The sequence below is a fragment of the Brachycentrus maculatus genome, unplaced genomic scaffold (assembly GCF_059751285.1).
Source record: "Brachycentrus maculatus isolate JH-2025_06_01 unplaced genomic scaffold, ASM5975128v1 h1tg000542l, whole genome shotgun sequence".
Classification (NCBI taxonomy): Eukaryota; Metazoa; Arthropoda; class Insecta; order Trichoptera; family Brachycentridae; genus Brachycentrus; species Brachycentrus maculatus.
The window spans coordinates 101303-163500 of NW_028281286.1; the positions used below are offsets into that span (position 1 = coordinate 101303).

A 62198-nucleotide genomic window follows, 5' to 3' on the forward strand; every position below is an offset into this window, starting at 1 on the left:
ATAGTAAAATTAAAGGAAAAAATGTTTTTTCAATATTATTAATATTTCAAGCATTTACTTTGAGGGTAATCATTATTACTTTTATATTTTTTTAGCAAAAATGTTAGAAATACTCGTATAAGTATATACTAACATAATTAACAGTGAGTGGTTAAATACTAATATAACTTACATTTTTGTAAAAGAAAAGAAAATAAATTATATGCGATAGTGCGATAAAATTTCGTTTTGAAAAAGACATTTTTTTATTTAAGTTTTACGTTGTAAATAGTGGTATTTACCAAGTAAAACTTAAAACAGATAGATAATACCACAAAGTGACTTGTAATCAATTAATGAGAAAACATTTATACCAACGGTATCTTTCATTTTAAATGTCTCAAGCAATTTTTTTCTTCATAGTGTTAGCTTGCCAATAAAATTCAAAATGGTTAAAAAAAATATTCACAATGATCGAAATATTTTGTACAAAAGTATTCCAACCGTTTTACAAATAATCTGAGTTGTAGCAAATACTGGTCTTATTCGCATCCCAGCTCAAAACTTGATCTATACTCTTAAGTTGCTTCAGCATCATGAATTTATCCATATTTATGTATGAGTATATTGCATATCTATATAAACATATCACGGTCATTGGATTCAGAATACCAAGATTCACTTTATATTCAGAATCAGTGGAAGTTGGACGTGTCGGTGTTTATGTGTCACGAACTTGTTTATTCAACCCAATTATCAAATAATTAAGGCTTTTCCAACGCAGGTATGAATGAAATCGATGCATTAAACGTTGTAAAATTTATTTTAACAATACATATGTGTATATGGTATTTTTTGTGCAATAGTTATTTTCGTTTTTTTTGTAGAAGTTCACAATTTAGTTTTTAAACACGGTGAATCAGTGTAAGTTGTCACGGTGTGAAATTGGGTGCCATTCTCATATATTGATACTATTAATTAATATATATTTGTAATATATGTTTGTTATATATATTTGAAACATGCATTTCAAAATATTTAAAAAAATGTATTTTTTGTTTAGTTTTTCATCAAAGAAATACTTCACAACTAAGATTTTCTAAGATGACACAGGTAAGCATCTATATACATATATTTTTTAAACATTAAATTACTTAAATATTAAGATCCGTAATTAAGGTGGTGGACTTTTGAGTTAGATGCTTTTTATTCGACCCCTACTCTGCAAATATTTATTTTCTACAATTAAAAAAATGATAAAAGGCGATTAAAATTATTGCATATAATGCTTTTTAATCTCGACGTCAAAATATAACAAATTTTACTATCTGAATAGATACAATGAAAATAAATGAAATTGAAGTAATAAGTGATTTTAAGTAGAATTTAATGTGATTGATTGTCAGCATAATTTATTGAGTTATTCCATAGCGAATACCATTATTAGGTTAGTAGTTTTTTTTTAAATATAAAACGCATACACATTTTCATCCCCCTTCCTACCCAGTGAATATTTGTTGAGTGGGACTTGTTGCTTGAATGTTGCCTCAGTCGCAATGCTGAGATAACTGACTAAGGCAATACTTACATATAGCGTATGTAATTTAAAATACGTTTACCTACTTGAATGTTTAAAAATTCTTTAGGTTTTCTCATTTTTTTTATGAGATTCAATTGTTATATTTCTCCGACATTCTAGTCCAAAGTACAGATGTTACTATGAGTAAGTATTACTTTTTTGGTCCCATTAGGATCCAGTTTATGTTTTTAATGTCAAATATTCAAATATATTTTGAGCTAGAAATACGGAATAAGCAACCAACTTTTTGCACCGATTGGTGTGATTAGCTTTAAATAATCGAATCAGAAAACCGAATCGAGTAACGACTTATTTCTCATGTCTAGTTTAAAGCATAAAAGATTTTTCGTCGAGGGAATGATTTTTTATGTACATGTCTAAAAAATTACCGTAAACCTTTATAGAATGCTTAGGAAATTATTGTAATTATAACATATCGGAGACAATTCCATTGATTTATGTAAAGTTGTAATAATAAAACAATATTATCATTATTATTGTAATTATTGACTTCACCTTACTGGTATGTTTGTTGATACAACAAAAACGAGGATAAATACTTTAGATAGTTCAAAAGGGTATCAATTATTAAAATAAATTATTTACTGACTACTCATTATTATATGTTATTTAAGTCCTTGACAAAACTGCAAAATTAAAGAACTCTATTAATAATAATACTATAAATATTTTTGAATTGTTATTATTTAACGTTATTGAGCAAATTATGATTATATTATTACAGCATCATGATCAACTCTACCAATTCTTGAAAAATTATCATTTTTTATTCAATATAATTACAAATATATAACATATTATTTTTTGACATCTCATCAAAGATAAAGATAATTAATATAATTTGTAATTGGAGATAATCCAGATTTTGTGAACAAGTATTTGGACACACTGAAAATGTTGTAAAAATATTACAATTCAATTCATTTGCTAGACAATTCTACTTTTAACATACTCTAATACTAGTTACGCTGTTCAACTCCAAAAAAAGACTTAGCTCTTGTGCTTGGAGAGGGACTTACTTTCATTGTTTATTGTTTATATTTTGAGCGATATCAAAGTTTTTTTGCATATTTTTTTCTTAAATTAACACGTATTTAATTATTTTTTTATAATTTTAATATATTCTATTTTTATATATGTATGTGGGAAAGTTATTAAAATATTTGGTTCCCAAATGTTTGAAGTTGTTTTGGAATTGTTTGGTATCGTATTTTACTATTTTTGAGATACATGTGAATGAGGATATGTAATTGAGTACAAAACTTAAAAAAAAATTGAGTTAATGAAATCACAGGCCTATTCATTATTATTTATTTACATGTAATACGTTATTACAAAACTCTGGGACTAGTTGCACTAAAGTGACCTTGTGAACTTCATTTTGATACTATAATATACTTACCCATTAAGAAATGTTTACAAGCAAACTACGATTATAATGAGGTGTTTGATAACTTAATTACATCATCAATACATAACTTTAAAAATAAAACAAAGATATCGCGCAGATATAATATAGCTTATCATTTGTTAGTGAGAATCTGTTTTGTCTGATTTAACCACATACCTATAAGCCACATATGTATATAAAGGGCAGTCTCCATTACACGTTAAACACACTTTTTTTCCTTCCATTATATTCTTTTTACGAATAAAAAGATACATAAATAAACGTTGAAGGCTCCTATACCCACTTCTGTTTTATTTTATTTGGTTTTTCTCAGATTCATTTATAGCAAACAAACAAAATAACAAAAACTAAAAAAAAAAGTTTTTACTTATATTAATGAATATTACTTACAACATTTTGAGTGTGTCCAAATACTTGTTCACAAAATCTGGATTATCTCCAATTACAGGAGTTATTTTCATATTATTTTCATATTATTTTCATATTATTTTCGTAAATGCCCAGACTTCCATATTCTTCTTCATCTTTGATGAGATGTCAAAAATAATATGAATATTACTTACATTTATTCATTAATATAATAATTATTAACTAATTTAATTAGACTGATTGTATTTAAAAATACATTTGATGTTATTATCTTTGTTTTTATTTTTCTTACTCTCATCTGCACCTGATAGTGCATAGGGCATTGCATCTTATAGATGGTAGGTTTTGAAAGATCCGGAATTTTACTACGAGTATTTATTAATTTAGTATGTACTGCAGTTATAAAAATTATTGAATACTAGTTTTTGCTTTCAGAACGGGATTTTAAAATGGCTTCTTATAACGAGCCTCTTCGTTGTTGCTTCAAAATCAGGTTTGTTGGATTTTTTATGTCATATGAAAATATAAATCAAAAGTGCTTATTTCACTTACTTACTCTTTGGAGTATATGTACTTTATTTTTGTGTTCAATAAATTTAAAATATATCATTATCAAAAACTAACAAAAATAGCGACCGCATAGTTAGTATACATGTTATTCAGTTTTATAAGGGTATTGAAGGTACATTTAATGTACATTTTTACATCTGAACATAAATTATTAAAACACTCCCAATTAAAATTTAATATTTCTTAATTTCATTTTGCAACTGACGGGAATCAAACCCGCGACGCCAGTTTTGCAGTCGAGCGTCTACTCGACTTTGCCATGGTGCCTGTTAATAAAAAGAAAAAGAAAGTTCACAAATATAATATGATACACAAAGTTATAGAATCACAAAGATACAAATATATAATTAAAGTAAAACTTTTAAAATCTTGTTTAATTATAAAATAGAAAATCACAAAGCTATTGCTTCAAATGTATCATAAATTAGATACAAATATAAGTTAATAAATAAAAAAAAATTAAATAATTTTTTCCATCGTGAAATTTGTTATTCGCGATTAGTGCCAAAGCCAATGCAATCTTTATCGTAACAAAACAGGTTGATAATTTGCATTTTCAGAGGTTGTCAAACCCAGGGTGGTGTGCTACTACACGAACTGGTCCGTGTACAGGCCCGCGGTGGGCAAATACCCCACCAAGAACATCGACCCCCATCTCTGCACTCACCTCAACTACGCCTTCGGGGCCTTCACCAAGGACAGCGAGATCAGGCCCTCGGATAGCTACCAGGATATTGACATGGGTACGCTTGCTTATCATTGCATCCTATATTTATTGTCATACAGTGCCAACTTGCTTATCCTAACGTAAATTGTAAAGGTCCTCACCAAAAAATTACAATTACAATATTGCACAAAAAAATCCTTTAACCCTTTCCGGTCCATAAAAAAAAATCACCAGGTCCACAATAGATTTACAGCATTACAGGGTAAAACAATACATCCAAGTTTTTTTTTCTCAATAAAACTACACTTGTGGTAAAAAAAAATATACCGAATGAATACAATCTTGTCTCTTATTATTACATTTTAAAGACATCTATAGATGAAAAAATACGTTTGCTTGTATTTTAACACTAAACTGATGAAGAAAAAAATTGTCGAATGAAATTCGACATAGGACTCACCGGAATAAAGTCGATGTCGAATGACATTCGTCATAGGACCGGAAAGGGTTAAATGCAAATCTGTTCTGTGTACTCCATCAAAATCTTAATTAAAGTTGCGACAAATGTGACCAATCTTGTATTAAACCAATATTAAATCATTAAATCGCGTCAAAACGCAACAATTTTACAAGCTAAAATTCCTGATTACTTAAAATCATTTTTAATGGAAATGTAACGTTTTGGTGAAGAACTCCATAATTGTATAGTGAGCTGTTCGGATTAGGGAATCCCGAGTGTTTTGAGAAAAATGAGAAAAAACAGGAAATTTCTGTTCATGAAAATGCTCTTTGTATAAAAAAATCATATATGGTAGCTATTAAAAAGTATTTTGGGACCAATTATATTTCTTTTAATCTTTTGTTACACGTATTTTGATGCATTTAGCATCATTATTAAACACAGTCTAAATTTTACAATGGTGTCTTCGGGATGTTGAATATTATTATTTATTATTATTAGTTTATATGATTATTTATTTATAAATTAATTAATAATTTTAATTAATAAAATTTCAAATGGATTTTGAAATTAAGTTTATTTATATAGGTCATAGAGAGTTTACAAATATTGATAACAAAAATATAGAATTACAAAGATACGAATATAATTTATTTTTTACAGGTGGCTACTCCACATTTACGGGTATGAAAAACTTGAACCCAGATCTAAAGACAATGTTGACCCTAGGAGGGTCGAGTGAGGGTTCCACTACGTTTTCTTCTATAGGATCTGATCCAGCAAAAAGGACAAAGCTTGTGCAGAATGTTATAAAGGTATAATCAATACAGAATTTAAATACGAATTTTTAACATCTCTTCAAAGATGAAGAAGAATATGGAAGTCTGCGCATTTACGGGGCTGACCATTAGATTTTCATCTCACCAATGGATGTCTCTAGTGAAGTTCTAGTGATTCAAGAACAATGTTTCAAAATTGGTCCATATATATAGAATTTCCAAGAATTTGAGCAGTGTGGTCGTCAATAATGGATAGAATTGGTGAATGTTACACATGTGTAAAGTGATCACTCAAACCAACCTATGGTCGGCCCCGAAAATGCCCAGACTTTCTTCATCTTTGATGAGATGTCAAAAATAATATGAAAATAACTCCTGTAATTGGAGATAATCCAGATTTTGTGAACAAGTATTTGGACACATTCAAAATTTTGTGCAAAATTTAAATGATTAAAACATAATTAAAATGAACCGCGTCCGTAGTGTAATAGTAAGCGCGTTTATTTACCGAAATGGAGGCCCCGGGTTCGATTCCCAGGGAGAGTCGTAGTAAATATTAGTGACTTTTGACTAAAATATTTATTTAATACTACCCAGATACATGAGGTGCAGGATTGATCTGAGGTGCGGTAACGATCAAGACATAACATTGTGTCAATACGATTCAGTGCCCTATGTATCATTAAATGTGGTAAGGGTTGGAAGAAGAATGTGAATTAACATAAATGAATGATTCGGATAAGCTGGAATATATAATATAATATATATATATATATATATATATATATATATATATATATATATATATATATATATATATATATATATATATATATATATATATATTTATATATATATACATATATATATAAATATATATATATATATATATATATATATATATATATATATATATATATATATATATATATATATATATATATATATATATATATATATATATATATATATACATATATATATATATATAAATATATTTGTATGTATGTATATATATATATATATATATATATATATATATATATATATATATATATATATATATATATATATATATATATATATATATATTTATATATATATATATATATATATATATATATTTATATATATAAATATATATATATATATATATATATATATATATATTTATATATATAAATATATTGTACTACTTTAATTAAATTTTAAATAAATAAAGCTATATTTCACTAACTTCTCTACGTCATGTATAAAAAAAATGATTTTTAAGGAGATCGTTTTTAAAGTTTAAAAATATAACTTATTAAACTTTTTACTGTGCAACAGATCTTTTTAGGTAAAACCTGAATGTTTTTTATCAATTTGTAATTTTTTTTATTTAAAAAAAAAAAATTGAACAATACCTTTTATTCTAAATGCAAAAAATCACTTTCTGCCCTGTAGCGGGTAAATATTAAGTTAAAGATATGCCGCTTTTGCTGGGATATTGTACATTTTTTGGGCATTCCGAAAACATGCTCAACTGAAAATTGACAAATAAATGACGTTGGGAAAGGAGTGAGTGATATGTGGTAATTTGTTCAAATGTCATCGGTCAATAATTTTAACAAAAGAAACAATTATAACCTAAGGAAAAAACACATGTTTTCAGTTCCTTCGTGAGCACAATTTTGATGGTCTAGACCTGGACTGGGGACAGCCAAGTTTCGGGCTGGGGAGCAAGCCCGAGGACAAAGCTAACTACGCCAAGCTGATCAAGGAGCTGAAGGAAGGATTCCAGGCAGAGGCAGGAACTAAGCAAAGGCTTCTCCTCTCCGTAACCATACACAGGGACCCTAATTACATCGACAAAGGATATGACATCCCTGAACTGACCAAGTAAGTAGAGGTGTGACCAATGGGTAACTTTTACATTTCAAGTTTTTTTTTAAAAGAAGCAAAATTCACAGTCACCCAGAAAAAGATGTTTCTGCCAGTGTCAAGTCTTATTTTTATTTCTTCTTCATATTCAAATCCTTATCTGCACCCCGATGGTGCATAGGGCACTGCATCATATAAACGCAGTGTTATATTGATCGTCAACACATGAAGGAAAGGTGATGAGCCAACCGCTTCAGTTATCAGTCCAGGGTAATATTGAATAAATATTAGAGTGAAGAAATCACTTAAATTTTTTTGATCCCCCCTGGAAATCGAACCTGGAACCTCCAGTGCGGTAGCCGGGCGTGCTGACCATTACACTACGGAGGCAGATAGAATTTATATTTACAAACAAAATAATGTTTTAGAGATTATGCCATACTCTTGGAATTAGGATCAGATAGAATGGTGGATACTTGAGTGGTGAGTTGAATTCCTGCATGTATTAAGCTAGTTTCGATTTTCTTCTTTTCTGTTGAGAGAGGACACTGGAATAAAGTATGATTCGCATCCCCTATATCTATTCCACATTAGCAATATATTGATATATGTATGTGTATATACATACACAATGTATGCTACATTAAGAGTTAAACTAAAAATTCTGAAATACAGTTTTAAGACGAAACAGTCGTATTTTGAATCAAGATAGAAGATCAGATTTGTAATTGCATAGCCATTATAGCAATTCTAAAATAACAAATATACATATATTTACAGGTACGTAGATTGGATGAATGTTCGCGCATACGATTATCATTCAGCCTTAGAATCTACTGTGAACCATCACACACCCTTGTTTGCTTCAGGTGCTACCCCTAACGAAATAGATAATGTTGTAAGTATTATTATCTCTGCTAAAGGATCTCTGCTAAATAAAAGCTTTTTTAATCTAAAATAAATGAGTATTGTGAACTCATATGTACATTGTCACGAGATTAATGATATATGTAGGAGTTCCAAAAATTTTAGTATTGGGGTTGTCAATCATGGGTAAAATTGTGAATTTAGCTCTGTGTAAAGTGATCACTTAACTTATAAACTTTTGATTGATTTGCAATTATTTCAAGATTCAATCACCTTACTACATTTCAGAATCACACAATACAGTATTTACTGAGGGCTGGAGCTGTCAAGGAGAAGCTCACTCTGGGCATGCCAACCTATGGACGCACATTCTCATTGGATAATCCACAAGTCAACGCGATTGGCTCTTCGGCATCTGGTCCAGGGGAAAGGGGAGTTGCTACTGGAGAACGAGGGTTCTTCTCCTATTACGAGGTGCATACTTTATTATATCCTCTTTTTCTTCCTCTTTAGCCCTCTGTCTTCCATCGCTGCCTCCTCCATATCCTTGCATTTCTTTCAGGCAGTTGCTTCTCGCAGCCAATTTTTACTCCCCACAGCGGCTTTATCGTAAGACCATCTTTTTTGAAGCCTTGCAATGCTTCTTATTCTTCCAAGGTCTTTGTGTTAGGGACCCATCTTGATGAATTTATTTATTGATTTGGCGTTTAATTTTTAGAACTCCATTTTAATGTATTTATTTGAAATCAAACACAGATTTTTGAGTCTATTAAATTTTATTTTATTCTTCTCTTGTAGCATGTTCTGCCCATTGTTACTTCAGTCTTGCTATGCGATCCATGATAACCGCTATTCAGGTTCTGCTCCTAATTTTCATAGACTTGTACCAAGTATGAATCTTCAGGTTCTGCTCCTAATTTTCTTAGACTTGTACCAAGTATGAATCTTGCCATCGATCGTTGTGTGCATTTGAGCTTTTAAAAGAAATGTGGAAAAGCTCAAATATGCTTTATCATATTAGCTGAAATAATGGTCTGAGGATCTCTATGCGTTATCTACATGTGCATTAGTCGCATGTTAATAAATTTAACTTAACTTGTGTTTTGTACAAAACCAATACCAATTATTTTTTATTAACTTCCTGAAAATATGGATCGACAACCGATAAAATAACAAATTCATTAGAACAATGGTCTGGAAATTTACCAGCCAATTTTTTTTCTTGAGAGCCAAATTTCGGTTTGCAATACTAGTACACCTCAATTATAATTTAAGACCTTCGTCAAATTACGGGTAGGTACACTCAATAAAACTTGATTTCACGGTTAATGTGTATTTCATACATTATCTCCAGATTGTTTGAGTAGGACGTCAATGCTCTATTTTTTCTATAGTAAACGTTAAAGCACATCAAATATGTATGAAAACAGTATACTACTTTTCAAGACTTTTCTAGATCATTCACATTATTTATGCGATGCCAAATAAATTCTGCAGAGTGATTTCTCTTATGTAACTTTCAAGAAACTTTCAGATTTGTGATTACTTGAAAGATGGTACAGACTGGACTGTAGTACAACCGAACTCCAAGGCGATGGGACCTTACGCCTTCAAGGGAGACCAATGGGTTGGCTTCGACGATATCAATAGCGTTATATTGAAATCAGAATATGCTGCGCAACAGGGACTGGGAGGTACTTTAACAATTATATACATTTCAAATTACAAAGTATGAAAGTGGAAGAGAAGATGATTGTGTGCAAAGAGAGATTGGTGTGGCGTTCTATTCTCTCTGCCTATCCTTACTGGGTTATGATTAGTTAGTTAGTTAATAATACGTTGAATTTTAACTATCAATAGATTTGCTGAAAATTAAAACTCACAAAAATAAGCAAAACACCCTAATTGCACAATTGAATTATTTTGTTAAATAAAATAGTTTTTAAAATTTCAGTAAAACACATTCATGTACTTTCTGAACCACTGGTATGATATATATATATATATATATATATATATATATATATATATATATATATATATATATATATATATATATATATATATATATATATATATATATATATATATATATATATATATATATATATATATATATATATATATATATATATATATATATATATATATATATATATATATATATATATATGGGTCTAATGTCATTTAACAATGGAGTTTTCGTTACTATGTTAAATATTAACAGGATTTGTACATATGGTTATAAAGGATTTTGTTATGGGTTGTTGGAAAACTAAATCCCTTATTTATTCCTCGAAAGGATATAAAAAATAACAAAAGAAATACATTTCTTGCAGGAATTATGTTTTGGACAATTGACTTAGATGATTTCAAAGGAAATTGCCACGGAATTACTTATCCCTTGATTAAAGCTGGTAAAGAAGCAATTAATAAGAATTTCGTGTAAGTATAAATTATATTTTGTACATTAAAAGTATTGTTAACTGGTATGGTAATATAACACTCTACTTATCACTTTGCTTCCAGATAAATAAATAAAAACTGCCCTTGGTGAAGATATTCTATTTCTTACTAGAATAGCTGCGAAAGATATTTACTGTTTTAGTAGGGAATTTACCCAAACATTAATGAAACAATTACTTTTATAGTAAATAAAAAATAAATCTTAAAATAAAGTGAATTTAACGAAATTTATTTTTCCTTTAATTGCAATCCCTTCTCCCCCTCTTCATTTGTTCCTTATATGTAACATTACATACCAAGGTACCTTTAGAAGAAGAGAAGGCAAAGGAGGTTGAAGACGACAAATCATGATCAAGTATAACAAATCCTGATACCGGAAGGGCAGAAATCGGATTAGGAGTGCATGTAAGAAATGTATAGATGTGAAAAAGGTGAAACATATGTGTAAAGAGCAGATTAGTTTGGTGATCTATCCTCTCGACCTACCGCTATAAGAGAACGTCGTAATCTTAACATAAGTTCCTTGGGTTTCAATAATTGATTCGGCAGTTACCTTGTGGTAATATCTTCCCACTTAATATATAACTTTTACTTTTTATTTTCCCTTATACTCGTACTTTACTTAGTAAATACCATTATTTATAAAAAAATCTGTTGTGATATAGTGTTTAGTACTTAATAAATAATTTTGAATGCGTCGAAATAAATGTATGTGTCACAATACGTGTCATAATTTTACAAATCGCTCACTCCATATATCAAGAAACTTGATTTTTCAGGAGATCGTTTTTAAAGTTTAAAAATATAATAAAATGTATAAAAAATAAATATCTAGCCACTTGTTAAACTTTTAACTATGCAACAGATCTTTTGAGGTAAAACCTGAATGTTTTTTCTCCGTTTGAAAAATATTTAGTTTATTTAGAAAAATAATTAAACAATACCTTTTCTTCAAAATGCACAAACAACACTTTCTGCCCTGTAGCGGGTAAATATGAAGTTAAAAATATGCCACTTTTGCTGGGATATAGTACATATTCTGGGCATTCCGAAAACATGCACAACTGAAAAATTGACGATTTTGGATATATGACGTTGTTGAAAGGAGTGAGCGAAATGTCAAATACAATTGACGTACTTTTTTTGCGCAGAAAAGAGGCGTTGTCTTTTTTTACTATAAACGATTTTTGACATCTTATCAAAGATGAAGAAGAATATGAAAGTCTGTGCATTTACATAGACTGGTTTAAGCGATCACTTTACACACGTGTAACATTCTCCAATCCTACCCATGTTTGACAACCACACTACTCAAATTCTTGAAAATTCTATATATATTGATTAAACTCGAAACACAATGTGCGAGACTTAACTAGAGACATCAGAAATGTAACAGAAATGGGGTCATTTTACTCAATTCTGCAATGACACTCGTGCCATCTCAAAGCATTTCACCACAAAATCGATTCTATCGATGAATAGTCTTTCCGCACATTTTGACACATTAAATTTATTTCTTAAAAAGGGTAATTACGTCATTGTTGCACAAAATGAGCGTTTTGTAAAAATTTCGATAAACAATATGTTTAGATAGAAAACTTTTAGAATGAAGAAAAAGAGCTTTATTATTATACTTCCTGGTAAGGAAGAAATGAGGTCACAGTCGACCTCTTTGCCCAAAAATAAACAAACTTAGTTCAGGCATTCCCAAAAGGTAAATGTACTCCCTAGCGTATACATAAATAAGTGACTCGTAAAGAGAAAAAATCTGAGTGCTTCGTAAAATCTATATTGACAATTAGGGTGATGTAATAAAGTCATTTACTTTTGTAAATAATTTATTGAATATTTAAATAAGAGCAAGTTTAATATGCAATTCTAACACTCTAATTTTAACTGTTTTTACATAAATCAGATAATAATTTTTACTACATTTTTAGTACATCTCAATTATAAATTACATAACTGGTCAAAATAAAAATATAAGCTAAAAATAAAAAATAAAAAAGACAATTTCTAGCGTTTCTTACCCAGGATTCGGATCTCACATACAAATTTAAGAGTTTCTGCTCAATAAAAGGCTTCAATCATCCCACTATATACGTATTCATTAAAGTTCTACTAAATTTAAACACTTTGTTTCGAGTTTGATCAATATATCTATGTAGAAGTTCCAAAAATTTGAGTAGTGTGGTTGTCAATCATAGCTAAAATTGGTGAATGTTTTACGTGTGTAAAGTGATCACATAAATTAGCCAACGACGGTCGTAAACCGACCCTGTATATGCCCAGACTTCCATATTTTTCATCTATTTGTTGAGATGTCAAAAAATATATGATTTTTAAATTATTTGTTTTTTTTTCGAAAACACTTTGAGAACTGCTGGGCAGAACGATGATTCATATTACAATGACCCGGTCGACCAAATAAGGAAAACTTTTCATTAAATCCCATGATTTGCTCAGTTCGAGATAATTTCATACTCTCGTTCGTAAATACCTATATTAAACAAGTTCATAATTTACAGAATAGAATTATTAATTCCCATTTCAAATTAATAATTCTTATGTTCATATTAAAACCGCGATCATTTGCGCGAATGAATCTACCAGTTCTAAAAAAATCCTAAAATATCTGGAAATAACAAGGTTTCGTAAGGAAAACCACAGCAGCCCTTGCTGGTCCTTGGATTGCGAGCAATTAAATAAGTTTACGAGGTTAGACGCTTATAGAATGCAATAGTTCCGCAGCTTACGTTATTCAGATTTACGTCGATTTGTACCTACATAAACATTGGATGTTTTTTCATAATATGTTTATTATATTTCAATGTTTCAACATTTACATATAAGTGTTGGAGAAAAGCGTTTATTCCCAGACTTAGTTTTTTTTTTCTAAATTCGAAGAAGCACAATCAAACTTTGTTTTTATTTCTTCTGACCCTTATCCGCACCTACCCTATTTAAAAATACTGTGCAAGCCACTTTTTAAGGGATGGAAAAAAAGTATGTATGTTATTTGAAATTTAAGTGAAATGAAAAACGGCTTATTAGATAATAAAATTAAGTTTACTTTGTGTAAGGTGCCGCATTGTGCTTTCGTCTTCTACATCGTGGCTATTACTTTGTGCTAGAGTGTGAATTTGAGTTGTTTTTATAGTGTTTGTTAGGATTGCGATAGGTTTCTGTCAATAAATATTCCCAACTTGTAAAAGTGATCCGTAAATATACGTCAGTGAATAATGGTTAAGTGGAAAATGCAGTGACTGAAAAATTTCTACAAATGGCTCGACATCGCTCCGTGTTTGTCTTTTGTGCTGGTCGGGGTTGTGGAGGCGTCTGTGCAGCAACCACCGGGTTTGAAATCTGATCTAACTGACTAACTAAATTAACCCTTTCACTGCCCTCGCTGGGGCACTTTTAAAAACTTTTGAAATTTGTGTTTATTTATATTAGCAGTGATAGTGACATTTAAAGCTATTAAATTTAAATTCAAAGCAAAATCTTGATAAAATTTAATATTCAAATTTTATTTTAATTTTCACTACTTAGTTAATCCTTGCCTAAGAGTCCTCTGACATGAAGCTTAAAGCATCTGTGTCAGATTCAGGAATGCCGTTGGGAGCTTTTAATGTATTAAACAATATGTTATTCCGTTTCTCATCTTACATAGTAAGGGTATTCTAACAGGTATAGTACCTTACACATCTTTTTTTTTTTTAATTCTTAAATTTCAATTTCGTTTTGTCTTTTTGTTCTTAAAACTTTTAGATTCAAAGGACTAATTAATTTCTACTTTTTATTTTAGTTTTACTTGGTAAATACCACTATATCTACTTGGGAAAGAGTGGAATTTACCAAGTAAAACTTAAATAAAAAATGGATAGGTAGATCCGCCTCCGTAGTGTAATGGTCAGCACGCTCGGCTACCGTTCTGGAGGTCCCGGGTTCGATTCCCAAGGGGGGTAAAATAAATATAAGTGATTTTTTTACTGTCATATTTATTCAATATTACCCTGGACTGGTACCTGAAGCGGAGGGCTGATCACCTTTCCTTCATGTGTAAACGATCAAGATAACATTGCGTTTGTATGACGCAGTGCCCTACGCACCATTGGGGTGCGGATAAGGGTTTTATTATTATTATTATTATTAGATACTGACTGGCGAATCATTTAATGGAACTAATTAATTGGTAAAATAATCACGATTGATTACATTGTATTTTTTTTTGTTTGTTGAACAAATTGCGGTAAGGATTAAAAATATTACTAGCCACATTCTAGAACATCCACATAAGTGCGACAATATTATTTGTGGGCTGTTCAATGTTTGCGGTTAGATAAAAGAATTTCTATAAAAAAGTATTTTTATATGTAATATTAATAATAATTTTTCAATTTAGATAACCGAAACATGTAAAAATTGTATACCGATAATTTTCGTGGAAGAAACGGACACAGTTCGGAAAAAAACCACAAAATTAGTGTTAATACTGCCAAAATCATAAAAAGTGAAGAAAAAATCCGGATGTTTTATTATTTCCTTATTTTTCAAATAAACCTTAAAACCACATCGGTCCTGGCCACGCCTTCTTTACTTTTGATGTTATGATGATCTAACTTCCTCCCCAAAAAATATTTCATAACTTAACTTATTTGAATTAAATATTCATCTCAAATTTAACTTTGCTCATATGTATGAGGTAACTTGTAAACTGAGAGAAAACTGAATTAATTTTAAATTACCTAAAATTCTGGTTCATAAATACTTGTGTAGTTATTTAAAGTAAGTACATAAAGTAAATTTGTGGAAATACCTATAATGTTAGCTAGAGTAAAGAATTCTCATTTATACAACAACCAGTTTATTAGAGTTATTGTATATCTATTTTTAATTTAAGTTTTACTTGGTAAATACTACTTTTTCTTAAAATCTATTCTGACACGTGTTTCGAGTAAAACATAAAATAAAAAATGGATAGATATGAATTACCATAAAGTGACTACCGAACCAATTAACGAAAATATCTATTCATTTAAAAATTTGTAGAAAACGTGGTAAATCCACATTTTCAGACATTAAATATACTTCAAAATAAAAATTTAAATAAATCCATAATTAAAAATATGTCATTAAATAAAGCCTCACCCTATTATCTATGTTCCCACTGATAACAAATAGGTAATTGTTCTTACCCCCTCGAAATCCTTTAACAAGGGTACAAATTTATTTGATTCATGTCAAGTTTTGACATTAATCCAGATTCCTTTGCAGATTTATTATATTGCTTTATAATTTTCGCATACACCCACCCTATAACCATTCAAACTGAACAATATGCAATAAAGACTTAAAGATCTTTACATTTCTTCTATCTAGATCTTTGAAGATATTGAAATGAAATTAGAATAGGTACAACAAAATTTATGAGTGTCGGAAATGAGTAAATAAAATAAAACATTTGCAAATTACGTGATTTATATATTTACATTGAGTTTTAATATATATATATATATATATATATATATATATATATATGTATATATATATATAAATATATACAAATATATATATATATATATATATATATATATATATATATATATATATATATATATATATATGTATATATATATATATATATATATTTATATATATATATGTATATATATATAAATTTATACATATATATATATATATATATATATATATATATATATATATATATATATATATATATATATATATATATATATATATATATATATATATATATATATATATATATATATATATATATATATATATATATATATATATATATATAAATATATATATATATATAAATATATATTTATATATATATATATATATATATATATATATATATATATATATATATATATATGTATATATGTATATATATATATATATATATATATATATATATATATATATATATATATATATATATATATATATATATATATATATATATATGTATATATATATATATATGTATATTTATAACCGTTAAAAAAATAAAAATCTTAAAAATGAACAGTGTTATTTTACTTTCATGTGTTGAAATCCACGTGTATGCCAATCAATTATTTTTCCAGGTATTTTATTCATAATCAAACATTCATCCGAAAAAAAAGACTCACTTGTTAGGAATTTTGTTCAGTTTTGACAGCCATTTTCATGAACAACATGTGATTCATTAAAAAAATCGAATCGATCTGATATAATTTTAAATGAGGTGATTGATAAAAGGCGTTTATCTTGTCATCGGAATTATCTTAACAATGTGTGGATTTTTCCAAATGGTCATCCGGATACTTAAGTCATGAGGAAGCTTTCGAAAGAATTACGTTAAATTATTTTTAATCCATAAAAGTCAGGTGTTTTCAAAGTACATAGAAAGGGTACGTACAAACACACTACTCTTATTTATATTACAAAATTATACGAAACTTTACTTGTCCGCCTCCGTAGTGTAATGGTCAGCACGCTCGGCTACCGTTCTGGAGGTCCCGGGTTCGATTCCCAAGGGGGGTAAAATAAATATAAGTGATTTTTCACTGTCATATTTATTCAATATTACCCTGGACTGGTACCTGAAACGGAGGGCTGATCACCTTCCCTTCATGTGTAAACGATCGAAATAATTCTGCGTTTATATGACGCAGTGCCCTATGCACCATTGGGGTGCGGATAAGGGTTTTTTTTATTATTACGCATTTAAACAAAATTGTAAATAAGTAGCTTTGTCCCTAATACACTGCACACCGCATATGAGGACTAATATTTCCTAGGCGGTTGTCCCATACAGATACATATAAAATGTGTGAGATTTTTTTGTAGTCTTCTTGATGGTTATTTTTTCATTCATATTTTTTTTTAAATGGAATTCTTCTATTGCACTCGATCGGGGTAGATTAGTATGATATGAACGTTGTAAAAGAACTTCTCCACGTGTTATTATGTTTAAAATACTAGGATAATTCAAATTTAAGCGGGATTTAAAAATAGTATTTATTGATAAATAAAGCAAAGTTAATTTATTTTTCCTCTTTTGGATACATATTTTTCCCGAAATTGCAGCACCGTTAATCTGTTAAATGAAATCCCGTTTACGTTGAATTTGCCCTCCTGTTCACATACATTTGTAAGTTGAAAATAAATTATATGAAGACAGCATCATCATGGTGATTTCATTCAATATGGAAACAAAAATGCTTACATATATCATTAACAAATAAATATTTTATGAGGTACCTTGGCAACCTCTGCTGAAATATTTATTTGAAGTCCATTATACACACAAAGGTACTATTACGCTATTATTAAAATGGTACCGGTAGCTCATTCGTTTTTTTAAATTTCCAAGTAGTGTAATACAAGCTCCAAAGGGGGATATCCTGATAATGATCAGTCATCAGATTTATAAAACACAGCCTCCCACATCAAATATAATATAAAACTTGTCCATGTTATTGAAATTAATGCCGATTAATGCAAAGAGAATATCGCTCGGCTAGATTTTTGTATACAGTTTGCACCAAAACTAGCAAACTCAATATGTTATGTTTATTAAAGCAAACACATAGAGTATTATCAAAATATTTTACCATCCATCAAGTAAACTACCGTATTATACGACTTTGGGGAGTTATGATTATTTAAATTAAAAATAAACAAAACTCACGCAAAACAAATAAAAATATTTTCATTATATATTGAAATTGATGTATAATAAAAGTTCACTGCACGATGTTATAAAAATTGCAATAAAACAATGTCCAAGATTAACTTATTACATATACCTAATATTTTTTTAAATTTTCAAAAATATATCTGATTTAAATGTTTTTTGCTGATATTTTGTTGTACATTTTATAAACTTTTTAAAATAAATAAAACACAAAGTTATTTTCAACCACTTTTTGGTACTTTTATTCAACCACCTTATCCACCATCACTAGCACCTTATCTTCTTCAGGGCTGTATAGTACGTACCAATCCCATAAGAAGATAAGGTGCTTATCGTAACCGTTGATAAAATAAAATAGTGAGAATGAAATAAAATGCAAAAAATTTAATCGGTTAACAATAAAGTTTATGTTTTGTTTATTTTATCAAAATGAACATTTATATTGTTATTATTAAAATATGATATGTGACAGCTGTTTTGCCTTGCGATGACGTTGTTTAACATCGTCTCAGTAATTTATTAGTAACCAAAATGAAAGGGACAGCCTCTGGACTCTGTTACATTGTTACAGTTTTAATCCGGATTCATTTTAAGTTCTAGAAAAGATTGCGTAATGCAATACACAATATAATATGTAATTACAGATGACAAATCGGTTCCTTGCATGGAATTATCATAAATATTGTTATATCCTAATCAATAAGCTACCTGCTGCTCTGTTTCTAAGTCACATTTTCTGAGGAAAGAATTACAGAATTAATTTATTAAACGGATGCAAAAGAATTCTTTTATCTTAAACATATAGTAAATATAATTTATATTTGAAGCACTAACTTTGTGATTTTCCATTTTATAATCAAAATGTAACTTTGTTTTAAAATCAGTATAAATATTTTATGAAAACTTAATTATAATGTCTACCGGTTTCGAAGCTAACCCCTTCTTTATCAAGACTGATGGAAAACTCCGTTATTAAAATATGTTTCCAATCACTCAACATCCCTGATCCCTTTTGACTGTGACTGCTAATCAATATAAAAAAATAAAGACACTTGAGATCTACCCAAGCTCCTTTGCCAAAAATATTTTGAATGTATTGTTAAGTAGATAGTGTTTTAGTGTTTATCAGTTTTGAAAGAGAAGCGGTTAGCTTCGAAACCGATAAACATTGTAATTAAGTTATAATAAAATATTAATAATGATTTTAAAACAAAGTTATATTTTAATTTAATGTTCCTTTCACCAAGGAATGCACATTTTTTTATTTCTATGTCCTTTTTACAACCGGTAAAATAAACTGCATAATTTTACCTTTTTTTAAACATATGAAATCGGTACTGAGAAGTTTAACTCTTGTCAAAAAAGAAAAATAGACGTACATATTGCAATGTCCATACGAGTGTAGCAATAGCCAATTGAATCTAATAGATATAAGCTACAACAGATCATAACTAAATAACTTGCTATAATCAGGACATCCGCAGTTCTGCCATTTTCGTTTACGTTAAGGAAGCCCCAATTCGTCTGACGTAGGTACTAGCAGAGTCCAATTAGGAATGTAGGTAAGAACTTACGAATATACGTAGTTTTTCATAGAAAATAAAACAAATTGATTTAAACATAGGTAAGCATAATCAAAAACTCATGATACTACACTCTTCACGTTCTAATAAACAAAGTTTTGAATTTTAATAATATTTGTAATACAAAAAATTAATGTCTCCATAAGATAAAATTGTATTTATAAACGTTTATAGAAAATAAGTAGGAAAAAAGTTTATATCTAATTAAAATAGATAAAAACTTTGGTTAAAAAATAAATGTGATAATGATTGCTAGATTTAAGAACATTGGAAAATTTTACCACTTATTATATGCAAAATGTGCAGACACAATTTAGGTGAAATATATATACATATATATATATATATATATATATATATATATATATATATATATATATATATATATATATATATATATATATATATATATATATATATATACATATATATATATATACATATATATATATATATATATATATATATATATATATATATATATATATAACATAAATAACAAAAATATACAATGTACATATATAACAAAAAACATATAACAGAAATTGTGTCACTAGTATTTTTGCATAAAATTTTTACTCATGAATAACATGAAATTATAGTAACTTTAGATATAAAGAGTAAATCCACTCACAAGTAGGTATAAACTATTATAAAACCTATGAACTTGAAGCCTAAATGAGGGCACGATAAGCGGTGTTGCATAAACCGTAGCTGAATTTCAGAGTCAATTGGACATTATGTAATTCATATAAAAATAATTATATTTAAAATAAAATAAATTTAAAAGAAAAAAAAATATTTAGAATTAAAAATATTAAAAATCAGAGATACGTTCGCTCTAATAGCAATAACTAAAAATTTACTATAATTGTTCTTAGAAATACCACGAGAACACTGGAAACAATACACATATAATATGATAGTTACTCACTGTTGTTTTTTGTCTTTATTTTCTGTGGTTTTATAAGAGCAGAAATGATATACAAATAACCCAATCTTAGGTTCAACTTCTTAATGAGACTTTTGCCCTTACCATCCGACGTCATATTGTTCTGGAAAATATACAAAATAATTACAGGTAAAAGGGTTTTGAAATAAAATGTAAGTCGTATTACGTGAAGTAAGCATACAGATTAGGCACATATACAATTTATTACATATATTGCCAATTCTTAGCACAGGCTTTATAACTGATTTGATTTCAATTTGCTTAAATTAAAGAATGCATCTTTGACCTGTCATTCCATAATCATCACATACCAGCTCTTATCTGACATGTTGTTTGATGGCTACCAATTTTCGATGTGTTGAGATATTAAAATGTCACGTTTTTGTTTAATATTGGTTTGGATTCGAAAAAAGTAAATAAATAGAAAATTATATGACCACACTTTATTAAAAATAATAAGAATCAAATATTGTTTACGATTGAAAACCCAATAACCTAACACTTTAACAATTAATACAAAATAAATCTTTAATAAAAGAAAGGGTAAAGTCGTTTACTTATAAAAATAAATCACTTGCACTAGACCATTTTTGAAGTTAATCTATGTAAACACAACTAATTTCGGGAACTACAGATGTTCTCATTATCAGGTTAATATACAAACTGTTTGTAATTTTATCTATTCTTGAGAACATCTGAAGTTCTTGAAACTAGTCGTGTTTTCATTAATATACTAAAAACTCTTGTATAATTGTTTTATTTCATATTTAAATCATCAATATAATGATAATAATGTGACGTGAATCTTGAATCGACCAATGGAAAAGCAAATACACCATAGAGACAATGGATGACATATTGCACAAATTGGTTCGAACATAAATCTCGTATGTTTCAGGAAGACGGATACATTCGCTATGAATTGTTTGACACATGGATCACGAACACTAGTAATTTATTAGAGAATGTGACAATTTTACTTGATGAGGATAGGATACCGGAGGTAAGGATCAACGTCATATATTTACCAATATTTTTATCACAAGGTTAAATTTTAACAGCATTACTGAATACCGCCATTGAAAGGTTATTTTAGTGAGACAATACTTTACAAACCGGATGAGAATTTTCCGGATTTACATATAAATTCTTACAGCCAGTTCTTAACGTAGTGATTTTGTAAACAATTGTTTCTGTGTTATGGTAGAGCAGAGATTGCTTAACTTTTATGCATCACCAAAAAACTGTGACTGAAATGAGAAAAACCCTTATAATTTTCGAGTTATTCGGAATGATCACTCGATCAAAGTTTCTATTGACTATATACCAGTAGTGCCATCTATTTTGTAAGCTGTTTTGTTGGCTATTCTGTTAGCTGTTTTCTTACCCATTCTGTGAGCTGTTTCGTTAGCTATTATGTGAGCTGTTTTATTAGCCTCGATCTAGTGATGTTCATCTTAGGAGGAGGCAGAATTCCCCACTTATATCTTATATCTACAGCTTATATCTACCACCGATATTGAATAAAACCTTAATAATTTTCATTCGTTTTTCTTTGCATTTTGATAAACAAAACTACAATCAGATTAATATTTGTCTATTCACCTAAACATTATTTTATTATTTATAAGTAATCTGTAAACAATCAATTTTAAAATAAAGTCATTTAGTCCGATTTTTTTTCATATTATTTTTTGACATCTCATCAAAGATGAAAAATAATATGGAAGTCTGGGCATTTAAATTTAAATTTGTCTTGTAATATTTAAATTTTATCAACATTTTCAGTGTGTGTAACTCCTATAATTGGAAATAATCCAGATCTGTGTACGTGTTCACAAATCTGCATTATCTCCAATTATATGAGTTATTTTTCATATAATTTTTTGACATCTCAACAAAGATGAACAAGTATATAGATGTCTAGGCATTTACGGGGCTTACAACCGTCATAGGCTAGTTTGAGTTATCACTTTACACACGTGTAACATTCACCAATTCTACCTATTATTGACAACCACACTATTCAAATTCGTTATTCGTTTTTTTTTGCCTATTTATCTGACTTTTAACAACAATATAAAATTAAGAGACCACATATTGAAACCTCTATTTATAAATCTCTGAACATCTTCTTTATCTCTTCTTTTAAATCCCTCTCATCAGTCAATACTGTGCACAAACGTTTTTTTATCATTTCACGAATTTTTTAGCATTATTATAATTGTAAATTACAATAAATATCAATTAAGGTACGAGTATTTTTACTAATAAAATATAATGATCAATTCCTTGCCAACAACTCCCTGCCATTTATATAGCGTTTGGCAACAAGTTTTTTGCGTTGTATTTTTCGTTAGGGAAATGATGAATTGAGTTTATTTTATATGAAAAATATGAAAGTAAGAAATATGCTTGTAAAATCATCTATTTTACAATTAAAATATCAGTAAAAATATAAACGAATGACCAAATTAAATTTGAAAATTAACATGACGTACGAAAGATAACCGGTAATAAATTAACGTTAGTAAATTTACCGAAAATAAAACAATAGTATAATTTAGTATCACATATATTCAAATTTAATCTAAGCAAATTACATACCTTGTTAAATTTAAATACGGGTTACTTCTTAAAGGTAGTAATCAGTTTAATAGCGTAATATTTGCAACGTAGGGCGTAATTCTTTACTATGTGTTTATATTTATTTAAAAAAAGTCTTGGGAATATACAGGGTTGAAGACCTGTAATTGACTGGAGTGAGTGATAGTATAGTGAATGTATAATGAAATGAGTATTCCATGTTTTTTTAGTGTATGTAAATATATATTCATCTTCGAACCCTCATCCGCACGCGATAATAATAATAATAATAAATTTCGATCATTTATTTAGCGCCATTTTCGTAAAATACTACCTCAAGGGCGCTGATGGTACATAGAGCACTGCATAGTATAAACGCTGTTTATCTCGATCGTTGTAAATGCAGGAAAGGTGATCAGCCCTCCACTTTAGGTACCAGTCCAGGGTAATATTGAATAAATATTAGAGTGAAAAAATCACTTATATATATTTGACCCCCCCCACAGTGCGTTATTTTGGCAATCTAGGGGTACTTTATTATTACGCTTAAAATATACCGGTTTTAGTAGGTTTTTGGATACTATCACTTATAAAATACATGAATGAGTGAACATTTTGTATTTATCTTATAGTATTTCTAGAAAGATATGATAAAATGGGTATTAAAACAACTTTTATGCTTTATGAAAAGAGGTCACAGTTAAATGTGTTTGTATTTACACTTAAATGTTTTGGCAGATATTAATATTATTTAAATATTTGTTGTAGATGCATATATGCATAAAACGTCATCACCAATGTTTGTAAAAGAAAGGTATATATTCGTATATGAGGCGAGGAATTATTTGAAAAGGGAGAATATTCAAGTTATGTTTTATTCAGAATCACCATTATTTAAATATTCTTCTGATTCATTAAACTCATATTTTAAGTTCTGTTTGAATAGATAAACATGATCACATGACATCGGATACTTTACCGTCTATCATACAAAATTCATCATAAGCTTCACGTGCATTTTTATTTCATTCACAAGTATTTTTGTTGGAGAAATGTCGTAATTTCATCCAATTTTTTTTCTTTCATCAACTTCTGTAGTTATTGTGTTCACCGTTTCTTTGATCAAAACCAATTAAATGGGGTGCCAATATCTAGTCGACAATCGTGAACGATTTTGCCAAATATATTTTTTGTTGTGTTTAACAGTTCCACTATAAGTATACATATTTGTATTGACATCATAGTAATACTAAACAATTTTTCGTCTGTATGATGGTCTTCTGAAAATTTTGTCGGTACCTATTTTGTCGGCACCATGACAGACCCACTTTAAATTTTTATTTTAACTAATGTTTTTCGAGTAACAAAGAGTTTCAAGCACTTCTTCTTGAACCTTGGATAATCGCGCCCCAGTATGATCGTTAAGTGACTAAAGCGGAATTTCAGCTGAAATTTCGTTGATGGTGATTGCTGGAGAATTTCACAGATTCTTTCGCTTAGTAAGCTTAAATCTATCATTTGTTGCCTCATGATATCATACTGATGGGTTTTTAGATTATTTTATAGGTAGTGCTTAATCCGCAGATAATTCGGCTTATTTTTTATTGAAATATTTTTTTACTGTGAGGAAAACAGAAGATAACTCTCTGATGAAGGCGGCAGAATCTCTTTTTCCAGTTTTTCTCAGTTTGATTACTGTGGCCAAGGACAACTCTTGTTGGGTTGTTAATTTAACATGATTTTGTATTTTTCGTTTTTTGACCTTCGATGCACACGATTCAAAAACCTTTCAAGGCCTACAAGGCTTACAAATTGAGCTACTTTTCAAAATACTTGATAGAATTTGAGTAAAAATATTAGAAAACATAAGATTTCCTTGAATAATCTATAAAGAATTTGAACTCAAGAATTGTTTTCGAGATCTAACCGATTTATTCCACTTTTGCCCATTTTTTTGACAAACACTTCTGATTTTTGTTTTAAAACTAGTCAAAATCTTAAATTACACTGAAAGCATATTAAATTGCTCCAAAATATATGCAATTATGGCTTCAACTCTCACGCGTTTCGAATCTACGACCCATATGTCAAAAATAGCCTGACGAGAAATTTACGTAGTCATTCTGAAATTGCGAAAAAAATGTATGGGTATGGCAAATTAAGCAAAAAGTTATTATATATGCTAATAAGAATATAAGTTAAGCTTTTATAAAAATACTGTCATAGTACGGTATTTTAGGGTATGGCATACTAAAAGCCTACTTATAATTGGTATAAACCAATTATAATTTATATTTACGAGCTATAAGTTCAACAAGACTTTGCAGGCTAATGAAATAATATTTACTCAAATAAAAACACGTACAGTATACCTTGATAAATTAATGCTATAAAAATATAAACAAATATTACACATACATAACACAAATTTATAATATGATGACTCAAGCGACTGATGCGCATTCGTTTAAAACCGCTCACCCCCAACGGCGCGCTGAAGCTCGGGTTTCCGATACGATTATGTATTTTTCGGAATGACTTAATTTAAAAATAATTAAACAGTTTAGTAAAATGGTTTGTTTTCTATTGGAATAAAATATTTTTTTCAAAATATAAGCCATCGAAAAAAATAATAAAGTTCCGCTAGATTGCCAATATAACGCACCGTGGCCCCCCCTGGAAATCGAACCCAGGACCTCCAGTACAGGAGCCGAGCGTGCTGACCATTATATTATACATATATAAATATATATATATATATATATATATATATATATATATATATATATATATATATATATATATATATATATATATATATATATATATATATACATAAATATATATATGTATATATATATAAATATATATATATATAAATATATATATATATATATATATATATATATATATATATATATATATATATATATATATATATATATATATATATATACACATAGAGATATATTTAACTAGTTATTCCGATTAAGAAACTTCTGTTTTTTAGTGTGATCATTATATTTCGACTTCGGATATTTCATACAAGCGACTAAAATATCACAATCCGAAATTGGTTAATTTTCAGGAAACGCTTTTGAAGATCTATAACATTGTCAAATAGTTTACTCTGTCTATGTCACTTACTTCACTCTTTAATCCTAATGAGATAAGATGAAGCTTGACAATACGTATATGTACATGACTACCTTACAAAGTTATAAGCGCTTCGAATGGGTCTCCACCTTATAACAAAAATCTTAAGTTATGACACTCTTCTCGTAAATGAGCAATATCTTATTCAAAGTTGTTAGCTACTGGTTGTGAAGATTTTAAGAGGTTCAGTAATTACTATAATTATCGCGGTCCCACGGTATTCCCCAGTAGTATTCAGCGATAAAAACAAATTTAATCGTGACGTACAATAGCTTGCTGGCACTTCATTTTTAATTGAAGTTTAAAACCTAAAAGATTGCTAAAATAAATAGTTTTAAAATTATTATTTTTACTTTTGTAAAATAAAACTAGCCTCACATTTTAAAAAATATTTTTCTTCTTCTTCAGTCGTTATCTTTACTTAATAGAAGCAGGAAGCAGATATCAAGATTTTTTTTAAATTGATAATTATGTACCAATTTTGACATTTATTTTCTATTTTATTGATTTTGTATCGCAATTCAAATTAAATTAAATAAAACATGTTATATGTCAATACATTAAAACTTCGATATAACGGACTTCTATTAAACGAACTTCAGATATAACGTTCAATAAATATTTTACTATAAATATATAGGTACTATTTTAGAGAGTTGATTTCAAAAATTAAAAAGAAAATAAACTTCAAGAGTGCAATCAAAACTTGATTCCTTATTCAAGGCAGGATAACCGAAAGCAAGCTCATCGATATCAAACAGCAACGTCACTTGACGACGAGTGTCCGATGACAATAAATAGAATTTTGTATATGTTTTGTATTTTTTATATCTGTCTTTGTACAGTGTTCATATTTTCAAAAAGTTGATTTATTTTAAACACATTTTTATGTAACGTACTTTCGGCTTCAACGGACACCACTTCCCCCCAATAGTCCAATATATCGTGATTTATTATTAGATTAAAACCAATATTTTTAGCTTTTCCACTTTTTTATTTGACCAGCGACCGGGTTTCGTCGTTACCGACATCACCAGTCTGATGATGTCGGTAACGACGAAACCCGGTCGCTGGTCAAATATAAAAGTGGAAAAGCTAAAAATATTGGTTTTAATCTAATAATAAATTAAAAATGCAATTCCATCACGAAGTGTCAGTGGATAATATAAATCAATATATCGTGATTTCGCTGTAGTCAAATTTTAACGTACTACGACAAGATTCTTACGCACCCACCTTTCTTTTTACAAACTCTAACATCTTAACACTAACGTGTATACACGTATTAGTCATCGATTGATGAGTAATACTGAAAGTACTTTCCATTGAATTTATGGCCTAATAATTTAATTTAAAACCTGTTTACTAAATGTGAACAGGTTAAACTAAAACAATGTCATAGACAATTTACCGGTAAACTAGGAAATTTCTCAACATGTTTACTATAGGTACCTATATATGTAATCATTTTCGCATTTGCAGAACTTACCCGAGAGTTTACCCGTAAATAGACGTAACGCTTCTTTTTGAAGTGTTAAAAATATACGGAGATTGTATATAACCACCCCTACGAATGCTTACATGGTCAGCTGGAGTGTCCCTTTTGACAAAATAAATAGTTCACGCATTCATGTCAGCCTGGGTATAACTGTCAATCAAAGGTAAGGTAGAGAAAAGGCAATTGAGATGGTATAGGCACATAGGACGCAGATAACCTGATCATATTGTGAACCAGGCGATCGCCATGGATCTTTCTCGAAAAATATCTAGAGGAAGACTAAAAAATTCATGGATGCTACAGAAAGATAACATGATTCGAAGGCATGACCTAGATGACGTTGTATATGATAGAATTAATTATCAACAATTTTTTTGTACATTTTTTTAAATAATGTGTACATGTGTATGTATATCATTTGTGAGCAAAGATTTTATGAGATATTAAGAGTATACTTGTTTAATATTTGGCAACTGATGATACTAATGCTTCACAAATACGTTTCATGAAAAAGTATTTTATGATGTTTGTGGAGAAATTTGCTTCGACATCCAATTGCTCTGGATTCCAATGTTTCCAGAACGAATTATGCTCGCTAACCAAAGTATAAATGTACTCATTTTTGCACTACCTACTACAAATTTTCATAAAGTTAAACGTATAATGAAGTTTAGGTACACTGTCAGGATTTTACAAAAATAGTAAAAATATAAAACAAAATATTCACGAAAAAAAATCTAATTGGTGAAATAATGAAAAATTCTTATAAACCTACCTCTATTTTAAATATTATACAAATCGATTTTATTTGAAAGAATTTAATACAAAGAATATTGTACAATACAATCACATGATGGCAATTAATAATAGGTAATTGGTCTTGATATTTCCAACTTTAATTGATTTGAATATTTCCAATGACGCTTATTCATTTAAGAGATATTAAGGGTTTTTAAAAGAGTTGTCCAGGAAAAAAATTCACATGTTAGAACTAGTAATAATACCTCATAAACTTCTGATTTGCCAAAAGGAAATTATAGAAAATTCCCCTTTTAGATGTGAATGTTGTGGTTTGCATTACGTATTTAAATACTACAACTGATTAAATTATTCATGTTTTAAATTAAATATTTTTATTGATTTATTTGTGAAATATCACTTTCATTCAAAAATATAATTCCACAATTTGAGTTATGTGAATCAAAAAAAAAAAACCCTTATCCGCACCCAATGGTGCATAGGGCACTGCGTCATATAAACGCAGTGTTATCTTGATCGTTTACACATGAAGGAAAGGTGATCAGCCTTCCGCTTCAGGTACCAGTCCAGGGTAGTATTGAATAAATATTACAGTAAAAAAATCACTTATATTTATTTTACCCCCCTTTGGAATCGAACCTGGGACCTCCAGAACGGTAGCCGAGCGTGCTGACCATTACACTACGGAGGCGGACAATTCGAATTTTTAAAGCACTATATTTAATAACTGTTGAAAACAATTATTTTTGCTTTCATTCATTAATTCAACAGTCGTTTTGTGGTACTCTCTATCGACTATATATTTTCAAACGTTGTATGACAAAATGATGCGGAATGCATCGAAATACATGTCACAATAGATTATAAGAAAAGGTATTTTTACCAAGTAAAAGGTAAGCTAAAATTATATATTGTATTAATAAAGTAAATAATTCAACTTTATTACATTTTTCAGACAAAAAATATATGCGCCACACCGCACCAAATAGTTATAATAGAAAAAATCTCACACCATGAAATTCTGAATGATTTTTTTGTTGTATATGTCTCGTATAGAAATTTCAAGGAATTTATTTACAAAATCTATGAGAAAAGCAAAAAAGGCAAAGATGACACAATTCTTTTTAAAACATTTAAATGAGATTTGGGCCACATTTAAAGCTTTTAATTGACGATATATTATGATCAGTCAAGACATATTGACTCTTGTTACTTCTGTTACTACATAAATATTTTAAGAATAGTTTAAGTATTTTAACATCATATCTAACAAATCAACAAGGAATCTGAATTTTTCCATGAATACAAAGATCTTCAAAATCCTCATTTCAATAGTTAATTCTCTTTTACTCTTTTTACTAACTGATTAAGATATTTTTACAATAATTTCTTGTATGCAAGTTTATGCAATAATAAAAAAGGACCTGTCGATAAAAATATAATGCGACCATGCGGAGAAATTAATGGTCATTGGGAATGTACAAGGACGGTGATCAAGAGGACAGAACGACTCAGAGATATGACTAAAGCTTTACTAGTGAAGCTGATCAAAGGACCACAATATGAGACATTGTAAACCATGACTAACTGAGTATGAGAGAGAGAGAAAGGTAAAATAAAGGGTTCAAAAGCCCCGTCAATCAGTTTTGTTAAGGCTTCAAACGATACCAAGGGATGGGCACTGTATTCTGTATGGATTGAAAATAATTGGTTGAGATCTGATTTAGGCAACATGTCAAATTTTTAACCACATAACATTAACCAATTTTAATAAATGAATAAAATTTAGTGTTCGTTCTTGTTCGATTTTTTGTCAACCATTGTTGACAAAAAATCAAAGATAATGATTTAATAGAAGATACTCGATATGTATGATTAAAATGATAAATTTATTCAAATTCTGATTCCTAAACTGTTAACTCTACTATTGATTAAATGAACGTAGAGTTATCGGTCTTGCGATTCATATTTTTCGATCTAGGAATGCATCACATTTGATGGGACAGGCGCCGTGGCGTAGTTGGGTAGACGCTCGACTGCGAAACTGGCGTCGCGGGTTCGATTCCCGCCAATAGCAAAATGAATTCAAGATAGGTTTATTTTCATTTGGCCTGGGTGTTTGTGGTATATTTTTTACATTTACCTTTCCTATCCTTACTATCCTACCTGCAGACAATAATCCAAAAAAGATGCTTTGCGGGTTATTACCTTTATAAAAAAAAAAAACAAAAAGAAGGATATTGTTGTCACATTGTAAAGGAATATTAGGTACTATGTAAGAAGAAAAGAAGAAAAGGACCAATCAACTAAAAACAGAACTAAAGGTTTACAATGTTTGTACTTTAAAAAGCTATTTAAAATTACGGGGTAAATAGTCCTTGAACATATAAGTTCTTATTTTTAGGTATTGGGCGATAAATATTCCTAATAATCATTTCCAAATTAAACGCATACAGCAAGCATAAACAATAAATAATATGTTTAATATGTTTAATCCTAGTGCATTTAACCTCGACTCATAACGACTCATAACGCATGTTTGTGCTGAACCTTTTAGTGCATGTCGGTGTTCGGGTCGACCGAAAATCGCATGTGTTAAATGGTGCTATGGTAGTGAAGGGTGGTATTGTTTGCATGATGTGGTAGTGATTGTCCTGACGAAGAGACGGGTACGTCTCGAAACCGGTAGCCATAAAAATCTCGGTGAGTGGTTATATACAAATATTAGTAACATTTTTGTAAAAAAATAAATAAGTAATAATTAATAAATGTAAGTCCCTCTCCAAGCACAAAAGCTTAGTCTCTTTTTTGGAGAGGACTGCGTTTTTACTTTTAAGATTGTAATATGTAATAGTAGATGTCTAAAAAATAAATTTAAATTATTTAAAATAAACTTTTGTAACCATATCAAATAATAAAACAAAAATAAATTTTATAAAAATTAACCTATCCATATTTTTTCTGAATCAGGACTTCTTCGAATTTCAGTCTGTTGGGTTTTCAGTTGCATAATATGCAGTAAAGGCTTCCTGTTAGAGTTACGCTCGCAAATTTCCGGGACTCCTTACTATCCAGCCCGTATATTATCCTCACCGCAGTGCGGTCTCATGAGCCAGCTACCGGTGACTAGCCCTGCAGTTCCTCTTCATCAGATAAAAGAGAAATATTAATGTGAGAACTGGAATATAAATACGCCGGCAAAACCACGTATTGTCAGTACAACGCGTCAGTTCCGACCGAACTCACGTTGGCCAATCCCGCAATATTTATTAAGTTATAATATAGTACAATCGCGACGTATTTTTAAAAGAAGCAAATTGTACTAACAACTTGAGATTTTTATTGTTAATATAATTAAGGAAATCAGTGAGATACGGAGTATAACGTATTTTCCATTGTTACCGTATACGCGGGAAAGTTAGTTTATTTTTGTTAGTGTTGTGTGTTGTTGTTTTGTTTCGATACTAAGTTATACGAAGATTTTAGTGCGTTTATACACGGCGATTGTGAACTTGGTTTGTGTTGTAAACCAGTTATTTAGCAAAATACTAAAGATGTATAAATTACTACACACGTTACTTCTTCTCTCATCTGTATGTGGAGGACCTCTGACTCATTATAGTGGTAATTAGATTTTATATTTGTATTATATTTACTCAATTAACACGTATTAAGAATTATTTCTTCAAATCAAGTGATAATAACGAGTCTTAGTGAATAAACATGATTTCGTCAGTGATGTGCAAATAATGTAAATATCAATCAAAAGAAGTTTGGCTTATCTTATTTGTGCAGTTATTTTTTATGCAATAATTTATTAGACAATTGCCAGAGAGATGATCAAATCTTCTTATTTTTTATCTTTAATTTTTTTGTATATATCGTTGAAAAATATTTGGCCAAAGATAAAATTTTGTGCACACACACAGACGTATGTATATATGTATATATATATATATATATATATATATATATATATATATATATATATATATATATATATATATATATATATATATATATATATATATATATATATATATATATATATATATATATATATATATTCTACAAATGATTAATTACAATAATGTACCGAATTACTGAGTTTTCTCGTGCCTAAGGTATTTTTTATAATGCTTATTTATAAATCTTCACAAAAGAAAACAGTTTGTGACATGGTGCAATTTTTGTAAAATATGACTGAAACATAATTAATTTTCCTATCCTGTGTACTCTAAAAAAATTAAGGCACAATTATCACTAATCAAATTATTTTTTATTTTTCTATGCGTGAAAATTTATATGAGTACATAGTCCCAAGAAAAAAGGAGTACCTATATACAATAGAAAACTCGATTTTATTAGTTTTCACTAATTAAATACACATTTGGCAAATTTCTAATTATCTTATTTATATTCATTTTATAATTTCTCTTCTACTTTAGTGGATGTTTTATGGTTGGTGCTACTTTTTTGTTTGGTGTGGAATGTTTTGCATTCGGAATATTTGCATTCGGAAAAAATAGAAGTAAAATAGATATTTTGAAGGTGCTGGGTGTAGTTTTTTTAATTAGTATCCTTAGATGAGTGGTTATTGTGGCGCTTTATTGGCATGCATGATGTCCCGCTTTTGGTTACCATCTGGTATAACATTCATACATAATATTTTACCTCCTCACCTCTTTTTCAATAATATATTTCCCTGGTATTTGAACCCTGTATCAAAGAACTAGTGCGTTTGTTGGCGATTCTTTTATATATATATATATATATATATATATATATATATATATATATATATATATATATATATATATATATATATATATATATATATATATATATATATATATATATATATATATATATATATATATATATATATATATATATATATATATATATATATATATATATATATATATATATATATATATATATATATATATATATATATATATATATATATATATATATATATATATATATATATATATATATATATATATATATATATATATATATATATATATATATATATATATATATATACTATCCAATTTTACTGCACTACACTACAGTAGAATTATGTTAAACGTACGTTTAACATAATTCTACTGTATGAAATCCTCCTTATTATAAAATATTGTTCTATTTATTTATGTTTATTTTTATTGAATATACACACTCATGTCGATTCATCAAGTTTTAATAATTAATATAATAACTTTCAGTAACATTTAAAGTAGGTGCGCATTATAGTGTGTGTGTGTGTGTGTGTGTCTGCGTGCGTGTGTGCGTGTGTGTGTGTGTGTGTGTGTGTGCGTGTGTGTGTGCGTGTGTGCATGATAAAAATATTTCATGTTGAAAATAATACTCTTTCAAAATTTTTTTTATCCATACTAACATATTGATTAGGAAGTTATTTTTTCCGCATTTTTTCTTGTGCATTTTTATTTCTTAAGCTTTGTTGTAAATTTTGTACGAGGTATCGACACATCATTATCGGAATAAAAGATACGGTGTCCGCAAACCGAATCATCGTAAAGGAAGTTATCAGACGCGGGTCATTGACTATCGCTTGTTCTGTGCCAATACTGTTGGCTAACCTTCATCCTTCATTATTTTGTTTCGTCATTATTCTCTAACAACTGCGTTTAATCGTCGCTCACAAGGGTAACCGGACGACTTATGAATCGGAATTAAATTGATTTCCCTCCCGTTTTCACGGTAACACTGAGACTTGTACAATGCGTTATTTTTATATCATTTATTTTTTAGATACTATCTGACCAGTTGATTGTTATCATACATATTCTTTTTATTTTCTTTTAAACCATTATTAAACTTAAACTTAAAACTAGACGTTTTAAGCACTCGTGTTATATTTTTTTGTATTCATTTTAAAGGAAAAGTCATTGAAACATCTACATTTTATCATTTAATGACAAATGAAGAAAACACTTTAATTTAATAATTTCATTGCATACCCACACGTTCATATTTAAGTATCTATAAAACCTAATGGACGAGTATCTATATTTAAAAAAGAAAAGAAAAATATTGAACAACCCAATTTAATTAGAGTTATTCACGAATAAACCAGAAATATTCAAAGCTACTGATAAATAGAATCGATTAAATAACCGGTAAAACTGCTATTATTTATTTTTCAATGACATTAACTTAGTATCATGTTATCATGATTTTAATATGTACACGATATTTTTTTTTCTATTGACAGTCTCAAACATATTTTCAACGTATTCAAAATATTGTTCGAGAAATTCATTGGCCGATGTTCTTTGTTATTTACGTAAAATAATATAGCGTTTTTTTTAGAGGTTTGTTTTTAAACTGGCGTCATTGTTTCTACAGACTGTCAATTTGACCTGTTTTTGAAACCATTGACGTTTACATATTTAAATCCCTAGTGGCCTTAGACAAGTGTTATATTTTTATATTAAAATCATCATATTATTCCACAAAAGTAGATGCCAAATAGTAACAATATTTTCACCATTGAAAACCTTTGGCTTGGAAACTAGCGTTTTTTACATTAGTAAACCCCAGACTAGTCTTTGACAAGTTTTTCATTTTCATATTTAAATCATCATGTTATTCCGCAAAATTGATGACAAATCAATCATTACAGTCTTAAACTCAAAATATTGTTGGCAAATGGGTGAACGGAGGCCACTGAAAACTGTAATGTTATGGTTTTTGAGATCTTAACCTAAAAAAACTATCCTTTGATTCGTGCCGCCATTATGAATTTGTACATTTGATGTAACATGATGAACTTATTTTCAGACGACAATGACTGCACATTACCAAACGGTGAAACAGGGGAGTGTCGGCTCGTTCACGATTGTCCGGAAATCATAGAGTAAATATTCATTTTAAATCACGCCTCAAGTCTTTCCTTTTCATTCATCATTGTCTTTATTCTCTACACACGTCACCCTTGCCATCTTCTTGATATAGAAAAATACTAAATCACTTAACTATCCACAACCCTAATTTGATAACCAAATCTATTTGTTTTCAAAACGATTATCTTCTACGTGTACTCGCTCTGCGAATAACCGAACAAGAATAAAGAACAATTCGATTATTTAGGTTAAAAAAACATAAATCAAAAATATTCTTAAAAAATATCATTTACACAATTAAGATAGCTAGAAAAGGTTAACAACGAAAATTCATTATTGATGTGATATCTGCATAAATAAAAATGCAAATTATCGTTTGTTTAAAACCTACAATTATTCACCATTTGTTTTGAAAATTGACACAACGTTGCATTTGAATACATACGTATTATAAATATATTTTTTTTAATAAACCTTTTTTCACCGCAATGGCAGCGTCATCTATTGAACACAATAGCAACACACGCAAGACCAAATATTGCTCATGCGTTTAAACAGGATGTTTCTTGACAGCAGCTGTCTCTTATAATTTTCAATGTTCTCGATTGCATTGTTGATAAAAAAAATACATTGCTTCACAATCATTTAAGATATTTTTTTCCTTTCCGTTGGACTAGACTGAGCCATAGTGACGCGTAGCCGTATACAGCCAGTTTTTAGTAATTTTGATTACTTTGGCATGGCTGTAAAACGATCATCTCTTTTTTAAATTGAAATATCAAACGTCTTTGTCTAAACATGTAATCGTTTAGTTAGGTAAAAATAACTATTGTTCTTATCAATTATAAGGCTTCTTTTGCTAATTTTATTCATGAATCTTTTAAAACCAGGGATAGTACCTACACATTTAATTAGCCTATGTCTTACCATTATTATAATTTTATATCAATGATCCAATTCTGACATGAATGAGATAATTGACATCACTAAAAATACTTTATTATTCTTTTTGATAAATCATTAACATCACTCTAAATAATACAATTTTCATATTCATTAATACTCTCTTGTAATATCCGGAAGTTTGTGATTTTTCTTCTACTTATTTCTTAATATACATATATTCAAAGCATTTGAATCAATTGTCCTTTCAAAGGCATGAAAAAATAATGTTTCAATGCTTTAAGCTAATCATTTCATTTCAATACGTAGAAAGTTTAATAGGAAATGAAGGAAGAATATATATGTAATACATTTAGACAGCTTTTCAGATATTTACTCATTATATATATATATACAGGTAGCGCAAAGAGTATAAATGATTTTTTTTTAATTATTAAGAATATACTAATGAAACTACATACCAACGCCAAAAACACATATCGCTTACTCCATTTAACAACGTCATAAATAAAAAAAACTTGATTTTTCAGGAGATCGTTTTTAAAGTTTAAGAATATAATAAAATGTATTAACAATAAATATAAAGACACTTATTGAACTTTTTACTATGCAACAGATCTTTGTAGGTAAAACCTGAATGTTTTTTTTGTATTTGAAATAATTTCAGTATATATAAAAAAAAAAATAATTAGAAAATACATTTTTTTCGAAATTCAGAAACAACACTTTCTGCCCTGTAACGGGTAAATATTAAGTTAAAAATATGTCGCTTTTGCTGGGATATAGTACATTTTCTGGGCATTCCGAAAACATGCACAACTGAAAATTCATGATTTATGATACATGACGTTCTTGAAAATTCTCCTGCATTTTTCTTATAGGACATTTGATGGCTTGAGTTTTCGTTTATAAGCCTAACACAACGCGCTTCAAAAGTCAACATTACTCGAGAAATCGTGTTATATTAGTTTGCGTACTGTTAATTTTGTTTCAGTAGTTCTGAATTTTATTCTATTTTTTTATTGTATTACCACTATGAGCTTTATTTTACATCACGTTTCGAAAGAATAAAGAAGTTTTAATTACACCTGTAGATGAAAACATCTGTAGTTTTCGAAACTTGTCGTGTGTGATGAAATAAAACTCATTGCGTGATATTATACGTGTTTAATTTTTTTTTAATAATCAACATGTCATTCCACAAAGTTAATGCCAAATCAATAAATAATATGATATTTGGACAATACAATACTATTTCCCTAGCAGAAAGGATGTGGTTTAATATGTACTTAATGGTTTTTATTTAAATTAAATAATTGCATGCCCAATTTGTGCATGATTGGAGGCAGAAGAAATTACATTACTGTAATGGTGGTTTCCCTGGCTTGTATTTATATGAACTTCCTTCGCTGGCATCTTCTCTCGGTATCCGTTATATTGACGATTTCATTTGTGTCTGTATTCGTATAAAATGTTACTTAATTTTAAAACGCATTTCAGATTAATACAGAGTCGTTCGGGAGTACATAAGAATTCTGTGAGATGCGGGTTCTCACATCTTACTGAAGTAGTTTGTTGCAATAAAAACGTCAGCGCTTTGAATCAAGGTAAAAAAACTAGGCCTTTAACAATAATTATTCGTTTGTTACTAACTCCAACAAAATATATACACATGTACATATTTGTAGTCGGTTGTGGTTGGGTTCTTAGTTCCTCTTAAACACCTTGGTTCCTACTTCCAACAATAGTATTCAAAGACCCTACTTATCATACATACACCAAATTAATGAGAAAAAGTATTCAAGTGTACTTGTATGTAATACAATGGCCAAGTTTAAAAAATCATTATTTTGTCCGGACTACGGAGATTACACTGATTATAGTATTAACTTGTATCGTTGTGGTCTCTTGATGAGTAAAAAATAAGCTTTTTGCATTTAAAACGCGTGAAATATGTAGGAACGATGTCATAAAGATGTTGAGTGTCTTTTGTTTTTTTCGATTATTTAAGTAACTATAGAACTGATAGGATATCACAAGATAGCTGTCATTTATGTATAATAACGGAATCTTAAATATTTTTAGGTTAGAAAATTTGAAAAATTGTTATGTTTTATTAATGTCAAATGTTTCAATTTCAAAGCACAAAAAGTAGGGAAACGTAGAATAATATTATTATAACAAAAAAATGATAATGTTTACAGTAAGTTAGCTGTTTAAAACTAAAAATAATTCAATTATTGCAAACTTCCCAAATGGATCTGCATAGCGCAACTAATCAATGTAGTCCTTACGCATATATCGTAAAAATCTACATAAATTTATAGATATTTAGATTCAAGCGTTATAGTAGAATGAAATAGCCCGAAAATATAGGAGTATCTCAATATCATCACTTCGTTATTTCTGAAGAGCCCTTTGAACTCCTTTCCCAAATACCTAGTAAATAATACTCTCACTGTTCTAAGCATCTTACAGCAAGGATTACGCAATATTTCATATGGGAGCATGTATTTGTGGTATAATATACTTAATAGGGGGTTTGCAAAGGTTGGCCCTATAAATAACACGATACATCATAACACAAAGACGAATAAAAATTGGTCCTAAATTAATACTTCTTTCTTTATGTTTAAATTAATGTTTTGCAAAAATTCAGACTACCTGTTGCTATCTTTGTAATACCAAAGGGATGACTGGTATTCGGCATATAGTTTCATATACTTTAATTGGTCATCATTAAACCCACTCATAAGTTTCTTTAAAAAATACATACACACACGCACACATACTCAAACACACACACACACACACACACACACAGACAGTATATATAAACATATACATATTTATTTATATAAATATATATATAAAAAATTATATATATATATATATATATATATATATATATATATATATATATATATATATATATATATATATATATATATATATATATATATATATATAATATATATTTTCTATTTAAGTTTTACTTATTAAATACCACTATTATTTAAAATTTACTGTGACACTTGTTTCGATGCACCGTTTTCAAACACCGTATGATGCGGAATACATCTAAACACGTGCCACAGTCGATTTTAGGAAATAGTGGTATTTAGTAAGTAAAACTTAAATTAAAAATGGATACATTTTATCACAAAAAGACTGCCGAATCAATTAATGAAAATATAATATAAATCATAAAACCTAAAAACTACTTTTGTTTGAGATATTTTTTCTGAAAAAAGTTAAATTTTCTAATAATTTGTTTCTGTTACTTAATTTTATTTAATTTTTATCTCAATTTTAATTAATCTACTGTTTCAATGATTACAGAAAACACTTGTTTTTATACCACTTGAGTTATTATTTTATTAAAATTAATCACTTGAATATACCACTTTAATGAGTTTTATTTTATTCACGACTAGTTTCGAAAACGACAGTTATGTTCATCTATATGTTTTCAGTGGTATATTCAAGTGTTTAATTTTAATAAAATAATCATGTCATTCCACAAAGTTAATGCCGAATCAATAAATAATATAAGTTATTATTATTAAGACCTGAATGATGGAAGTTTAGCTTCTGAAACTAGTAGTCTTTAATAAAACTCAAGTGGTATAAAAACAAGTGTTTTCTTTAATCATTCTAACATGTCTTATCACAAAGTTAATGCCGAAACAATAAATAAAAATCTACTGTTTGATAAGTATCTAGCAAGTTTTCGTTATTTCTTCTAAATTTTACAACTTTCCTGCAAAATGCATCAATTCATTGTTGTCGTTTTGTGTTTTCCCAGCCGGCGATGACAGGATCATCTTCGAAGATAACAGTCATTACGAGCGACCTTCGTGGAATGCGAGGATAAAGCCGACCAAGAGGCCCACTACGACCACCACTACCGCGGCCCCAGAGGAACCATTCCTGTTTGGAAATGATGAAAATAAAGCTGCTGCAGGTACACGCTATTATCAACATGATTCGAAGTTTCATCGTCTTTTCGACAACCCGTTTCACAATCACCTTGTCTAAATGAAAAGGCATATTTAAGTGATTTGATGCCATCAAATTTTATTTGTTTTCTTCTTCAAACCCTTATCCGCACCCGGTGGTGCATAGGGCGCTGCATCATATAAACTTATTCTTATCTTGTTCGTATAATATATAAGTAAGGTGAGAATGTAAACAATATTTGATAAAAAATTATCTATATACATAGTAAAAAACTGACGTTGAGTGTATAAATATCTATCGTATAATGTATGCAGATAAATATTATAAATAATTTTAAAATTATGTTTCAAACGAGTCAACAGGCTGGCTGTCGACATGATTATGATACGAGTCGTAATAATTTCTTAGAATTATAATAATAAAATTTAATTATTTACTATATCTTTCTATGTATTATCATCCTAACCTTATTTGTAAAACATATTTGAACTAGCTAATAAATCGTTTGTATTTTACCACTTCAGTATTACATTTTTACGACTTGTTTCGGAAGCTACAATGCTTCCATATACAATTTTTGAATATAAACTACATACTGTGTATGTCGTATATACTATGTAGTCTAAATATAAACCCGTAGATGGAAGCTTCTGTAGCTTCTGAATCTAGTCGTAATAATATAACTCTCAAATGGTAAAAACAAGTGATTTATTTATAATATGATCATGTCTTACCACAAAATGAATGCCGAAAGAATAAATAACATCCTCAGGATAATTATTCGACACGTACCTATATTCTTTTATTTTTATATTTTCAGCATGTAAAACTTATATAGACGAGAAGGGCCCAACGGTAGAACCACATATACTGTATGGGGAACAAGTAGTAGCAGGAGACTTACCACATATGGTAATATTTAATTTAATGTTTTTTTTAATAGTTTCAAACATTCTAAATAAACTAAATTTACTATGTAAACACTATTAGTTACTTAAATATTTAAGAAAATGTAGAGAAAAAAAAGTGAGGCCATCAAATCACAGAAAAAAAATAATGGTCTACTTCAGGATTCGAATCCGGGTACTTTGATTCCCAGTTAAGTTGTGCATTATCCAACTAAACTTTAAATAAACAAAACTTGAATTTGACAGGAAAATGCTTCAGTCATGGAATATATACATACAACGAATTTTTAGTAATATGGATGTCAAGATTTTAAAAATAAATTGTTATCTCAAACACAGATTTTGAAAGATTGAAGTTCTGTATATTCGCATACCTACCATATTTGCATCTCATTCATTTATTCCATCATTCCTTCATTCAACCGTTATTTTTTCAATAATTAAATTCAAAACAATAAAAATTGCGTAAGGTTTTTTTTTTCGAATTATTGCACAAACTAGAAAATGGCTTTAAATATATTCTATTCTTTTGTCTTATTTTTTAGACCATTTATATTATAATAATATTTTGATAGTTTTTAAATATTAACAAGTGCTGGATTCAACCTCAAAAAGGTGTAGTCATCATAATTGTACTAATATGTAAGCATACATTAACATGAAGGAATCACTCAAACCAGCCAACCAGTCGTAAGACCTTTGTAATACTCGGAATTCCATATTCTTATTTCGATAAATTTCCATATGATATTTAACGATCAACTTTTTTCCTTTCATGAATATTTCAGGCAGCTATTGGATATATGAAGGAAACAGGACTAGAATTTGACTGCGGAGGAACTCTCATCTCCGATAGATTTGTTTTGACAGCTGCACATTGTATATTAAATAAAAATAGGTAAGAACGTGTCCATATTTCGTTAAGTCTGAGTCCATAAAGCTTTAAGCTCTTAGTTAAAAAGTCAATAAGTTCCATTCACCTTAACTCTTGCTCTAAGATTGTTTAAAACATATAATAATCATAGTCTAAAGCAAGGGTAGCCAACCCGCGGGTGCCTACTTGTAGCCCGCGAAGCATTTCATTTTTTTCCCCTTAAATGTACATAAAACTACCAAAAGAATTTCCATCGTGCGTAGTTCCATATATGGATATATCTTACTATCGTGGTAATTTCTTCTTTGGTATATTCGTGTTAACAAACAATCACAACATTTCGCGATCGACTTTAAAATACACATTGATAAGAATACAAGCTGCTATAACCAACTACTAGAGCGACTCAAATTCAAAATGCTATGTAAGTGCTAGTTTGCAATAGCCACGATACTAGCAAAAAGTCGAAGCAATATTCAAATGGTGAAATGGTTAAGGAATGTTTAGAGAGTGTCGTTAAAATTCTGTGTGCAGAACAGAAAACGGATTTCTCAAAAAAAGCCTATCTCGTCAAATTATTACTTGGCGTGTGGAGGACATTAGAAAACAAATTGAAGATAATTTGAAAAAATTCTGACAAACAAAATCAGACATCTCACTAAATATATTTTTTTATTATAATTTTTTGTATTACCTAACTCTGATCTAATAATATGTTTAATTCATATATTTGTAAAATATTTTTTTTAAAAAACAATACATTACATGTTTGCTTTGAATAATAAAAGAAATTTTGTTTTATGGCCCGGTAAGAAATCTCATTTTTAAAATCTGGCCCGGCTGCTGAAAAGGTTGGCCTCCCATGGTTAAAATTATTTTAAGTCACGGTATTACTGACGTATAACATTTGTAATTTTTTGACAATATATCACACACATTATATTATATGCCTCTTTATCTTATTTTCAATTATTTATACGACTGGTAAAATATTCGAAATTATTATTGATATGAATGTACCTTATAAGAACGGTATGATAAAATAATATATTTATCTCTAGTTTTATGTGAACGGCGTTTTAACCTAGGCTGCCCCCTATAATTGTAACAAAATATAAGAAAATAACAATAAACAATAATAAAACAAAAATCTTTGATATAAACAAAGACTTCTTGTTGAATTGAAATAAATTAACCAACAAATAAAATGAAACACGAGTACGGTTAGGTTAGATTATGTTATTGTCATGGCGGTGTATTTCATTAAATTATTTTAAAAAATAATGAAACCAACGAGAATTGTTAATTGGATCTCTCGCCATTTTTATTTTTCATTGTTACAATTATGTAATTATAAAATAAAAAGGTTTAATTAACAAAAATTAAGTTACGTTTGTAGAAAAAATATGATCTACTAATTTATATTTTGCTTTCTTTTTTATTTCAGTATTCAACCTTCTGTAGTCCGACTTGGTACAGTTCAACTCAATGGCACATTTGACACAGCAGATACAGATTTTGCAGTGAATAAAGATGACATATTCGTACACCCCAAATACAATAGATTGAAAAAACAGCAAGACATCGCACTAATAAAGTAATTAATTTTATTTCATCATATACATAATAAAAAACAAATTACAATAATGTGTTCTTATAGAGTTTTCTCGTCCTAAAGGCACATTTTACATAAAATTTTTAAAAAATTCATTTTTAATTTCGGCAGTCACTTTGTGGTAAAATCTATCCATTTTTTCATCTATCCAGTTTTTCTTAGTAAATACCACTATTTGAGAAAATTGTTTTTACAATCAAATATGATATGGCTGAATGATGGTATTTTAGATCTGCCCGCTTTCATTATCCACTTTCGAATAGCACTTTTATATGTATTTGGTTTCTATTTATAATAAATTTATAGATAATGGAAGCAGGTTGTACAATTTTATTGCACAATTAAAGTTCTTTTGACGGAAAGACGTATATGATAGATTTTGTTTGATGTGTACCTGTGTTATGGATCTTGTAGTTCTTTGTACGTTGCCATAAAGTATGTTGATTTTGATTTGTGGGCTTTGCTATAAGATGCTTTCTTTTGTTATATGAGAGTAATTTTAAAATAAATAGTGCGGGGTTGTGGTCCCGTGGTTAGTGTCGCAGACTCGGTTCGAACCCACTCTACCACAATTTGATATCTATTTCTAATAATGAGAAATAATATGGTATTTTTGTAAATAATAACAGCACAAATATTGCAAATGCTTACGTAATTATTACAAATGAATCACTAATAATAAATATATATTGAGTGACTCTGATTGTAATCCTCTATCCATATGGATCAGGACCGCAAAGTATGGAGAGAGATATTTTACCATAGAAGTACTGGGAAGTCACGATACTCAGTCATGCGGAATTTTAAGGTGGCAATAATATGTTTATGTTACAACTAATGAGGTTTCCGAAGACATACATTAATTATTTAAAGTTTGTAATTCATCTTCAATTTATAGGTTAGACAGACCTGTTCCGTTCAGTAAGATGATATACCCAGCGTGTGTCGATACGAGTGAAGAAGACCCGACAAATGCCTTATATATTGCTGGCTGGGGAGGAACTGAATCAGGTTTTTATTATTTTTAATTCATAATTTATTTTGTTCATCTTACCAAAATCAATGCGATATGGGTGTTCAATAATGGCAGACTTGTGAACGTTACGCAAGTAGATAAATAAATCACTAAAGCCAGCCAGATTCCAGGTCGTAAGCCCTGGAATGCCATCTTCTTTCACATAAAAACAATAGCTTTGTCTCAAGTTGAGAAACCTACTGAATCATGTTTTTATTATTTTTAATTCATAATTTATTTTGTTCATCTTACTAAAATCAATGCTATATGGATGTTCTATAATGGCAAACTTGTGAACGTTACGCAAGTAGATAAATTAATCAGTTAAGCCAGCCAGATTCCAGGTCGTAAGCCCTGGAATGCCATCTTTCACATAAAAATTATAGCTTTGTCTCAAGTTGAGAAACCTTTGATGTATATTTTTTTCAACGATGAGACATTATTTCCTCTATAAATAGTAGGTATGCAATAACGATGTTGTAACTATTTTTATAAATATAAAAATTAACGTGTTTGTTAATCCCTTTTTATTCAAAGGAAGCTTTTTCAAATGAAACAGATCATTTAAATTTTAATATTAATACTCTTATTGGAATTCTTAAGTGAATATATTGAAAATATATTCATACTTCTTCCTACATATTATCAACTTCACTTAAATGTTATAAATTTTGAGTTCAATCACCTGAGCCTACATAATATATTTCAGATAATATCACATAATATTTTTTTCCATTACTTATACCGATAATTCGCCTGGATGGATATAAGAGTGTGAGTACAGTTGCCATTGAAAGAGATTTCCCTACTTTTTCCGTGAAAACTCTCAATGTCGGGAGTTTTTTTAAACCCAAAAAAAATTATCGAATTATCACAATAACATTTTTTCACGCTCATCCTTTTTTACAGCTGAACGCAGTCCAGTACTACTGAAATCAAACGTGTCCGCAGTACCCTTACAGACGTGTAATCAGGCATTTACCGGGGTGGCGTTCTTTAGAAATCACTACCCCAACGGATACCTTTCTTCTCAGATATGCGCAAAAGACCTTCTCAATACTACTGACACGTGTCCGGTACGTATATTTTTTATAATTTTTTTTTTATAATAAATATAATTCTTTTATTGTTTAAATATTCGGAGATTTTCACGAAAGATTCCCTTCACACATTATTTAAGTCATATACAGGGTTTTCATTAAAAAAAAGATATATTGTACCTGAAAAAAATATACATCTTTTAGAAAAAAAACTCCCAGAAAAAAAAATTAATAAGGGAAAAATAAATATGGCTAAATTACATATATATATATATATATATATGTATATATATATATATATATATATATATATATATATATATATATATATATATATATATATATATATATATGTATATATATATATATATATATATATATATATATATATATATATATATATATATATATATTTATATATTTATATTATTGTAGTCTTTGGACCTTTTTAGAGGCTTTTCTCAGCCGTCTTTTATAGAAGGGAAATAGTATATCGTCAAATGTCATCCCCAAATCCACTCGAGATTATTTTACGAATCCTTTAAGATCTATACATGTTAACAGTATCTAAGTACGCAAAAATGAAATCTAACTGTTCTGTTACTGTTATTTAACTGTTCTGTGTAATAATGACTTTTGTCTCTTTGCTTCTCTAGGGTGACTCCGGTGGACCACTTCTTGAGCAACTCGTGGGGGCCGAATCCATGTACAAAGTGGTCGGAGTAACGTCCTTCGGAAAGAAATGCGGGACTAATTCTCCCGCGATATACACTAGGGTGTCCAGTTACCTAGCCTGGATTGAAGGATACGTGTGGCCATAGAAATCAACTCTGACTGTATACTAATCATTATTTTATAAGGATATCAATCACTATGCTCTTGAACCACCATTAAACATACCCAAGAATTTTATGCGGAAGGAATCAAACTGCATTTTACTAAGTCATTATTTTCTTTATATGACATCTTCTTACAGAGGTTGGCTACAATTATGGTGAATTTTATCTTCTTCACGCCGCACAAAATAGTTCTCGTTACATATATCTGTTTACGTACCATTCCCATAATTCTCGTAATCATATGTTGTGGCGTCTCCCTAATCTTAGTCTTCCATGTATGCTCCTCTGGATGAGTTCATTGATGGTATATCATATTTTGGTCCAATCATAATACCGAGATATTTTACGAGAAGTTTACAATTTTTTTGTAGCAATATCGTTTTAATTACAGTTAGTGCACTTTTATAAAATAATTAAGGAAGACAAGAAAACATATTTGAATAAAACACGATCCTGTTAGCGAAATTTCAAAATGAGGAGTGGTTTCGTTTACAATATAATAAACAAGGTTTATACCATTTTTTTACACCAGACGTCATATATAAGAAGTCACAAAAGAATAAGTTTTAAATTTATATTATGTTCACAAAAAACGTGGTTTAATCGCTTCTTTGTTTAATACTATAGGTGTGCGGTGGTTCACAGACTAAACTCCTTAAAACTAATTAATTGTACCTATTTATTTAGTATTTTAACATTAAATGGACACCGGAAATAATTTATGAAAATAAATGTTCAATGAATATAGCTAATAAGAGTAGTTGAATATCAAAACGTTTCTAATTACCATTTTTTAGTAAAGTTATACTCTTAAATTGCGTATGTGGTCGGAATGAAACGAATTTATACTAATTATTATTGATCATAATTTCGTTAATCATTTACTTTCAAGCACCTAGTTAAACAAGTCAAATAGTTTTATTACGCCTTAACCCTCATGACAAATGAATGCTCCTTTTTATTTGCTCGATGATTTTTTTTTTTAAATAATCATAATCTGAACTATCGTAAGTTGAGGTATTACTGACGTGTGGTATTTTTAAAATAAATCATACACATTATATGAAATGCTGCTATTACTTACTTGTGATTATATATATATTTATATATATACGACTGGTAAAATACTCTATATGTTTATTGATATGAATTTACTTTTATTAAGAGTGATATAATAGTAATATGTTATGTCTAATTTTATGTAAATGGTGTTTTAACCTACATTGCCACCTATAATTTTAAACCTTTCAACAACAACGATCTTTGATGTTTACAAAGTCCTATTGTTGTATTGAAATATTAACAAATTTAAAAAAAAAAACATAGTCAAGACACATGAAAACGCCGGACTTAATTAAAGTACTTAATTAAAGTACCGGAAATAGCATTGAATTACTTCAAAATACAAATAAACCAATAACTGAACATTGTATTTATTATGGACTTGGTCCCTTTCTTGTATTTTTAGACCTCAAAATTTGATATTATCCAACATGTTATTTTAACTTTATTATTAAATCGTTTAAATACTATTACATATTTGATAAATTCATGTTTAAGGTTATTTTGGGTACGAAACTGGAAATACTTAAATCGTCAACAACATTAAAACACACTATGTATTCTTAAAAAGTTTTTTCACGAATAGCTCAGTAACATTTTCACTAGATGATTCTAGCTTTGTTCCCAACGCGTCTACATTATTTAATATTTTAAAAATCCTTTCTTAAAACATATTGCAAAGAATGATTCAAATATTATTTCAAAATGTGATAAATTTGAACGTAATATTTCATTTGTGTCTGAATATTGTATTTTTGTATCAAAGTTGTAAAGGAATTATTTTATAGTAAAATATGTGATTCAAGAATTCAATTTTTGTTAAAAATTCTTATCGTAAAAAATTCTGTTAAGAAATAAATCATTTTTATTTTATATTTGATATTTATTGGATTTATGTACAAATCCCCTTCCTCCTTTACAAAAAATTGAACTTACCAAAAATAATATATATTTATTTATTTATAAATATATATATATATATATATATATATATATATATATATATATATATATATATATATATATATATATATATATATATATATATATATATATATATATATATATATATATATATATATATATATATATATATATATAAATAATATTAAAATAATAAAATATCATGACATGAACTTGACTCGAGATATAAGCATCGGTTTTTAAATTAGATACGATTTACATAACAAACAAAAAAAATCTAAAATTAAAATAAAATTAAAATAGAATTCTTCAAAAATTATTTTTGTAAATGTTGGATTTAACAGACATTTTTTTAGGATTGTCAAGATTGATAAGATTTTTTTTTAATCAGCCTTTTTTAAGTTTTGAGTTTTCGGCTGAAGCGACCCGGCTGAACCGAATTTAATGAATAGATAATATACTGTAAAAATAACAAACTTTAAATAGGTCATTGTATAATTTGAAATTGCATTTATTTTTCTTTTATAATCAATCTATCTGTTTTCTGGATAGAAAAATTATCGAATATTTTATTATTATTAGGTTTTAGGCGATAAATATCAATCTTACAGTTAAAGAACGATACAATTTCTCCAGCCATTTTTGGCTTATCTTAAAATAATAAACATATGTATATATAATTTATAAGACGGCTCATGCATCAAAATTGGCGTCCCGAAAATCTGGATAACCCACTCTTCCCCCTACTACTACTACTACCATCACGCCGTTTCTCCGCAGGGGTAGGCAGAGAGGATGGAACCCCACACTCTTCTGTCCTGACATATACTCCTCGCCTCCTTCAAATCCATACATCTAGTCATACATACCCTCCGATTGCGCAGACTTTTGACACCACCAGATTTTAGATATTGGTTGATCTGATCGTGCTAAGTCTTTTTCGGTCGTCCACGTTCTGTTTTCCCTCTCACATTCGGCACATATATTTTCTTAGTCATTCTCTCGTTATGCATTCGCTCCACATGTCCATACCGCCGCAAAGAACTCTTCCTAATCTTTTCAATTATTCCTCGTTCAACCTTACATTCCTTTCTTATATCTTCGTTTTTAACTCTGTCGTACAATGATTTTCCATACATTCGTCTGAGGGAGCGCATTTCAACAGCGTTCACTCTGCTTTCATCCTTCCTTTGCCAGTTCCATGTTTCGCTTCCACACATTAGTGCCCTTTCCCCTGACAAAAAGAAAAACATCCACATTTTATAATGAAATTTAATTTATTTTAATGTAGGTATATATTGACTGGCGTATTGTCGATAACGAGCATTATCCACGTACATTCGGCTGCTAAAAAACTGGACTGTGTCAACAGGTATTAAAATAATATGAACTCCGTTTAATATGGCCGTCGTGAACCGGTTTGGAGCGAAGACTGCTGGAAAAGCTTAATTACAAGTCTCAGTTGTTTAGTGCTCAGTTGATCGATTGGTCAGGATAGTCTGCCTTGACTTCATAATCACAAGTTTTAAAATATTTAATGACTATATTGAAATAACTAATTTATTATGTATTAAATCGGAACTCTGATTGACAAGTTATACGTGTACCACATCGATAAATAGCGTTTTAAGTTTACAGAATATTTAAAATATGAAATGTTATCACCATATGTGTGCATAACTTAAGAATTTTGACAATTTTCAAAATGCAGTTATTAACTAAGTTTGTTTTTTTCGTAGTCTTCGGAATATCTACAGCTGTTGCACAAGGTACCTTATTAAATATTCTTTATTGATTTTTTAAATAATATGTATTAAATACTATATCTGTAATGTTTCGAGGTCAAGTAATATTTGTTATGTTACTGTTATGTAAATTTATTTGAATTTTCAAACAAAATATTTCACATAATTTTCAAACAAACTATTTTAAACCGACTAAACTTTCTTGAGTCTAAACTAGCATGATCTTCTAGGATGTATAATGTTATGTATGTACATATGGGATAGAATTACCTAAATTAATTTAGTCTCCAAATGTGTATGAAACCCGTAATACTAATATCTAATTAATAGATAGTAATAATAATGCTATTTTTTTATTTCACCTTCTGTTACAACAGGTATGAATGGTTCTTTTTTACCTTTTAAAAGAATTGTAGAAGGTTTGTATCTTTAAGAGTACTAAATTTACTTAAATATACGTAATATTATTTTGTTCATATAGTATATTATAAACGTCCCATTAATATTTAGTTATTAACATTTTTACAACAGGTAGATGATTTCGTGTATTTGGGTAGTATGTTTTCTAGGGATGGAAAGATTGATAAAGACATAGAAAGGAGAGTGAATGCTGGGAACAATGTGAATGGTGCACTGAAATCAGTTATAGCAAATAAAAACCTATCAGCGAAAGCTAAACTGGCAGTGCACAACGGAGTCCTGGTTCCAACTCTAATGTATGGAAGTGAAGCTTGGAGTTGGCAAAAGAAGGATGAAAGTAGACTAAATGCAGTCGAAATGCGATCTCTCAGAAGAATGTGCGACAAAACGATGTATGATAGATGTACGAATAGTGAAATAAGGAAGGAATGCAAAGCTGAGATAAGCATTATCGATAGAATTAAGAAAGGTGTGTTGAGATGGTTTGGACATGTAGAACGAATGAGTGAGGAAAGAACGGTAAAACAAATTTATGAGGCGAATGTTAGCGGGAAAAGAAGCAAAGGAAGACCGAGGAAAACATGGCATGATCAGGTATGCCAAATACTTGAAAGTGGTCAGGTTAGGAGTCGTAACAATCGGCGGGTATGTATGAGGAGATGCATGAACGTGGAAGAGGCGAAGAATGTTTGCAAGGACAGAGTGGTGTGGCGCTCTATTCTCTCTGCCTACCCCTGCGGGGAAGCGGCGTGATGGTTAGTTAGTTAGTTAAAATACATATTTCATAAGTAAATAAACATAAATATACATCTTGAGGTGAAGTGTCTAAGCCTGTTGGGTTTTTTATTGAGAATTTTCGTATATTTTAATTATTTGAAAAATCTTCCTACAATTCCGATATTTTTTTCTCATTTATGTATTATAATTTATTTATAGAGCAGTGTTTATTTTAAGTATGTATTTATTTTTATAACAAATTATTGTATGGTTTCATAAGTGTGTACATACAAATATTGGTAATATACTAAAAAAAATCCTCCCGATTAATAGACATTGCTTTTACATTTTAGATACGGAATGTCATCTTTTTAACGGAAATATCGGAACGTGTGTTCCTGGCGTCGAGTGTGATGATTCTATTATGTAAGTTAAATATAATTAGATTTATATATTTATTTATTTATTTATTTATTTCTTATTTTTCTTACTAGACGATTTTACAGTTGACAGGCGCCGTGGCCTAGTTGGGTAGACGCTCGACTGCGAAACTGGCGTTTTCGATACTCGCCAAGTGCAAAATAAATTGAAGAAAGGTTTATTTTCAGTTGGTCTGGGTGTTTATGACGTATTTTTCACATTTACCTTCCCTATTCTTAGTATCCTACAAGCCTCTAAATTCGAGGCTTTGCGGGTTATTACTATTTTGTATTTAAAAATTTAAAATATATATTTTTTATAGCCAAAAAAGTGTTTTAAAATTCATGGATTAATTGTTTGATTTCCAGTTCATTAGATACACGTTTTGGAACACCATCGGCTCCAATAGTATGTGACACGGGTAAGATTTGCTGTCGAGATGCTACCACCGCCAATATTAAAAAAGGTAAATTAGATCTTGCTGGTGTTTGTTTGAAATTAATATAGAATATAGCTTTATTTCATCGTCAAAATAATATCATTACGAGTATTTAAAAATAATATCATTACGAGTATTTAAAAACCCAAGTTCATATTAAGTCATATTAACTATCAGTGCGGGGTACACGTGTTGCTATAGCTCAGTCTAAAGTCATTATATATTTAAAAAAACATTTTTTTAAATATATAATGGCGTTGCATATAGAATATATTGCTTTTGCCAATGTCAATTTAATTAAATAATATTAGAACATTTTGAGTGTGTCCAAATACTTGTTCACAAATCTGGATTATCTCCAATTATAGTTAATTTTCATATTATTTTCTTGACATCTCATCAAAGATGAAGAAGAATAAAAAGAGTTTCTGCTCAATAAAAAGCTTCTTTTCATCTCACGAATAGATGTCTCTAGTGAAATTCTAGTGATTCAAAAACAACGTTTCGAAATTTGTTTTATATATATACAGAACATCCGAGAATTTGAGTATTATGGTTGTCAATAACGGGTAGAATTGGTGAATTTTACACGTGTAAAGTGATCACTTCAACCAGCCTATGACGGTTGTTGAAGTCGGGTCGTTGGTCTTATTCTTTTTCATCTTTGATGAGATGTCAAGAAAATAATATGAAAATAATTTTATTGATTATACATTATGATAAACTATAAATTGATTCCGTTCAATTTTTTAAAAATAACTTAAAGATTGTAAATAATTGGGTTCCTGCTCGCTAGGATGAGTTGGAAGTCTACTTAAATGGAATGGAAAAAAATGTTTCCATTTCCAACATTTATAATGGCGTTTGAAATATATACATAGTTTTAAATTAAGTTATTCAAATATCTAAAATTGATTATCTCATAACAATTGTTTCGATAATTTTGATAATATTGTTTTATTTCAGTTTGCAATAATTACGTAACGGAGAAAAAATTCGTTGGTCCTCAAATTTTTAACGGTGAAGATGTGGCTATTGGAGAATTTCCACACATGGTAAAAATTTTATCCATAAATAATTTATTTTGAATAAATACGGTGAAACCTCTCATAACGAGTGTCTTACATAATGAACAAAACATATAATATTTCGATTAAAATACTACCTCTCGCATAACGAGTGGAGGAAGTAGCATAACAACAAGACAACAAGACAACCGACAAGACACACAAGGGGGCTTAGTGGGTCTCTTCATTTTTTTTTAAATTTGTTTAAAATTGTGATTTAAATAAATGTATACAATTTATGTTATGAAACGTGCCTACGCTGTTTTTGCCTGAAAACAAATGTTTTAGGTATCTCAACTTAATATAAACATGTATCGTTCCTCTTTATATGAACGAATACGGAAGTCTGAGCATCCCAGGGCTTGCGACCTGGCAATTGGTTAGCTTCAGCGATCACCATTTCATCCGCAGGGTGAATAATCCAATATCTGATAAAACAAATAAAATTAACTCTTAACTGCCCAGTCCAGGGAGACCCCTCCAATGCCCACAGGGTCCATATGGACCCAAATGTAAAGTGGTCTATTATTGATTATTGCTCGACTGACGTTTATTTTTTTGGGCTGGCAACTCTTCTTTTATAACACTGACAATACTGCTTCATACCAGTTCACATTTATTCCGTTATTTCTAATTTCCAATTTTTTTTTTCGTTAACAAAAAAAATTGGAAATTAGAAAAAAAATCCTGGGCAGTTGAGCAGTCAAAAATTTCTGACCCATTTGGACCCTAGGGGCAGTCGCGGGTTAGCATATGATGAAATATAAAATTCAAATTCAAGTGCAAATGTCGAAACCACAGGGGAAATGAAAATGCTTTTAATTCACAAAGATTATTGTGTACATTTTCAGGCGGCTATTGGCTACCAGAAAGATTCAGGAATTTCATTTGATTGCGGAGGAACTCTCATTTCCAATAGGTATATATTGACAGCCGGTCACTGCATTTATAGCAAAACAGGGTAAGGATATCTTCATACTAACACAAAGTGATAAAACATTTTATAGACTTTTTTTTTCATATCACAATATAGTACAATTACAGGTATAAAAAAGATTATTTTTTATTAATACAAAAAAAGATCTCACAAAGGCATAGCCTATTTGTAAGTATACATTTTTATTTTAGGTTATAAAAAAGGGTAACTACTGGAAAGAATACAACAGATATCAAAAATATAAATACATCACAGGACGTTTCTGACTATGTATTTAAATAGTATATTTTATATTATAAAATATGTACTTCTTCATTAGCATTTTATCCTGCACTGCTGAAATATAGGTCTCTTCCGTATCCTTCCATTTTTTACGAGGTAAGAGGTGCTGGACATGCAGCGGGAAGGACAAACCCTCCGAGCGAATGTCCTGAAACATTTTAATGTTAATGCTTGTTTAATTATTCACTTCGTTCTTTTATTTCAGAATTCGGCCATCCCTTGTCCGCCTTGGTACCAACGTAATAAATGGAACATTCGATACGAACGATACCGACTTTACTATCGAGAGCTATACAACTCCACCTTCTTTTGATAGATCTACAAAATCCAATGATATTGCTTTACTCAGGTTTGTATTTTTTATTATTTGAAATATTTTTTTTTAAATCTCACGTTTAACCCGTGTAAAGGGTGGCGCAAATTAACCGCTCTATTGGAAGATGTTATAATTTTTGCAGATGGCGTCGTATGTCAATCATATTTGATATTTGTCAACTGACAGCTGTATACAAAAAAAAATAGGACAGCGCAAAAGAAATCTTCCAATTATGTTTTAAAATAACTTTTTTTTTTAAATAAGTGATGGAAATCTTTATTTGGACCTTTACAATTTTTTCTATTGAGTAAAAAAGATGATATCCGTCAAGTGGCTGCTGGCCAGTGTTGGTACACATTTATACCCGTTTTATCTATTAGTTTGTATACTGCAGCTTTCTTATTTACAATTGTCAAACATGATTGAAATAGATTTATACTATCCACTGACACTTCGTGATGGAATTGCATTTTTAATTTATTATTAGATTAAAACCAATATTTTTAGCTTTTCCACTTTTTTTATTTGACCAGCGACCGGGTTTCGACGTTACCGACATCATCAGACTGGTGAGAGGCTATACAAATTGTTATGTTATATATAAAAGAAGGCAGGAGTTGATAACCATGATTTGATATAATTTATAAAAATAAAAATTATTAAATAATTAAATTTATTAAATTTATTTAAATTATTAAATTTATATAAATAAAAATTTAAATTTAAATAAATAAAAATTATATCAAATCATGGTTATCAACTCCTGCCTTCTTTTATATATAACATAACAATTTGTATAGCCTCTCACCAGTCTGATGATGTCGGTAGCGACGAAACCCGGTCGCTGGTCAAATAAAAAAAGTGGAAAAGCTAAAAATATTGTTTTTTTTTTTATCTAATGATTGAAATACAATGTTATTTGCATAAATTATAACATCTTCCCATAGGGTGATTAATTTTGCGCCATCCTGAAATAATACTATAAAAACCATTGTTCCGAAAGGTGTGTGCCGCGGCACACTGGTGTACCGTGGTGATTAGTTGTGCCACGGAAAAAATTCTAATTTTGTGAAAATAACACTATTGCTCCAAATTTTGATTGCCCGTGCTCAGTTAAGTAGGCTCACATTTCGCATTAAACATAATATGTTACCATACTATGGTAAATATGCACATCTAAAATTACTTAATTTGGTAAGTGTGCCTTGAATAGAAAAAGTTTGCGGAACACTGATAAACACAACTAACATTTAACGTAAAATCAAATAAACCATTTTAAAAATGAAACAATATTTTGAGTGTGTCCAAATACTTGTTCACAAAATCTGGATTATCTCCAATTTGTCTCTAGTGATGTTCTAGTGATTCAAGAACAAGGTTTCTAAATTGGCTCATATATATAGAACTTCCAAGAATTTGAGTGGTGTGATTCTCAATAATGGGTAGAATTGGTGAATGTTACACGTGTGTAAAGTGATCACTTAAACCAGCCTATGACGGTCGTCAGCCCCGTAAATGCCCAGACTTCCATATTCTTCTTCATCTTTGATGAGATGTTAAAAATAATATTTACAAATGAAATGTTAAATAATGATAAACATTATAGTGTTTGAAAATTATGCGGAATGCATCGAAACACGTGTTACAGTAGATTTTAAGAAATAGTGGTATTTACTAGGTAAAACTTTAATTTAAAACATTATTTTGTTATGTCACCCGTTATTTTTAGGCTATCGAGACCAGTAAAATTCACCCAAACGATATATCCGGCATGTTTGGATACTGACAAAAATGATCCAACTTCGATTCTTATCATTGCTGGGTGGGGCCGAACTGAGAATGGTATTGTATTTCTATAATATTTATTTCTATTATTCGAATGAATTCTACGTTTGATTGGGAAATAAAGTTTTTAGCGCATATTTACAAAACTATAGTCCTGTATATTATTAGATTAAAACCAATATTTTTAGCTTTTCCACTTTTTTTATTTGACCAGCGACCGGGTTTCGTCGTTACCGACATCATCAGACTGGTGTCGGTATCAGATGATGTCGGTAACGACGAAAACCGGTCGCTGGTCAAATAAAAAAAGTGGAAAAGCTAAAAATATTGGTTTTAATCTAATAATATATTAAAAATGCAATTCCATCACGAAGTGTCAGTGGATAATATAAATCTATTAAAAAGTACTATAGTCCTGTTTTTTTGTATTTTTTTTTCTTTAAATTTCACTAAAAGCTAGGAAATTTAACGTTGCTTTCTTTGAATACGCTAATGTGTGTTATCTGTGGTTAAACCGTTTTTCTACAATGGCAACGCCATATATATACATATATATATATATATATATATATATATATATATATATATATATATATATATATATATATATATATATATATATATATATATATATATATATATATATATATATATATATATATATATATATATATATATATATATATATATATATATATATATATATATGTATAATATATATATATATATATATATATATATATATATATATATATATATATATATATATATATATATATATATATATATATATATATATATATATATATATATATATCAATATATATATATATATATATATATATTATAAGTACACTTAGTCAAGCTGGAATAAAGATTTATTTTTATTATATAATTTCGAATATGTAGACATTATATTTTTAATAAATAATTTTCTCTTATTATTAACTAAAATGATTTTTATCTTCACATTTCTGTAGTATTTACAATTAGCCAACTTTGATTCCGCTCAACTCAAATTAAGTTAAAGCTAAGTTTAAGCTAAGTTAAGTTAGTTAAGTTTAAGAGCATATTTAATTGAGGGTATGGATACTCAGCAAATATTTTTTTTCAGCTCCTAATTCCAATATAATGCTAAAAGCCAACATGAGCGCAGTTTCATCTGAGGAATGTTCGGAAGCCTTCAGCGCCGGGCCGACTTTCCGGAAAAATTACCCAAATGGAGTATTACCTACACAGATGTGCGCACAAAATAAAAAGTCGGACACATGCCAGGTTAAAACATTAATAAACACTTTTCATTATAACATGACCAACCTAACAATAAGTCACTACAAAATTAAAACAAAGCGCACTAAAGTTATATGGTAAAAATCATTGCCTATCTTTTTACATGGTCGGAATGGAATGAAAACAAGATTTTTGATCGTCGCGTTTTCTATACACAAGGCTTGCTATTTATTTCCAATTTATGTAAAACACAATAATGATTATAAAACTTAATTGATATTTTATGACCGAATATTGTTTGGGTACTCTGTTTTATCAAACAGCATGTAAATTATCTGGTCAAATTATAAGCTTAAATAATAAAAATGAAAATGATATTTTCTGGCGTTTCTCATGTGTGTGATTATAATCCAGGATTCGGACCTCACATACTAATAAAAAAGTTTCTGCTCAGTAAAAAGCTTCTTTTCATCTCACCAATAGATGTCTCTAGTGAAGTTCTAGTGATTCAAGAACAATGTTTCAAAATTGGTTCATATATATAGAACTTCCAAAAATTTGAGTGGTGTGATTCTCAATAATGGGTAGAATTGGTGAATGTTACACGTGTGTAAAGTGATCACTTAAACCAGCCTATGACGGTCGTCAGCCCCGTAAATCCCCAGACTTCCATATTCTTCTTCATCTTTGATGAGATGTCATAAAATAAACAGCATGTATTACACATCAAACATTGCCTCAAAGTTCTAAATACGATAATCTTGATAGGCTCCAGCCCAAACCAAAGTGTTTAATGAAATATATTATTTTTTAAGAAAGGCATAATTTTCTAAAAATATATTTTTTCCAATGAGATATGTTAAGAAAACTAAGAAGATGTATTAACGTTCTTACTTACTCTTTTTTGGCTATTTATATCAGAGAGCATCGTGTTTTTTTACTATCTCCAACATAATAAAAATAGCAATGATTAGAACATTTATTTATTTATAAATGTGATAAAATACTTTGATGGAAAATGTATTGTAATAATAAGGGGAAAAAATACTTTTTTCAGGGCGACTCTGGTGGACCGCTGAAAGTACACGTTGAAAATGGCTTATACAAAGTAATAGGTGTTACGTCATTCGGTAAAGCCTGCGGTGGAAAAGTTCCCGGTATTTATACCAGAGTATCACAATACTTGAAATGGATATCTGAAGAAGTGTGGCCTGATGGAATATACGCCTGAATAATTAGAAACAACGACCCTTCAAAATACGTGGATTTTAATAACTAATTTAAACTCTTAGTTATTAAAATATTATATATGTATATATATATATATATATATATATATATATATATATATATATATATATATATATATATATATATATATATATATATATATATATATATATATATACATATATATATATGTATATATATATATATATATATATATATATATATATATATATATATATACATATATAGTAACTCTTTAATGTATTTGTTCATCTCAAAAGTAATCCATGATGCCTCTATGTTTTTCGCAGATACTTTGTAGCACATTTTATAAACTTTATAAAATAAAAGAACTTTGTTTTAACCACTTTTTATTGGTAGGTACACTTTATCCAACCGGTTTCGACAAGAACCTCTATGTTAAGTTAAGTTTGTCCTCTATTCATGTATGAGGTATAACTCATAAAATGTAAATTGTATTTCTTTTCAATATTGTAACTCATAGAACGCACTATTAGAGTTTTGTTTACTTGATTTAAAACGGTGTAAAAAATAACACTGTTTTACACGGTATCTCATAGAACATATTTGGCTTGTAAATTAAGAGGTCGGTGTAACTTCAAATCACTTAGATAAAGTAAATTATGTTCGACATTAATCAGTATTTCATAGAGAACGACGATTGATGTTTGACATTGACATAAGAAATTATTATATTTGTGTGAAACTTTTGATAATAATCTGGTTTATCGAAAAAACATTTTTTACTCAAAAACCCCATTCTTCCTTCAAAAACACGAATCCTATCGATTCACCTCGATAAAAATATAAATGTTAAATTTAATAAACATTAACTTACCATAATTGTCAATTCTATGTTTATGCATATAGGCAAGGTGATAAGCCCTGCTCCTAAGATTCTTGGATTTAGGAGTGGAATATATTAGATAAGATGTGGTACAGACGATGCTTACGTTACTTTATATAAAGAAAGGGCCAGGGTGAAAGAATTCAAAGAGAATGTAAATAAAAGAAAGTATAACGGAGTGTAAAAGGGGAATATTGGCGATGGCTAGGGCACTCGTTGGTGAATGTCCCATTCAACTAATGTACCTTGAAATGTAATGGATACAAGTCATACTGAGGGTTGTGACCCTTGTCGAAGCAATGACTCTTCTCCAGTCATCCCTTCACTGCGCTGCACGTAGCGGTCCTACCACCGAGGTCCCTGCTGCTGTTTTCACTTGATCGGTCCATCGAGTGGGGATCTTCCTCTACCTTTCTTCTCTTCCAGGCTACCAAGTCATTCCAGACTATCCTTATTGCCATGCGTAACGTGTCCAAAGAACTAAAGGATCCGTCGTGTACCTACAGACAGTGTCAAGCCATCCAATATATATGTACAAGTATCATTAATCAAATAAATTGTTGTTTTTTTTAATAGCGTTAAATTTATTAACAACATTTTGAGTGTGTCCAAATACTTGTTCACAAAATCTGGATTATCTCCAAGCACAGGAGTAATCTTCATATAAAAACTTAAACCAGCCTATGACGGTCGTCAGCCCCGTAAATGCCCAGACTTCCAGTAAATGCCCATATTCTTCTTCATCTTTGATGAGATGTCAAAAAATTATATTCAATTTATTAGCTTTCAATGGAGGTAAATTATTGTAAATAAGCACACTGTTTAGTAATAAAAAAATAATATTTTGGTTAACTGATTTGAAAACGAACATTTTTGCAGTTAAGAGGTGGAATTTCCGTAAAGACGTAAACCTTCCATACTATCAATCAAACCATCATATCAGTGTGATCTCTGAACTCGTTCTGAACGCCAGTAGGCAAGTGTACTTGAATTAATAAATCGGTTCTACGTCAAACTAAGACAATTTTATAACTTTAAATTATAATTTTAAATTATATTGTGCATTTTAATAATAGGCATGGTGTTGACAATTGAACTTGTGTTAATCTTGGCCATTGGAATAACCGCTTGCAATGCAAAATGTAAGTATTTCAAAATGTTTTATATAAAGAAAAAAAAAGTTAAATGTTCTCGAATTTTCTACGAGGACTATTTCGTATATATTTCAAATATTTATTTATTAGTGCATCATTTTTATTTTGTATTTTAACTAGCATGTTATTTGTTTTATTAAAAAGTACAGAACAATATTTCCACAGTATTGTTCAGTCCTAAGATCATACAGATTGAACAGTCCTAAGATTATACTAATAATATTTTTGATAATTTTAGCGCCATTTTTGTAAAATACTACCTCAAGGGCGCTTAAGTAAAAT

General features: G+C 29.1%; 3 protein-coding genes across 4 annotated transcripts; all 3 read left to right on the forward strand.

Moving 5' to 3' along the window:
* The first annotated feature begins 659 nt into the window (after window positions 1-659).
* On the forward strand, window positions 660-11258 carry LOC148301565 (chitinase-3-like protein 1). Its single transcript, XM_088273064.1, has 11 exons — window positions 660-763; window positions 1043-1092; window positions 3795-3852; window positions 4490-4672; window positions 5720-5871; window positions 7490-7716; window positions 8479-8596; window positions 8854-9039; window positions 10100-10259; window positions 10905-11010; window positions 11095-11258. The coding sequence occupies exons 2-11, from the start codon at window positions 1084-1086 to the stop codon at window positions 11096-11098; spliced, it is 1203 nt and encodes a 400-aa protein (XP_088129190.1). The 5' UTR covers window positions 660-763; window positions 1043-1083; the 3' UTR covers window positions 11099-11258.
* Window positions 11259-32465: 21207 nt separating this feature from the next.
* LOC148301566 (serine protease persephone-like) lies at window positions 32466-49255 on the forward strand. Of its 2 annotated transcripts, XM_088273065.1 has the most exons (10): window positions 32466-32909; window positions 36102-36177; window positions 38567-38673; window positions 40875-41033; window positions 41850-41941; window positions 42726-42835; window positions 44259-44408; window positions 45325-45437; window positions 46351-46517; window positions 47138-47401. In XM_088273065.1, exons 1-10 carry the CDS (start codon window positions 32840-32842, stop codon window positions 47300-47302), a joined length of 1209 nt encoding a protein of 402 aa, XP_088129191.1. In that variant the 5' UTR covers window positions 32466-32839; the 3' UTR covers window positions 47303-47401. The 2 variants fall into 2 exon arrangements, with proteins under 2 accessions (XP_088129191.1, XP_088129192.1); XM_088273066.1 differs by lacking the exons at window positions 36102-36177; window positions 38567-38673 and having other exon boundaries at window positions 32501-32909; window positions 47138-49255.
* A 1596-nt stretch (window positions 49256-50851) lies between these two features.
* Window positions 50852-59986, forward strand: LOC148301567 (serine protease Hayan-like). The gene is made up of 9 exons (XM_088273067.1): window positions 50852-51075; window positions 52542-52614; window positions 52977-53074; window positions 54014-54102; window positions 54966-55075; window positions 55539-55682; window positions 57379-57491; window positions 58549-58709; window positions 59722-59986. The coding sequence occupies exons 1-9, from the start codon at window positions 51012-51014 to the stop codon at window positions 59893-59895; spliced, it is 1026 nt and encodes a 341-aa protein (XP_088129193.1). The 5' UTR covers window positions 50852-51011; the 3' UTR covers window positions 59896-59986.
* The last annotated feature ends 2212 nt before the right edge of the window (window positions 59987-62198 follow it).

Bases quoted from the DNA above. Each gene is read 5' to 3' on its own strand.
- LOC148301565 (XM_088273064.1), top strand. The intron at 4,673-5,719 runs GTACGCTTGCTT...TATTTTTTACAG, and splicing joins CTACCAGGATATTGACATGG to GTGGCTACTCCACATTTACG. The intron at 7,717-8,478 runs GTAAGTAGAGGT...ATATATTTACAG, and splicing joins GACATCCCTGAACTGACCAA to GTACGTAGATTGGATGAATG.
- LOC148301566 (XM_088273065.1), top strand. From the start codon at position 32,840: ATGTATAAATTACTACACACGTTACTTCTTCTCTCATCTGTATGTGGA. The intron at 32,910-36,101 runs GTAATTAGATTT...ACTTATTTTCAG, and splicing joins ACCTCTGACTCATTATAGTG to ACGACAATGACTGCACATTA. The intron at 38,674-40,874 runs GTAAAAAAACTA...GTGTTTTCCCAG, and splicing joins CGTCAGCGCTTTGAATCAAG to CCGGCGATGACAGGATCATC.
- LOC148301567 (XM_088273067.1), top strand. From the start codon at position 51,012: ATGCAGTTATTAACTAAGTTTGTTTTTTTCGTAGTCTTCGGAATATCT. The intron at 52,615-52,976 runs GTAAGTTAAATA...TTTGATTTCCAG, and splicing joins GAGTGTGATGATTCTATTAT to TTCATTAGATACACGTTTTG. The intron at 55,683-57,378 runs GTTTGTATTTTT...CGTTATTTTTAG, and splicing joins AATGATATTGCTTTACTCAG to GCTATCGAGACCAGTAAAAT.